General features: G+C 46.3%; 3 protein-coding genes across 5 annotated transcripts in view; all 3 read left to right on the top strand.

Annotated features, from left to right (window-relative positions):
• The window catches only part of LOC147029877 (uncharacterized), a 66,486-nt gene extending 60,318 nt beyond the window's left edge, over positions 1-6,168 (top strand). Inside the window, exons 10-14 of the mRNA XM_085873341.1 lie at positions 1-10; positions 1,457-1,591; positions 3,443-3,538; positions 4,507-4,677; positions 5,562-6,168. The exon at positions 1-10 is cut by the window's left edge and continues 176 nt beyond it. Of these exons, the coding sequence (XP_085729467.1) occupies positions 1-10; positions 1,457-1,591; positions 3,443-3,538; positions 4,507-4,677; positions 5,562-5,702 (553 nt within the window). The 3' untranslated portion in view covers positions 5,703-6,168. The remainder of the gene's footprint in view (positions 11-1,456; positions 1,592-3,442; positions 3,539-4,506; positions 4,678-5,561) is intronic.
• A 4,347-nt stretch (positions 6,169-10,515) lies between these two features.
• On the top strand, positions 10,516-41,522 carry LOC147029878 (uncharacterized). Its single transcript, XM_085873343.1, has 5 exons — positions 10,516-10,667; positions 19,581-20,246; positions 21,643-21,797; positions 21,914-21,976; positions 40,449-41,522. The coding sequence occupies exons 1-5, from the start codon at positions 10,628-10,630 to the stop codon at positions 40,452-40,454; spliced, it is 930 nt and encodes a 309-aa protein (XP_085729469.1). The 5' UTR covers positions 10,516-10,627; the 3' UTR covers positions 40,455-41,522.
• Positions 41,523-50,039: 8,517 nt separating this feature from the next.
• Positions 50,040-72,089, top strand: part of LOC147029879 (uncharacterized) — a 23,247-nt gene continuing 1,197 nt past the window's right edge. The window contains exons 1-6 of one of the 3 annotated variants that reach the window (XM_085873345.1): positions 50,040-50,256; positions 56,100-58,290; positions 58,324-58,697; positions 67,704-67,858; positions 67,975-68,037; positions 71,414-72,089. The exon at positions 71,414-72,089 is cut by the window's right edge and continues 1,197 nt beyond it. In XM_085873345.1, the coding sequence (XP_085729471.1) occupies positions 50,217-50,256; positions 56,100-58,290; positions 58,324-58,697; positions 67,704-67,858; positions 67,975-68,037; positions 71,414-71,419 (2,829 nt within the window). In that variant the 5' untranslated portion in view covers positions 50,040-50,216 and the 3' untranslated portion in view covers positions 71,420-72,089. Of the gene's footprint in view, positions 50,257-56,099; positions 58,698-67,703; positions 67,859-67,974; positions 68,038-71,413 lie in introns of all 3 variants that reach the window. The other 2 variants (XM_085873346.1, XM_085873344.1) reach the window with 2 other exon arrangements.

Below are 72,089 nucleotides of genomic sequence, written 5' to 3' on the forward strand. Positions count from 1 at the left end.
TCCGAGCAATGTACGGCAAAGCCCACAGCAGTAAAAGCAAACTACACTATTAATAATTATAATAATAATCTATATGTAATTGAGGGAAATTATGTTGTGTGCTGTACGTTTTATCGACTGCTGTGAGAAGATTTGACCTCAGAAGCTGAAACTTTCAGAGATTAATGAGGGCACTGAAGTTGAGCCTGTGCAAGTTTTGTTTGGTTCCATCAGATTTTGAAAAATATTTTTTCTTTTCTTTTCAAAAAGTCCGATAAGGAAGCCTAATTTGAGAAAATGTCATAAAATAATAGTTGCAGGAAATGGTGATTCAGTGGGGGTGGAGCTATTCAGGTCTTGATATTTTGGCTGGAATTCCTGAAAAAAAAAATAAAGAAAATTTATTTTGGGAAAATGTATTGTTTGCATCAAAATTGAATTGCAATTCAAACAACTGCATCACAATGCCAAGAAAAAAAAAGCCAAAAGCAGCACAACAAGAAAAAGATTGGATTTCATTCCTCAGAATACATGACAAAGGCACCAACAAGAATCAAAAATATTCCACCCGTGGAGCAGGTATTTGTGAGTCATCATAATAATAATAATAATAATAATAATAATAATATTAATAATAATAATAATAATAATAATAGAATTGAAGAACAAGAAAAGTAATGTAAATACTTGACATTACCTGGGAAATAGTGAAAAGCCCAAAAACAGTCAAACCGAGGGCAGGTTTGTTTTCCGAGTAGAGAGAGAGAGAGAGAAATAGAGAGAGAAAGAGATGTGTTTATATGGAGATTGAGATAGATATTCAACAATGAGCCTGCATATGCCAATTCACATAGACCTGAGATGTATGCTTTGACTTTTCCTCCAAGCCATTGGTCAGTTTTGTCCCTTTCTGTCACTCCTCCCCTTCCCTCCTACTCCTTTCTCCTGCTGCATTGGGGCACAACCTTTCCTCCTACTATCCCTATCCACTATTAGCCCATTGTCTCAGTTTCATAATGGCAGACATCAAGTGAGACTTTGCATAACAAGATTCCCTCATTGATTTGAGTGGAAAGGCAACCTCAGATGGGAATCGACAGTCCTTCATGGATGCAGATGAACACTCTCGGTCAAAAAAAATCGAATGAATAGGTGTGAAATGTATGTGTTATCAATGAAGGTGTCTGGCTTATACGAGGTGATTTTTGTCATGGGACTGATGTGAGTATTGGGTTGGAATGAAGGTTGAGGTTGGGTTAGTGAGCATTTCAGTGTCATTAATACTATGATCCATGACATATTTTCACGTTAATCAAGTATTATTCTCTTAATTACATGATAGTAAAATTTTGTGAACAAGTAAACTTGTTCAAAAGTTCCTGCCGTACCAGGAACACCAAACCTCCCATTAAGTTTACAATGCGATTGTTCATCACTGTCAATCTGATGTGAATGCTGCCCTCACTTTTTCTTTCAGCACGAGATAGAGATCGGTGATGTGTCCAGTCGCGTTGCCATGCGTGACCGCATGCAATGCCAGAACTTTGCATGGTTCGTCAAGAAAATTTTTCCCATGCTCAGTATGATCACCGACATCACATCTTATGGTGTGGTGAGTAAAAGGCATCAGATATCGTAACTTCGCTTATCATTTCCCTTTATAGCATATTACTACTTAAAATTGCACAATACCTCCAAGATTATTCCCTTTCAAATTACTGAGCCAAATATTTTTCAAGCATAAAGTTGATTATATGGTTGTGGAAAAGAGGAGGGAGTCCAAGTTGGCTGAGAGTGTCTCATACACAGAGTTAATTTGGTAAGGATTGCATACCATGCACATCAGCAACACAATTTGATACGGAGGAACATGGATACAGAGACATTCTATCGGAATTGTGGGAGTGGGAGTGGGAGTGGGGTGGGTGGGATTGCAGTGCAAGGCAGGGGCTGTGGCAAAGGGAGCTCCTGATGTAGACTTAACATCACCATCAGTATGAGCATTGAATCTATCATAGAAGTAAAAGAAATAACCAGGAAGGGAGATGAGTGATTTGGATATCCAATGAAAGAAAGGTATCTGTTAAGCAAATGAGATTTGCAAGGGTAACATGTTCAGAGAAATCCATGATATTCGAGCATAGTCCCCAGATGTTTATGGACCAGATGGAAAGGGTTGTTTGATGCATATAGCTGGGTGGTAGAGCAAGGGTGAGGGTTTAGATTGGGGTTACTGGCAGTGGGAAGGGTGGGGGGATATGGATGGGGTGCAAGCAGGGGTAAGGGCTGAAGATGCAGAAACAGGTGAGATGAGGTTGAGAATGAAGAATGTACCCATGTAGCGGTTAGTTGCCACTAATCTGACACCCCTCCAATGGTAGAACGGGAAAAGACTTCCCCACCCTGATGTAACTTTAAATGCAGATAATAAAAATAAAACTAACAAGATTCACAAGTATATTTAATGAATTGCTAAACAAGATACAAGGCACAACACCGATGGAATTCCATGCAAGATGACACAGAACACGCACTTATCGATCACTATTAAAAACATTTACACTATGGGCGTAGACCCAAATATACAAAGGAGTGGGTCCAGCAATTTGTGGAAACAAAGAACCAGAAAGTAACAGCAGGGGCAAAATAAATAATTGGGGAGGTAACAGAGAAGAGCTCGGCAAGCCTTGAACTTTTGGAGTGATGGCTCAGCGGGAGATGGGCTCATTCATGGGTGTCAACCTGATGCTCTGGAGGGCAGGCAAAGTGAGCTCACCCTGGACTGTTCATGCTCCCATCACTCCAAAAGGGTCCCAAGCAAAGCTGTGCCCAGACTGCTTCGGCAGCACCGACATTCTGTACAGAGTATGGTCCTGATGGATGGATGGATGGATGGCATACCAATTCAAGCTTTAGGGTTCAACTCAAGCTGGTTCCTGAGAGAGCATCTTTATTAAACGAGGTGTTGTTGGTGGATTGTGGGGAAAGATTTGGAAGAAACCTTAATTATCAAATATGGAGGGATGAATATGAGGGTAACTGAGCTCACAAGATGACATGGCCCCTCTCAATAGTTACATAAATAATATTCGATCTCCACCACATATTCACACACAGATGGTACACGAGATGTGACACTTGGTCTCCATCAACATTTATGCACAAAATTACAAACAAGAGGTTTCCACCCCTCTCATGCGCGTACCAATATCACATTCAAAAGAGAGAATTTTTTTTTTGACTCACAATTTTATAATTTTGTTTTTTAACGAGTCCTCGTCATTAAAATGGTTAAAGAGAAATTGTTACTTTCCTGTATACAAAAACAAATCTATCATGTAACAAACAGTACGGTATTTGATAATGCTGTCATTGCATTCGTTCAACAAGATGAAATGATTAAAGCCTGTATTCAATGAATTTATCAGTGAGACATTCTTCAACACTTTTTCATACCTTTCAGCTGAAAAATGGTGAGAAGGAAGATCTTTGCTTGGACCAAGAAGATGCTTCTACAAAGAAGCCCGTCATGAATATGTGCAACAACTTATCCACACAGGTAACTCATGGAGTCATATCCTCCTTCAAACTGCAGTATTCTTAGTCTGCACAGTGTAGAAATGTGTATATCTGAAAAGGCTGCCGATTGACACTTGCTTTCTCCTATAAAGCAGAACCGGGGTTCATATCTTTACAGGTTAAAATGTACAATCACAATTGTGATCTGGATTTCACTTTCCAGTGGACCAGTCTCTTTGCAGTAATACGTACTGGTGTCTCATCAGGGTTTGTTTGTTTTTCCCATTTATTTATTGGATCCATAGTCGAGGCTCACGGAAGAGCTAGAATTAGTACACTGAATGGATCAGGACACAACAGGACAAAAGGAATAGCAGAGAGAGGGAGGGGGGGGGACACCAACAACAGAGTTGAAGGCCAAAATAGAGGGAGACTTGGACAAACAATGGGGGGCAGGAGAGGATGCGTGAGGTGGATAAGATAGATACAGAAAGAAACTCTCAGGAGGGAAAACTGGAAATTTGGGAGGAGGGATTGGGGTGGGGTTAGGGGGATTAATGAGGGTAGAAAAGGTCATGGTTTTGGATTGGGTTCATCTCTCGTGTAAGTTTATCTCCGATTTGTAATGGAGCTTCCGGCAATAATAGATCCAATTTCTGGATGTTAAAGATCTCAGGGTGTCTTTCATGAAGAGGAGGCCAGTTATCGCCTGCACCTTGAACAAATTACAAAATTCCTGCTCTCACCTCTAAGGGGCATTTGCATTATCAGCACAGCCACGTTCTCAGAAATGATGCAAACAAGTCACAATGTGCTGCACACAAATGAAAGAATTCATATTGTTAAATACTGATGGCACTCTACATCTCATTCACCATGTGCTTTTGCACAATGTGAAAATGATGGGGCATTTTAAGATATTCATCCTCCTATGTTCATGGTAAGTGTTTCCTTTTCATTTTCACCATTGAACTAAATATTTGTGCATCTTCCTTCTTCTTGTACCAGAGGGTTTACCTGGTCATAACAGGCCAGATAATCGTGGGAGGACTCGATTTTGAAATGATGTCCCCAATGCGAACATGCCTTACGGAGAACCTGACCTTAAAACAAGTCGTTCTCATACCCTGCAGCAGTGAACAAACCAAAGACCTGAACAGTTTCTGGTCCTTCGAACAGGTCTGTGCCCATCCTTCGATTTTGCTTTGATATTTCTTTTTGTGAAGTTTCTTCGCATACATTATTTTGAACAAGCACTCAAGGATCGGGCTGGCAGGATGGCCTTGAGGTATGCACACTGGCTGTTTCACAGGCAGGCTGATTCATCAGTGTGCGCCGTCTCTCGGTTGAACGTTAAGCTGGCGTCCCATCTGTCGGTAATAGTTAGTGGACGTTAAAGATCCCACGGTGTCCTTCGTGAAGAGTTGGCGAGCTTTCGCCGGCACCCTGAACAAATTGAAAATTCCTTCCCTGGCTTCCTGTGTCGGAGTAGCGACCCAACCAGGTTTGTGATCCTCACCGTAGAAACTGATGGGCAGCACCGACGCTCTGTACAGAGCATGGTTCTTGATCTGATCTGACGAAAATGGTTCCTATGAAAAGGCAGTGCTGCTCAAAAATGGAAAATACAAATGCACCATCAACCAAACAGCCTGCCCGACAAAAGATTGGCAAAACGAGCAAGGCTAAAACCCAAGTGTTATTATCAACCAGGCCTCGTCGGTCATCCCTAACACATGCTCTAAGGGCCATAACGTGAAGAGCCAATATAATCGTTTGTCAATAATTCGTTGGCTCGGGTTTTATCCTGGACACAATATTATCGAGTTTACATTATGAAGTTTGACATGAATTCCTTTTTGTGAACATTGTTTTGATTCACACTTGATTTGATTTTCCTAACTTTTACTTTTCCTGCCCATTCCATCTTTTTGTTTTTTTCACTCCTTCAAAAGATTTTCCATCTGCTTTCAACTCCCCCCCACCCCCCACCATTCTGAAATGGTGCTCCCTAAAATGATGAAACTCCATTCTCTCAAGCTTCCAACTTTGTGCTTTTCCAGGGTGGAGAGATCAAGAGTCGAGCGACGGAGAATTGCTTGCAATTGACTCGAGACAATAATGCAATATTCAAGATGAGCCTCATCCTTGGCAGCTGTACAGGCCAGACTTGGGAAATCGTGCCAAACAAAGTGCATGAATGAACTCTGAAGCACTGCGCTCAGCTCAGGCTGAGACTATTTCTTTTTGACTCCATTGCTCATCGATGTGAGCTCAGACTGGGATTTGTGTGCATAGTTCAACTTTCTAAAGCCGGTTCTTTGTGAGTACAATAGGCGATGTAATTGAATAGCTACCTGGGATCATTTATTTATTTTTGTGAACTTTCTACCAAGAGGTAGATAATTCCTCAACATTTGTTTTCTTCTTTTGATAATCACTCTTGGGGTAGCCATTAGTGCCTTGTGAAAAGACAAAAGCAAAGGGAATGCAAAAGATCTGTTACCGTGCGCAATTCATGTATCTTGAATCCATTTTTCATTTTTCCAGTTTTTACAGAAATTTCAGCATTTTAATGTTTCAACTTACTCTGAAATTGAAGTATAAAACAAATAAACAATTGGAGATAAAAAAGGAAATCATGGAATCGTTTTGTTGAACAGAATTTAATCTAAATTTTTGACTCATCTAAGAAGCCAGCATTTGCAGATATAACAGCCGAACATACTCGTGGCATTGTTTCCACAATGGAAATCAAATATTATTTGGAAAGTTCATCCCAACACTGTTGCAGAAGTTCCCACAAATGTGCTGCACTTACAGGTTGTTTTGCTTTCACCCTTCTGTCCAGTTCATCCCAAACCAGCTCCATGGGGTTTACGTCTGGAGACTGTGCTGGCCATTCCATGATTTGAAGCCGACTGTCTTGTTCTTTTCTTCCAAGGTAGTTCTGACAAAGCCTGGAGGTATGTTTTGGGTCGTTATCTTGCTGTAGGATGAACCCCTGACAAACTAGTCATAGACCAGAGGGTATTACATGGCACTGCAAAATGCTGTGGTAGCCCTTTTGGTTCAGGGTGCCAGTCACTCTGTGGAAGTCGCCGACCCTGGATCCAGCAAAAGAGCCCCAGATCATCACGCTTCCTCCTCCATGTTTGACAGTTGGTGTCACACACTGAGGAACCATCCTTTCGCCTGCTCGACGGCGTACAAAAACCCTGCGTGATGAACCCAGATTTAAAATTTTGATTCATTGGTCCATAAGACCTTCTTCCAGTTTTCAGTAGTCCACTGGTGGTGATTCATGGCCCAGGCAAGCTCCTTTTTCTTATTTTGATATCTTAGCAATGGCTTTCTTACTGCCACTCGACCTGTCAAACCTGCAGCTCGAAGTCTTCTTTTCACAGTTGAAACTGAGACTTCTTTACTTCGACCAGTGTTAAGCTGTGCTTGAAGCTGCTGTCCTGTGAGCCACCTACCACGCAAGCTGTTGACTCGCAGAAACTTGTCTTCTGATTGTGTTGTGGCTTTGGATCTGCCAGACCTCTTCCTGTCATAGTTTCCTCCAGTTTCCAAGTGTCTTTTGATGATGCAGGAAACTGTACTCACTGCCACCTTGGCTTCCTTTGCAATTTCTCTAAAGGAAAGACCTCCACTTTTAAGGGTTATAATGGTCTGTCTGTCTTCCTTTGTTAATTGTCTTTTTCTCACCATTATGATAGCAAAATACTACTTCCCGCAGGGCAATGTTGTCCAAATAATGCTTCAGAGGGTGTAGCAACACAGTCTGTTCCAACACTGCTTTTATACAGACAGAGGGTTTGTCACTAATCAACAAACGTTGGGACACCTGTAGGAATCGTTTGCATCCACTTTCAAGGCTTAATTTACTTCCATTGCTGCAGAACAGCTGCAGTTGCTAACCCATTACTTGTTCCCTGAAAAGGGCCTTTTTAACAACTCTGAAATTTACATTATTTTTCAGTTTTTGGTAACCTAAACTTTTTTTTCACCTCTGGCAGTTTACCGCTTATATTTGTACCATTTCAGGTTATTCACTAGATTTGAACTGCTTAAATTTCAGTAAAAACTGAAAAATGGGGGTGTTCTAAAACTTTTGACCGGTAATGTATTCAGGTACATATTATCGTGTCCAGGTCGATTAAGTGTTCCGAATTATGGTGGACTACACGCTTGCGGTTGTGAGGAGAGACACAAGAACCTCAGCTCTTGCAAAACCAACGGGTTTATTCTCAAAACAAATAACCAGTGTGAGATTGACCCGACGGAAGAAATACGACGGCAGGTTTGGAGAGAAAGAAGGGAATGTCATAAATAAGGAATTAATGATACTGTATACAGTGAGGTAACAATGACGACAAAGAAACTAAGGCACCTCACACAAGATTTAATCGCAGATGGGGGAAAGGGAACAAAATCCGGGTTGCTTATCTCTGAGTAGTGGGGACGTTGAAGGAGCCACAGACAGGCAGGATGAGCAGGCGATGATGAGACGAGCAGATGATGGGGAGACAAACAGGCGATGAGGGCACACGGCAGGATCCAAGGACAATGAACAGAGAATCCAAGGACAATGCTGCAAGACAAAAACAGGCAGAGGCAAGCAGGGAGGTCAACCTCCTCCACAAGGCTCTCCTCCACCAAGCTGTCCTCAGTCACTCTCTTCAGAGACTTTCATGATCCTCTCTCACGCGTTTTCCACAGAACTCTCGATTCTCAGAGATGCACCGCATCCATGTGATCCAGGTCTCTCTCTCTCTCTCTCTCTCTCTCTCTCTCTCTCTCTCTCTCTCTCTCTCTCTCTCTCTCTGTCTCTGTCTCTGTCTCTGTCTCTGTCTCTGTCTCTGTCTCTGTCTCTGTCTCTGTCTCTGTCTCTGTCTCTGTCTCTGTCTCTGTCTCTGTCTCTGTCTCTGTCTCTGTCTCTCTCTCTGTCTCTGTCTCTGTCTCTGTCTCTGTCTCTGTCTCTGTCTCTCTCTCTGTCTCTCTCTGTCTCTCTCTCTCTCTGTCTCTCTCTCTGTCTCTCTCTCTGTCTCTCTCTCTGCCTCTCTCTCTGTCTCTCTCTCTGTCTCTCTCTCTGTCTCTCTCTCTGTCTCTCTCTCTCTCTCTCTCTCTGTCTCTCTCTCTCTCTCTCTCTCTCTCTCTCTCTCTCTCTCTCTCTCTCTCTGTCTCTCTCTCTCATTACTCCCCCTCCCTTAATCTTCCTATCAGCGAAGCGACCGATTATATTTGCTTGTATCTGCTATAAATGGATGAGGTGTGTGTGATGTTTTTTGTGGAGTTCTCCTGGAGCGCTCTGATGAGGAATGTGATTCACCAAAACCAATGTCGTGACCTTAGTTGATTCGGCTAATTCAATAAAATTCATCACAATTCCCATGTTTTAAACGCATGCCATGTTAAGTTATAAAAAGCAGCTTAATATGTCCTTCCACCACGGAATAGCATTCTAATTACAGAAAGAGCAATCAGAGATTGCAGTCCCTCGCCATGACTTCTTTGGAGGGGTATATTTTTATAAGTTTTAGGGTAAATCCAATATGGCTGCCAAATCATGTGATCTGTGATGATATATGTGTGAACCTTTTCTTCCTCGTGGACAGGCGGTCATTCATGTAAAGTTTCACCTCAATTTTTTTCAGCCACTTAAGAGAAGATTTTTGAAGTTATTATTTTTTTTAAAACAATATGGCTGCCAAATCACGTGACCCATGACATCATGAATTTCTTTTTCTGTGGACTATTTTATCCCGAGATGACCCTCAACAATTTGCCACATAATTAGAACTGCCACTTTATAACTGCTGGCAGTGATGACCGGGTACCAAGATGTCCGGTTTTGATGCAACCCTGCTTTGATCGGACACCTGACCCTGACCCATGATGTTTTTTTAATTATTATTCATGATTCATTATTCAATTGAACTTAGAATGGGATTGAAATAAATTCAATTCAAATCAAATGGAAGACAAAATAGGTACATACTCTGCATTGGAGTAATCAGAAGGAACCCAAACAAGGAAAAAGAAAAGATGAAGTCATCAGGAGGATGTCTGGCATTTCAGCTGCTACACCTCTACTCGAAAACCCATCCAGGCACCAAGTGGACCTTATTCAAAAAAAAAAAAATTCTGGCTGCCAGACCATGTGTCTGATCAAGTTGAAATTTAAAACAGATATCCTCCATCACGACTCGATCATAATTTTGAAGTTTCATGTCAATTGATTAAGCGGTTCCATGAAAACATTATTTAATATTTTTTATTGAATCCAATATACCTGCCGAACCCTGTGACCTATGATGTCATATTTGTGAATCTTTTGTTCCTCATGGATAGGTGGTAATACTTGTAAACTTTTGCCTTGATCTGTTCAGCCACTTCAGAGAAGATTTTTGAAGGTTTTTTTTTTTTTTAATATGGCTGCCGAATCACATGACCGATGACGTCATCAACATTTTTTTCTGTGGACCATTTTATCCCAAACAGTTTGCACAGGGAGAAATGGAGCAATTTGCACAAGAAGAGTGGACCAAACTGCCAGTAGGGAGGTGTAGGAAGCTCATTCATGGCTTTAGGAAGTGCTTGACAGCAGTTATTTTGTCCAAAGGCTGTGTGCTACCAAATATTAAGTCTCAGGTGTCAATAATTTTGTCAATGCCATTTATTTTTATTTTCTAATTTAAAAGGACATATTAAGTTCTGAATCAAAAACAACGGTTCTGTAATATTAACATTGAAATAAAGTATTGTGGAGACCAAATATTTTTGTCAATTTCAACTTTTTTTTGGAGGAAATTGTGAGTTATTTGAAAAATGTCCTACCCCTATGACCCCGGCATGAGATTTAAGTCATGTATTAACTTGTGTTAGCTTTTTCACTCAATCGCATGAACCAGAATCGGTTTCAAGGACTGCAGTTTCTTCCTGGCAGACAACATGACAGTTGCCCAAGGTGGAGATGTGAGGCGCCTGACATCACTCGGTCTTTCCAGGTTGGTGGGGCGTGGCTCACATCGAGCCTCCTGAGTCTGTAGGTGCATTCAATGGGAAAAGAAGACGTGTACTTGAAGACATTGAACAACTGGGTCACATTGAACCAAAGAATACCATGGCAGCCTTTACACTGCTTTTGTTCTCTCTTATTCCTGGTAAGTTTCATCTTCCAGTCTGTGATTATTCTGTGTTATTGGTCGTGCTGATCAGGAAACCGAAAATGTATTTTGTACTGTGTATACAAGGTTGTAATTATTGTGTGCTACATCAAGGCGTTATAATTGCACAGTCTTGAGGTATATACCCAATGAAAGGCCTGACCGTCTCTTTACGAGAAGGAAACAAAACACCAAATATAACCTGCACTACCTCGCTCACAATCTGCACCGATGGTACCCGGACTGACCAGTCATGCACTACCTCGCTCACAATCTGCACCGATGGTACCCGGACTCTGACTAGTCATGCACTACCTCGCAATCTGCGTCGATGGCACCCGGACTCTGACTAGTTATGCACTACCTCGCTCACAATCTGCACCAATGGTACCCGGACTCTAACCAGTCATGGGAAGACCCCAAAGGCCTCCTCTCATGGAAACCTGTGGGATATTTGAGATCCGCAAGAGTGCATGCAAAAAGATAGCCGGCTTACCCTCCCCCTCAAGGTTGTGCCTTCATGCACAGTCGAACTGAAACATGTACAACACAACATCCCTTGTGATATCAAGAAACTGTACAGATCTCAAGGGTTTTCTGATGGTGAGGGATCTCAATGTTGAGTTTTGTTTCTTATAAACAACAAAATATTCACCATTGTTGCTTCCCCACCCCACTTTCCCCCCACCCCTCCCCCCCCTCTTTTCCTCCAGATTGAGACACAAACGTGCTGACAATAGCTTCTGTGATATGTAAATTAATTGTCTATCCCAAGCTCTCTCTTTTATACGAGCTTCCATTTGGCCTTGCTCCCCATGCCCTCTTTACATTTACTCTCTCCAATGCACCCAGGTCACACACACACACACACACACACACACACACACACACACACACACACACACACACACACACACACACACACACACACACACACACACACACACACACACACACACACACACATAGCCACACACCGTTCCTTGTCTATATCCTCCAGGAGCCAAGATCCTTGTATAAATAAAACATCTCCAGGCTCTTTGCTAACTCTTTCAAACAATTTTTTGCAATGGCTGTACATTTTAATTAGATTCTACTCTGTCATCCCAGATTCAAGAAGGTAAGTAGGCAGACTCCATAAACCCATCCCATTGAGTTCTTCCACACCTGTTTCATTCTTGGCGTACAGAGGTGGTGACTGATTCTCAGCAACATTTTTATTTCCCTTGTCCAGTTTCCCAAAGGTATTTAAGAGTCAACCAATAAAGAGTTGACCGTCATATGTATTGGCCGGACGATTGGATAGGGAGGGGAGGAGGAGAAGGGTGGGTTCACCTCCTCTCCTCTCCTCTCTTTACCAACTTTGGTGACTCACGTTGTAGGTAAAAGTACAGTAGCTGAAATGCAAAAGGTCGCAAAACCAGGTTGTTTCAAAAAAGTGGACTTGTTGAACATTTTATTGCAGAAAAATTTCAAAAGGTCGTAAGTTCAGTGATACATTGATGGAAATCAGACGCCATGCCATTTTCAAATCACCCATACTGCTTGTAATTGATATTTTCGATGTGTGCTCCGCCTCTGTTCAAGCAGGCTTTGATCCTGACTCCGAAATTCTCCACAACTCGCCTGAAAGTGGTTCGAGTGGTGGCCTAATGGTAGTCATCCACCTCCTGCTTCAGGACAGCCAGGGTTCGAGGTTTGTTGGAGTAAACTTGACCTTTGGCAGCACCCCGAAACGAAACAATACCCCTGGGCGCTCACCTGGTCGTGGCTGAATGAGATAACCAGGGAACCACTGGGATGGCCCCGTCGTCCGTTCGTCATGAATGACCCACAAAATATGTAACGCAGAAGAAAGTAAATACCTTTGGATTAATTTATTTAATGCCGTGAACAAACTTTAGTACATCATGGGTGATAAAGGTTGTGGTCAAATTTCATTCGAATTGTGTGTGTAGTTTCTGCAAAGAAAGCAAATAGCTATTTTGGGGGGAAATATTCCCCCCCCCCGTAGACCCCCTTAGACCCTAATTTTTTTAATGTCATGAACAATCTTTGGTACATAATGGATGATGAGGATCGTGGTCAAATTTCATCGGAATTGTGTGTATAGTTTCTGAGAAGGAAGCAAATACCTCTTTTGGGGGGCAATCCCCCCTGAAGACCCCCTTAGACCCTGATTTTTTTTTCATGCCATGAATAATCCTTGGTACATCATGGGTGATGAAGGTTGTAGGCAAGTTTCATCGGAATTGTATGTGTCATTTCTGAGAAGAAAACAAATACCCAGTTTGGGGGGAAACACCCCGAGATCAGCGAGATCAGTGTGGAATCGGCAGAAGACCTCACAGTGCCGCTTGCCGTTGATGATCACCATCTTACCATTGGCGTCCTCTAACCAATACGGTCCCAGCATACCCCAATGAGCATTCATTGCACAGAAGTAAGTGGACTTTGGGGGCTTTGAGAGACATCTCAGACATCTCAAGAGGCTCAGCACTCGAGAAGATGTTGGTGTGATTGTTGATAACACCGTTCAAATGGAAGTGTGCTTCATCACTGAACCACAAGGAGTTGATCCAATTTGGGTACCTTTCCATTCTGTCACTGAACCAATCACACATTGTTACTCAGCTTGTCATGTCATATCGAAAGAAAAATGTTCTCCACAAATGAGTTCCTTAAGTTTGGGGAAGAGATGAAAATCTGATGAAGCCAAGTCAGGGCTGTCTGGAGGATGCTGTAACGCGGTGAAACCAATGTGACCAATTTCTTTATTTTTGTTCTTCTAATCTGAACCGATATTGTGCATGATATGCTGTGGGAGAACCATCTGCATATCAGGCCAAACGCTCCAAATCCATTCCTTCAGTTTCTTTAGAGTTTCAATGAAGTGCTTGGAGTTAATGGTGGTACCATCCATCCATCCATTGGGACCATACTCTGTGCAGAGCGTTGGTCGATGCCGAAGCAGTCTCCTTCGCTATTGGGTGCAATCCGGACGGGTCACCACTCCAACACAGGATACCAGCAAGCCGGCACTCATTTTGCCGACCTCGGAAGGATGACAGGCAGAGTCAACCTCTTCCGGTTCCGGTTTTGGAGCAGCGAGAGGTCTCCTTCGGGGCTCCCTGCTGACATTCTCAAAGCTAAGTTTCCGGTTGTTATTTGTCTCGTTTTAACTGTTTAATTTTCTCACCTACATGTTACTGTGTGTTGCTAGTTCGGTTTTGTTTCAAAAATCGTGCTATTTTGTCAGTATTTTTGTCGACGTTCTTACCTGGTGCTTGAGGCCTAGGCCGAGGCTTGAGGCCTACCGGTTCCACTCGGTGTTCGATCGTTTTTTTTTTTGTGTTTGTTTTTTCTCCCCATTACCTTCAATTTCTATCCTCCCCATTACCTTCAATTTTGATCCTCCCCACTTTCCAAACATCCCCCATTCTCCCAGCTAATCTCTCTCTTATCTCAAAAAAAAAAATACCCTACAACAACAACAACACGCTCACCTTCTCCCGATTCAGCTTCTTCTTCTTCCTCTTAACTTCCTCCTCGTCTTCTTCCTCGATTTTTTTTTTTTTTTACACTTCCATGACCTAATCTGTTGAACTCCCTCATACTATACATTATTTTTAACAACAAAAACGATCTTATAATGCTTCATCTTCCTCTCTCACACATGTGGTACTCTTTACTGTTTCACAATGCACTACTCTTCTGCTATTTTAACAGACTGCTCTCATTTCGACCTTTCCTTCATTCCTTGCCTAAAAAATCCAACTATTACAGCGCTTCTTCTCTCCATGCTCTGAATTCGCCTTCATTGCATCCATCAAGAATTGTGTTAAATTGCATCTCTGACCTAAAACTTTTAAAAACCACAGTTTGCCATGGATGTTCGCTTTCCATCAAACATTCTTTTTTTCCAACTTCAGTGCCAACTCACCCCCCTCACCCCTCACTCTCACTCTCAAAGCAACCATCCCACTCTTCTCCCTCCAAGCCTCCCTCTCACCTCTCTCAAAAATTCCCCCCTCACCTTTCTCCCACCTTTCATCCCCCTCACTCTTCCTTCTCAAAGTTGCCCCCCCCTCTCATCCACCAACCTGCCTCCCTCCACTGCCCTCTCACCTCCATCTCTTCACTCCACCTCCTCAAATCCTCAACTGCCTTCTTCCTTGTCTCTTGTCCCCCTCTCCTCCAGCACCACAGAGCCTTTTCTCCTCCTCATTCGGCCCCCTCCCCTCGCTATTCTGCAATACCCCACACTCCTTCAGCAACCCTCCTTACCTGCCCCCCTCGTCCCTTGTCCTACCCTCCCCCTCCCCCTCCACCTCCTGCACCCAAAGCCTCCTCCCCTTCCTCTTCATTAAAAGTGTGGACCTCAAATATCCGGGGCCTTCGCTCAAACCTTTCAGATCTTTCCATACAGGTTACCACTGACAAACCAGACATTATCTACCTAACAGAAACTTCCTCTCCCAAGACGTGTCTGACTCCCAAGTATCTCTCCCTGGTTACTCCCTCTTACGGTATGACAGACCTGAGCCTCGTCCTGGTGGAGGTGTTGCTCTCTTCATCAAAGACTCTATTCCTCACTCTCCATGCACTGCTCTCACTCCCCCACACCCCCAGGAATACCTCTGGCTTCGGCTTCCCCTCCACTCCCACCTCATGTTTATATGTGTACTGTACCGTCCACCGAACAGTGATGACTCCATCTACACCTCACTATCCGAAAACATGGACCATCTTCTATCTTCTCATCCAAACTCTCTCTTCCTCTTATGTGGTGACTTCAATTGTCATCACGCCAGTTGACTAGGTGTGGGTACCTCTCTCACCTGCCATGGCACCTCAGCAAAAGCTTTCTGCGACTCATTGGGACTGACTCAATCGGTCAACTTCCCGACCCGGATCTCAACCAATGGTACTCCATCTCTTCTGCATCTGATTTTGACAAATTTCCCTGACAATATCTGCTGCTCTTCCTTTGCTCCAATTGGTTCTTCTGACCACGTCCTTGTCAAAGTGGACATCTCTCTGGCTGTTATCAGAGAACCACCTCACCGCCGTCGAGTCTGGCATTTCACTCAAGCCGACTGGCAGGGTCTCCGAGCAGCCATCAAACTTACAGACTGGTCTCCTATCACTACTTTCTCAAACATCAACTCATCCTGGGAATTCTTTCAAAGAAACTTGCTCTCCCTCATGCACAGATTTATCCCCTCTCGTGTTCAGTTGTCCTACCCTTCCTCCCGCCCTTGGTTTACTGAAGCTTGTGGCGAGGCAGTTGTCCTGAAACAACTTGCCTTTGCCTCATGGAAAGCAAACCCAACTGAGGGCAATCTCAGTTCTTTCCACAAAGCTCGGAACAAGTGTGTATCTACCCTCAGGAGAGCCAGAAAACAACATCTTTCTCATCTCAAGTCTGAACTCTCAAACCTCTCTCCCTCCTCAAAATCCTGGTGGCGTTTAATCAAATTTGTTTCTGGTGTATGTTCCCCCTCCATCCCCTCCCTTACCTCAAATGGCCGCACTGCTGATTCCACACGTGATAAAGCTGAATGTTTAAACTCGGTGTTTGCAGCTAAATCTTGTGTCCTAAACCCATCACTATCTCTACCCACTTTACCCAGTCGCACCCAACTGTCCCTGGACTCTGTATCCTTTTCTCCTGACAAGGTGGAGAGCTTGCTTTCAAACCTCGAGTCAGATTCTGCAACCGGTCCAGACGGCATCAGCCCACGTGTCCTCAAAGCCTGCTCTTCTGCTCTTGCTCACCCTCTCTCTGTTCTATTCACCCTCTCATTTGCCCAAGGTCATCTGCCATCTGCTTGGAAATCTGCTAACATCACTGCCCTGCATAAAAAAGGTCCAAAGATAGATCCCTGTAACTACAGACCAATCAGCCTTCTCCCAATCATCAGCAAGGTTATGGAATCCATCATCGCTTCAGACATGAAATCCTTCCTCTTCTCCAATGGCTTGATTTCCAATCATCAATTTGGTTTCAGACCAGGTCACTCTACCCTGGATATGCTGCTTCTGCTCTCCCATCAATGGATGGAGGTCCTCAATGCCAGACAGGAAATCCGAGCCGTATCCCTGGACATATCACGTGCTTTTGACACAGTCTGGCACCCTGCACTACTCACCAAACTCTCTTCCCATGGTATTCAAGGCCATCTCCACTCATAGCTCGCAGACTTCCTCTCCTGTCGCAGTCACCGTGTGGCCCTAAATGGAGTTCTTTCATCCCCTCTTCCTGTGCAGGCTGGAGTTCCTCAAGGTAGCGTTCTGGGCCCTGTTCTTTTTCTGGTTTTCATCAATGATCTCTCGGACTCTCTGGAAAATCCTCTATTTCTCTTTGCCGACGACTCCACCCTCTGCCGTACCATCTGTCATCCCTCAGACCGGCAAGCAGCAGCTTCTTCGCTCACTGCAGATCTGGATAAAATCACAAACTGGTCCAACACGTGGAACATGTCTTTCAATCCAGACAAATCTCACACTCTCACTATGTCTCTTCGAAAGGACCATTTACAAAACCCCCCCATCCACTTTCTCAACAATCCTCTGGAAGAAGTCTTTTCTTTCAAGCTTCTGGGTCTCACTATCTGCCATGACCTTTCCTGGGAAAGTCACATTTCCAACCTCGCCTCAAAAGCCAGTCGCCGACTGGGAATCCTCCATCGTGCTAAGTCCTTCCTCGACCCTCTTGAGCTCCTGACCACTTACAAAGCTTTTGTCCGTAGCCTGATGGAGTACTGCTCTCCCCTCTGGGCTGGTGCTCCTGCCTCCCACCTTTCTCGGCTTCACGCTGTCGAAACCAGGGCATTTAAGATCATCGGCATCTCCCGCAATGAAGCTGAGTCTTTGGGCCTCTCACTCAATCACCGCAGGTTGGTCGGTGGTCTTTCTGTCTTCTACCGACTCCTCTCCAGCCTCGTCCCCCTGCTCTCTCTGCGATTTGTCCCCACCACATTTCCGCAGGGCGCTAAAGGTCCGCCAACAACCCCCTTCTGGTAAAACTACCAAAATCACGAATCACTGCTCATCTTCACTCTTTCATTCCTCTTTTTTCCCGCCTTTGGAATAAACTTCCTCACTCTATTCTTTCCCATTCTTCCCTCCAGGCTTTCAAAACAGCTGTTCACCACCACCTCTTATCTTCCCCCATCCAAATCCTCGATCTTTTCTACCCCCGATAATCCACCCAAGCCCACTTCCTTCAATTCTCCTGCTTTCCTTCCTGAAAGTCCCTGTAATGTCCATCTTCTCTTCGCCATGTTCCCCATCCCATCTCCATCCCTCTCCCTTCCACAGTTCACCTAATGTGTCTGTTCCCCATTTTTTTGTCCCTTCCACTCCCACCCCTCTTGTCTCATGCCTCCTTGCTGTGAGTTGTGTGTTCGCTCTCATACGAGCCTCGACCAAGGTATACAAAAAAAAAAAAAAACCTCATCTGGTATTAATTCAACAGCTGAGAGGGATTTGAACTCAGGATCCTCGGATCCCAAGTTCACCATCCTAAGCATTAAGCCAACACCCAGGCATATGGCGGTACCCTTTGGCATGATTTCCAAATGGACTATTTCCTTTACATCCCAAGAAGCCGTTGGCATGACTTTCCCGGCAGATGCTTGAATCTTGAATCTCTCTGGTGCTGGTGGTGGAACGCCATTGACAATCTTTTACTCTCAGGATTGCAATGATGCACTCAACTTTTATCTCCAGGTGCAATATTGAGCAGGAAATGGTCGTCTTCACGTTCATAGTGAAACAACAGCTCAGATTTTTTTTTTTTATCACAGTGTTTGTTCCCTCCCTTGGGCTGCTGTGTGTGTTACAAGTACAGTAGCTGGCATTTGTATTTTTTGAAAAGCTTCCTGGAGACAGTCAAGTCCTTTATCAGACGCATCTGGAACATCAGTTGGGATTAGGTTTTGGGCTTTACCCAACCAACCAATTCCCTCAATCCTCATCTGTACGCATCACTACCTCTCGTCTCCCAGATGTAATCAATCGGTAGGTCTATTTGCTTTCCAATTCGCTCTTCGACTTCTTACTGTGATATTTGTCAGTACTTGTTTTCATTTGTGTACAGGGTGTCCACAAATTAGCGTTCCAAATTCAAACCGTAATAATAACATGAATGAAATGGGATACGATGATGCGGTTTGATGTTTGTGAATGAACGAACATTTCTGAAAGTTTTATTATCAAGATTTGTCAAGATCATCATATAGTGTTCATCACCATTTGGTCTTTAGACTGCGTAAACCAGGCAACACTGCTCTTTATTGTGAGGACGCTATTGTCAGGAAATGTGTCGTCACGCGTCACAGGCGACAACTGAAAAACTTTATAAAAAAAGTCAATAATACTTTGAGAAATGTTCTTTTTTTGAGAAATGATATGTTGTGTATGTTTGTATGTTGTCTTACTTGGAACCTCCTTATCATTACTGATTAGTGAACATATCGAAATGCGTTTTACCACGTTTGGTTATTAACCCTTTGCGTGCTGCGTTGTTTTTGGCCGCAATGGTTCGCTGTTGCTTAATTATTTTATTTTTCACGGGGCTGTGAATTTCAAGTGGTATTTGCAAAAAAAAAAAAACACAACTTTGGTGTCAAGTTAGATGGATAACCACAATTAAAACAAAAAATTTGTTTCAATTTTTCTTATCCCATCGCAAATCTGCGACCGCAGCATGCAAGGGGTGAAAAAACAACAACCTCCCAGCCCGTTTTTTTTGTCTCCTTCAACTTGCCAAGTATACAAATACAATCAAAATATTTAACCATGTATGGTGAAAAACTATCATTGGGATTTCAGGATATAAATTGTGCTACTGTGACTGGAAAACTTGAAGGATGATGTTTTAATGACTTGTGTTTTTTGCAGGACTGTTGGGAGATGAATTTGTGGAGAGACCCGTGATGCAGATGCAGCTGACGGCAGGTGACGTTGGGCAGCCAGATGCTGAGGAGTTGGGAGAATCTCAGAGTGGGGACGCTGATCAGCAGTGGGATGTGCATAATTTGGAGCAACTGGATCCGGAGGCCAGGAACTCGTGGCAGTCAGAGCAGGAGATCAGGAATTCGAGGCAACTGGAGTCGAAGACAGGGAACTTGTCGCAGCCAGAGCCGGAGGCTGGGAACCTGTTGCAGCCGGAGCTGCAGGCCAGGAACCTGTCACAGCCGGATCCAGAGACCGGGAACTTGTTGCAGCCAGATCCGGAGGACTGGAACTTGTTGCAGCCAGAGCCTGAGGCTGGGAACCTAGTGCAGCCGGAGCTGCAGGCCGGGAACCTGTCACAGCCAGATCCAGAGGCCGGGAACTCAGGGCAGGTGGAGTCAGGGGCTGGAAACTCAGGACAGCCCGATGCTGTGTTCCTGGATCAGGTCAAGGCCAATGACACAAGTCATACCATTGGTGAAGGCATTGGTGTAAATAAAATGAATAATCACGATCAGGATGAACCTGAAGAGGACGAATATATGGCATCTATGACACTCCCTAGTCACCATGAAGAAATAGAGGAGAGAGGAGATATAGTCTTTGATGCAGGTATGGGAGATATTTGATGTATCTTTTGTTGCTAAAATTATGATCATCCCTGCCCCCCCCCCTTTGTTTTCTTGTGGTCTAACTCGAGCTACATGACAGGATATTCAAAAGGTTCTTCAAATGAGATATTTGCATATGTTCAAGACACATCGATATTCAGAAGAAGCAGAGGTAGAGCAAAGATTAGATGGAGAGGTGAAAATGAAAAATGGACGAGTGCAATGGCCTCAAATTGCGGGGTTGAGTGTGTGGGTCACTGGGTCAGAGGCATGGGTTGCTGGATCTTGGGTGCATGGATGGAAGGTTCAGGGGTGTGGATTGTGGGGTCGGGGCATGGGTTACGGGGTCGTGGGCATGAATCACGGGGTTGTGGTTGGGGGTGTGATTGTGTGAATTGCTGTGCTGGGGGCATGGGTTGCTGGATCAGATTTGGGGCGTAGGTCACTGGGCTGGCGTCATAGGTCACTGGGTCAGAGGCATGGGTTGCTGGATCATGGGTGCATGGATGGAAGGTTCAGGGGTGTGGATTGTGGGGTCGGGGCATGGGTTACGGGGTCATGGGAATGAATCACGGGGTTGTGGTTGGGGGTGTCATTGTGTAAATTGCTGTGCTGGGAGCATGGGTTGCTGGATCAGATTTGGGGCGTAGGTCACTGTGCTGGCGTCATGGTGTGGGCCTGGATTAGGGGCTTGAGTCACTGGGTAGTGGAGTTGGGGCGTGGTTCACTAGGGTAGGGGTTGTGCGTCATGGGGGAGTGGGAGGGGGGTGAGGGCATTGGTGTTGGAGGAACAGATATTGGCAGTTGCTTAGCAAAAGAGATATGAGGAGGTGGGTGGGTGTTGAAAGGGAAGGATGGATTTATGCATCTGTATTTATGGTTTCTATTCCAGGTTACCGAAACCAGCAATTGCAGCCACACATACCATTGTTGAAATAAATATTGTGGATTATCGAAAAGGGAGAATTTATCTTCGGTTTAGTGGTAACAAGGATTTCTATGCTTCGCTGATAGCGCATGAAGTGTAGCGAATCAGGTTCCCACATTTTGTTTTGCCCCATCTCAACCTACATTGTTCCCATATACCATCATGATATGTCTATTGTCTATTAATTAATGTAACAGTGCACTGGTTTCTCCAATCTATTTGTTCTGCGAGTAACTTACGTTCAAGCTCCTCCATGAGCCTTATGTCAATGTAAAATAAAAAAAATTTAAAAGAGTTATCTCATGCCCTTATTATCTATTTCACAATCTAGTTACTGTATCTACTCCACAAAGAGTGGAGGTGTTGACCATCTTCCTACCCTTCCCACACACCCCTATTATCTACTCCACACTCTTCCCTTTTTCACCCAATTGCCATGTCATGTACATTTCCTCACCATCATGTTCAGGAGGAACCTTTGATGGAGAGACTGACAGAAGGTTTGGAGGGCAACAGGGATATACAGAAATTGGATATGATGGAGGAGGACATTTCTTCAATGCTGTCTTGTTGCTTGGTGCTGTGGTTGTGGTTCTCTTCGGCATGTGGTCTATTCGACGCAAGGTATGTGCTTGATGGAAATGTTTGTGTAGGTGTTCATATAGGAGGTGATCTTTCTTTATTGAAGGCATTTAGGAGTTCAAGTGGATGCATGAATGACCTCCAGTCTCTCTCAACAGATTGTTCCATTGGTGTTCAAAGGCAGGCGTGGGAAGAAGCCAGAATATCAGCGCCTCAGTATGGTAATAAATCTTGCACTTTTTACTGTTAATGTTTATCTCTCTTATTTGCCTTTTGTGTTCAGCTTGCATCTGTAAATACATCTGATGCATCTGTAAGTACATTGACGAACGCATCTGGAAATACAAAATTTGTGTTTTCTTGTTGTCTTCATTTATTTTTCTCCAGTGATCTTTGGCTCATCATGGAGCTTCTATCATGGAGACCTGTGTACTTTTGCATGGATTATAAGGACATTGTCAACAAATGTCAAATAAATATTGTATACTTAGTGTGTAGCTCGGTAGGAGTATGGCACAGACACTCCATTGGTTTAAATACACCACATATCCTCAAAATAATCGAGCGAGATACAAACTTAGAAACCGATCAACTATCTACCGAACAGTCATTTGTGGAGGATTTCACATCCAACAACATTCATGAAACTCTTGGACAGCATCGCTGGCGTGCGATCGACCACATAACTCGAATCGCGGCACGTCGCTCACCGGACGGACAATTCAGTCGTGACCCTCTCGGAACAACGCTGGGAGCTTGTCACGGGTGGGTCTTTCGACCTCACCACAATCATGCCAATCGGCCACCCGCGTAGGATAGGGTTGTTCGCCAAACTCGACCTACCTAAGTACCTGCGCGGGTAGTTAACCGGGTGATCGTACCTCGCCGCAGGTCGACTTCGGACACGAACCGCTTAAGCGGTTCGTTCCGTACTGCAGAGAAAACCGAGCTGTGTTATCGTCGACCTCGACGGTTCAGGTTAGTTTCCAGGAACTTACACCCACTACCAATCTCTTACGCGATGCAGGATGGAGAGTCAATAAAAAGAAAGGAGACGAAGCAGAGCGGGAACAGTTCAACAAGCAAGCATTTTATTGTGCGACACACGGACACAAAGCAAGCACGTATATTCAGTCACAGTAATAATAATAAAAGGCACGTATTCAAACACAGAAAGAAACAGTAAAAGAGAGATACCACCGACTAAGACCGACACACGGCAACACTTACACAGTTCACGTAACAGACGGCGCCACCACAAACAATTACACCAAAAGCAAAGGAACAAGAAAGCCACCCTCATTGGCGAGGAGGCAGACAGGTCCGTAGACCAAATGTACGTGGATCCTGGAGGATCACCCAGGTCCACGAGACCGGGGAGGTCTTACCCGCGTCCTCGTGACGCAATGGCGGGCAAGCCGCAATGTTCGCGCAGCTGCGCCCCGACTCCGTGCCCTGGTGTGGTCGGCGAGTCCTCTCTGGCGTGCTCCGTGCGAGCGGTCCCGTTGGCACCACGTTTAGGGTGGGGGAGGAACGCTCCCCCCCTCCTCGGCACTATCTCAGCGCGAATGGGGGGGGGGAATCGTTGATGCTCAGGGAGAGGGGTATGGCTGGCTGGCCTGGATCTCGCGATGAGTCAAGCGACCCCCACACCGCAACCTCGTCGCCTCCGCCGTCTTCCCTGTAACTCCTCAACTTCTCTCCAAGCTCAACTTCACCCTCTTTTAGTTCCACACTCAGCTCCACCAGTTCCACTCTGCTCTGCTCTGCCCCGCTCGGCTCTGCTCTTCTCCGTGCGAGTCTCCTCGCGCTCGTATCTTTATAGGTCTCAGGAGGAGCCGATATGCAAATATGCGGATCAAAACGCCATTGGAGGCAGGGCCACGCCACCCTCTGTTCAGCCATTGGTCGGGCAAAAAGGGGCGTGAACCTCCCTTGATTCGCATATTTGCAGAAACGGACTTCACATACATGCGCTTGGAGGCGGGGCCAAGCCGCCTCGCGTTCGCCCATTGGACGGAGGGGAAGTGGGCGTGAAGCATTTTGGATCCGAATTTTCCCCTGGAAAGGCCGCCATTCGCGCTCGCGGCTCGGTGCGTTTGGCACCAATCGCTGAACGGGCCCCAGACAGCCCGACGTTCAGTGTTCACAGGTGGTGCGGTTGTTGGTTGTGAAGGAGAAAGGCGAAGGTGGTGGAGGGTTTTTTGTGGTGAGTTGATGGTTATGGTGTCGTTTGGGAATGGCGGTGAAGCGATGTTTGCGGGATGGAGTTGTGAAGGTAAAGATAGTGGCTGTTTGCGTTGTTGGCGGCTTAATGATCGAAAATAACAATAGAGAAAGAAAAAATGGCTAACTGAAGGATCGCAGCCCGAATGGATCACATAAATTCCCTCTATACAACGGGTTTGGGCTAACGACACATGGACTTATCAAGATATCTCACCTGAGGACTCTTTATGGTGTAATGCGAATTTCCACAACCGTAACAACATCAACTTCAAGAACTAACTGCTCACTTGCTGCCTAATATATCCCACCCTTCGACAGGTGCCATTGTAACAAGATAATCAATGTTATTCACTTCACCTGTCAGTGGTCATAATGTTTTGGTTCATCAGTGTGTGTGTGTGTGTGTGTGTGTGTGTGTGTGTGTGTGTGTGTGTGTGTGTGTGTGTGTATAGATATACAGGGGGCTGCAAAAGTGGGTATACAGTAAGGATTATACCAGTATTACCAGTATTATATTAGTGGTACAAGGATTCATTTAATACGAGAATTCATTAAAATCATCATTGGTATGTTATTATTGGTATGTTATTATTGGTATGTTGTTATTATTAATATGTTTATGGATATGTTTATTGATATGTGCATTGGGAACGTGAGTGAGACTAAGTTTATGTTTTTTCATTCTTTACCTTTCTCATGTCGGACTATTTCCGAGATCTATCACATCATCACATCACGACATCTCCACATCCTTCCTTTAGCAGATAAAGTGCGGAGAACTTTGTGCAAGCTCAGTGGAGGCTTCAGATGGAAACCATCCATAAAGTCTGACAGGTGGGCACTAATCTCCAAGCCCCCTCTCATTTCCCAGAAAGTAATCCCTGCAAGGGCCCATTCCACCAATCAGGCACGATTGGTTGAATCACCACCAAGAGGGGCCCTGACCACTCGCACAAGTCCTGCGCCAATGAGGGGTCGTGAAGCCGAGCGGTGAGGAAGGGGTGAGGAAATAAAGGAGGGAACATATCGAGCTTGCCGTGAAACTTGGGGGATTTCATGGCCAGAATACAGCTTTACAGAACACAGAGAACTTGGGGTTCTCACAGTACATTTCCTCGCACTGCACACCTTTTCCACACGTTCATTAATCTTTCTCCAATGTTTCTTTTTCATTTTTCCGACTTTCTTTTGTTTCTTGACGTTGTCCTATCTTTCTACCACGGAGCCACCGCCTCCCTTCGCAACATGGCACGAGATACCCACAGCCACGCAGTCCGTCGCATTCGGCCAGAGACCATCCAGTGACCCTCCTTCCCCTACATGACCGAAGCACTGATAAAGCAGAGGAAGGAGTCCACGAGGGAGTGCACGGAAGGCGAACCTGAAACGCTGAGCGTTGGGTGATCGCAGCTTTAAACGGGGTTGTGAAAGGTGCGTCGAGGCGTGGAAAAGACCCCACACAACTTTTCTCACCACCATTGCTCAACCTGCTCCCCACATTCTCTTTTCTTTCCTCGGGTGTCTGGATCCATTTTATGTTCAAGGTGCTCAGTCATTGTTGTAAGACAACCGAGGACGGGTATGTCACATGGGGGATAAGAGGGAATGTCTATGTACTTGTACATTTATGAACATCACTTGCCTTGCCTTTACTGAAATCTTCTGCCATTTCTCTGTTTGAATTCACCAACCACCATTTATCCACCAATTTCTTGCTCAATTGCTTTGAAATCGATTAAAGAGTTGATATCATGTCTTGATATATCCTGCTCGGGATAATTTATCATAATTGAAATGATAGACAATAGAATGTGATGTGTAATGCTGGTTTGCTCTGCCAATTAGTATCCGTTACACAGTCACAGGAGTAGCGTCAGAAGGGAGGGTTTGCCGCAGTCATGTCTACCTTTTCGCAAAGTCGCAATATTCGCTCGCTTACGCTTACTCATATTTCTCCTTTTCAAACTGGAAGACATTACTTCGTCTTAACGCTCCCCTTTGACGCTACTCCCCCTGCCGGGGGTTGGGCTTCGCCCCCCCCCCCCTTCATATGATCATTTCTTCAATCAAATCGAGTTGCCATAATAAGAGTATGTTTTATTTTCAGGAATAACTTAATTTATTCATCAATTAAAAATAATGCAGCAGCAGCTCATTAAACCCCACCCCTCTGTATATAACATCCATCCATCGATTGGGACCATACTCTGTGCAGAGCATTGGTGCTGCCTAAGCAGCCTGCCTTGGCTACTAGGCACAATCCTGGATGGGTCACCACTCCAACACAGAATACCAGCAAGTTGGTACTCATTTTGTCAACCTCAGAAGGATGACAGGCAGAGCTATCCCCAACTGGTATTAATTCAACAGTCAAGTGGGATTTGAACTCAGAATTGTAGGATCCCAAGCCCACCACCTTTACCATTAAGCCAACACCAGGCATATATAATATCCTTGGTTTATTAATTAATTTGGATGCTTGTTTCCAAGATGTAGCAAGTATTATGTTTTGTTTACGCCTAACATTTTTTCATCGTCTTTCATGTGATGATTTCTTTAATTCAGGCAGGGTCCAGCGTATCGCTCTGCTTTACCTTTCCAGCGAATTAAACCCCCAGATGGAGTACCATGCTCTCAAAGTTTCACTGGGATTAATCAAACGGCCATGTGATACCGTAAGAGGAACTTTGGCTAATGGATGTCCATATCGAAATGGCGGGGTTGAACCCTCCATTTATATTTGCACACAATGGTCTAAGCAATGGAAACTGATAATTGGACAGTTTGAGAAATTGTTTGATATGTTAACAACAAGTACGTATTTACAAGCAGCGTCAGTCAGAAAGAAAGCTCTTACCCCAAGTACAGAAGTCCAGTCTTATTCAATCACTTGGTCATAGTTTATACAACACAGGCGCCTCAGTCATTCTGGGGAAACGAGGTAAGAAAGAGGAACAGAGGGAAGAGAGAAGTATGAGGCATGTTTGCAGCCTCTCACTCGCTGGATGCAAGCTGGCAGGCCTATGTTGATCCCAACAAAAGAGAGGGTAGGGGAAGAAAGAAGAGGAGGGCAGAAAGTGTTATGCGACATGTAGGGGAGAGGTGAATGTGTGTGGCTTAGAGGAAGCATCATGAAATGCGAGTCAGTAAATCAGTGCTGAAATGGACAAGGGGTACTCGTTGATTCTCCATGCATCCAAAGGGAGTGAAATGGAAGTAGTGAAAGTAAGGGAAAGGAAGAGTAAATCATTGTGTCGTGGCCAACACGTCCAGAAAATCTCCGCTGCTCGGTCCATTCTCCAACCCTCTGCTGTGCTGTGGTGTGGTGTGGTCACCAGCTCATTCATCCTCACAAGGTTCATTCCGTATTTGTCGATCTCCCAGTTGTGCCCCACACGCTCGGCGCTTCAGTCCGGGTTTTGATAAGCACTTTTCAGCTCAGGCGGAAACCCCATGATCCAGTCACTTCCCCATTGGTTCGCTCCATGATCCGCCTTATGTCATTTGATGCTTGGGCCTTGACCGGTGGGGAGGCGTGGCATTTGGCCTTGCGACGCACCTCCCCCCTTCCACTTTTTCCTCCGTGGACCCACTGTGGCTGGTGTGAACAGTAATTAAAGCATGAGTCACATTTGCTCTACGGCTAGGATACGGCGGCTGTACCCCCCCTGAATTGACAGAAATGTGCGGCGGCCGCAGAGTTTCTGAGGTGCCCTCAGGGTGGCCCTACGCCGTATGGCTATCTTTTACAGGGCGTAGGGGTCTCCGTGGAATTAAAGCACGGAGTTATCACTTTTTTAATTTCTAGGTTGGCCGTAGCAATTCGACAAGCCGTAGCCATGACGTAGATGTGTTCCACGTCGACCGTACGTAGGGCGTACGGTGGGCTTGCGTTATTCGTGCGTTTTCCGTAGGCTCTTATCAATGAAAAATGAATTTTGCCAACCCCCAAAAAATTACGGCGGCCGCACTATTTCAATGTTCGCCTTGCGGGCACCTTGCGTCTGCCTTGAAAATTCTATGGCCATCGCAGGGACGCCCTAAGGTCACCGTGCGACATCAAATCAAAGACCGTACGGCACCCTCACGTTTTTGGTCTCCACGATTTATAAATACGCCGTGTGGCTACCTGAAAAATAAAAACATATGTGACTGCTACATTGTGTGACCGTGGAAATACTGCGGCCGCCCTATAATTGCTAGTGGCCGTATATTTTTTTAGACCCTACGGCCGCCGAGCCAAATGTGACTGAAGCATTAGCGGCATGATGGGGTTGGTTTCCCGCTCGGCATAACACTATCTCAAAGATACGTTTTCCAGTTGTTTTTGTTGTGTTTTTACGGTCATTTTGTTATCTCTGTGTTTACCGTGTGCTTCTCGGTTGGTCTTGTGTTCAAACTTGGTCTAATTATTGAGTTTTCATCGTCTTTTCATATCGGGTTTCCTTGAGGCCTACCCTTCTTCCCGTTCAAGTGTGCAATCGTGTTTATTGTATTTTCTCCTTATTATCATAAGTTTTCATTTTCTCCACTTAACCCTCCACCCTCCTTGAATCCCTCTCACCTATACCCTCTGTTTCATGTCTTAAAATACCTTTTACCTCACATCATCACCCCCCCACGTAACCACGTGACTTCCTGTACCGACTCCTCGCCCTTCTTCTGCTGATCTACCTCGACTACTTTTGCCAACCCACATTCACCACAGACCTTCACAATTTTTTTCTTCAACCTTTCTTGTACTGAATCTTACGTAATCTTTAATAACAATAATAAATTTATTCTGTTCACCTCTCATGTTACACCTCCTGTAACTACGTTTCTCTAACCCTTCTTCTTCCTGTAACTTCAGTCGAACTTGCTGCTTCCTTCTGCGTTTGCCAATCCAAATTCACCAATGCCTACACGATTTTTCTTCAACCTTTCCTTTTCCTAATCTGATGTAATCTTTATCAAAAAAAATAAAATAATTTATAAAATGATCCCTTTAAAATGTTTCAACTTCCCCTTTCACACGTGCGGTTCTCGGTGTTGTATCATCATTCAGGACTCTTTGTCTTCTTCAAAACACTGTTTACAATTCGACCTTTCCTTCATCCTGTGTCTAAAACGTCCAACCGTTACGTTTCTTTTGTCCATTCTCTGAATTCTCCTTCATTGTGTCCCTCATGAAATGTTTTTAATTGCAACTCTGACATAAAAAAATCAAAAATCCCAGTTTGCAATGTATGTTCGTGTTCCATCAATCGTCCTTTTTTTTTTTTTTCCAACTTCAGTGCCAATTCAATCCACCTCCTTAAATCTACCTCCTCCTAACACCTCACCCGTTTTCTCCTCTCCTTACCCCTCCCATCTTGCCCCTCATCCTACCTCCACTCTTGGCACTCCTTCACTGTCTTCTGTTTCAGTTTTAGCTCCTCCTCCTCTGTTGTCCCAAAGTGTGTGGTGTTCTAACATCCGTGGGCTCCATTCTAACCGAACAGATATCTCGCTCTCTCAATCAGAACAGTCATCTCCACAAACATGCTCCTTCCTTCCTCAAATCTTGTACCTCCCTCTACTCGCTCCCTTCTTCACCATACCTCCACCAAGTCTCATTCTTCCCCATCTCCCCACCTCTCCCATCGCCCTCCTGCACCTTGGCCGTGCCTGCTCTCATCGACTCCCCTCCCTCTCAAAACAACCTTCACATTCTTCCCCCTCCAAGCTTCCCCCCTCACTCACCCTTCCCAATGTTGTGTTGTGGAATTAATAAGCAGACTCAGTGTAAAATACTATTACTCAATTTTGTTATCCACAAATGATCCACTGTCCACAAGGAAAGCACATTCGATCAAAGAATATTTATTCGCGATATCTCGGAGTCCAAAACATCGAAATGTGGAAACATTAATAATGATTTACAAAGCTTACATTCTTGCTTCATATATATCTTCTTCTTCTTCTATCGGCTGTCCCATTAGGGTCACCACAGCGGATCATCCGTATGATCCGCATAGTGATTTGGCACATGTTTTACGCCGGATGCCCTTCCTGACGCAACCCTGGTCGCCTCTTACGACACAGGGATATGGTACACCTATTTTAACCGGGGTATACACCGGCCCAGTATACTGGTACTCATTTCGCCGACCTCGGAAGGATGACAGGCTGAGTCAACCCCCTGGTGTATTAATTCAGTGGCCCAACGGGGCTTGAACCTAGGACCTTTTGGATCCCAAGCCGCTGCCCAAACCACTGCGCCAACACCAGGCTTCTTGCTTCATATATATATATATATATATATATATATATAGTTACGGTTGTGGAAATTCACAGATCACCATTCAGGTTCCCCGAAGATCAGTTATGTCGATAAGTGTGTGTCCAGGTTAGATTTCCCCACCGATATATAACAGGATTTATTCGTGTGCCAGGCTGTGAATCTTAAGGTAGTATTTTTCTTTTCTATCTTTATTTTAAACAATCATCTCCTCACCACCTTCTCCACAACCGCCAACATCTCACCAGCATCTCCACGGCGCCGCCATCTTTTCACCAACAACAACATCCTCAACAAACACGATGGCATCCTCGACAGCGGCAAAGTGATTTCAAACACAGCCGCGTTGGGAGAGTGATTTCAAACACGGCCGCGTTGGGAGAGTGATTTCAAACACGGCCGCGTTTGACGGCAAGATTGGATCAGAACGACGAAAGGGGCGGAGCGAGCCGGGGGTGAAAGTTCAAGGGTGAAAGGGGCAAGCGCCGCCTTCAGGTGGTGAAGCCTACAGCGGCTTCACCCCTCCGGGCTATAAAAAGGCGCGTTTCGACGCCGAGAGCGTTGTTGTTGGTCGGAGGAGTGGAGTTCGTTCATCGTTGGAGCCAGCCAAGTCACCAAGTTGTAGGTCGTTGTTGGTCGGTGGAGGCAGTCGAGTTGGAGCCAGAGAGAAGTCGCCAGCCGGCGAGAAGTCGCCAGCAAACTACGTAACGGTCCGAGCGATCGAGCCCCGAGTCGGTCGAGCGACGCTGAGGAGTGAGCGGGCTCTTAAAGAGCATCAACTCTAAAAGAGCAAGGCCCATTCGCTCCTCTGAAGCGTCGTCGGCCAGGCCCGATCGACCAGGCCGCGCTGCTAGGCCCTGGACCAACCAAGCCGCCGTTACAACAGCTGCCGCATTGACGACGAGACATATGGAGGGTCGCCGACCAAAAGACCCATCGAGTCGCCTCAAGGGCGACAAAGGTAACCTGCCCGGCCTTGCGGAGCTCCTTCGGTTATCCCAGCTCTGAGGAACATTAAAGGCTTACGAGCCCAGTTCTATCTTTCTTTTCTGGGATTTTTGCATGGAAGTCTGTGGCACCTTGTCCGTAAGTAGAATTGTTGTAAGTGCATGTACATAATAAATAGATATCGGCTGTAGGTTTTTGCTCGTGTCATGTCCCATCCCCCCATTCATTGCATACGTGTGAAAATAAATGCCCCCATTGTTGGAATGTCACCTGCTCGTTGCGTCCTTTCCTGCCATTGACTGCCATAATTACGTTAGGAATAAGGCCAAAAAAAAAAAATGTTGCATTGGCGTAACCTGCCCGACCCTAAAAATTCCGCCGACCCTACGTTTTTTTGCTATCAATTTCAAGTATCTTGTTGATTGCGATCGCGATCGCAAAAACCCGGAAGTGTTTCGGACAGAACCCGCCGACAAAAAGGGTGGTACTCGAGCCGGGGGAGATTTTGGGAGGGATTTATTAGGATTTATTAAATTTTTGGATTTATTATCCAAAAATTTTGGGATTTATTAGGAAAAAAAAAAAAAAAAAAGATCCCGACCGACCTACCCTATTTTTCAGTGACCCGTTACGCCAATGCAACATTTTTTTTTTGGCCTAATTAGCTGGCTGATTAATAGCCGATAAAACGTACATCTCGTCCGACGGGGCTTGGCGATATAAAACCGCTTGGCAATCGCAAATGGAACGAGCTGCTTAAAGCGGCTCGTTTTTGTGCAGGCTGCGTTGAGGTGTAAATCCCCGGCATTTCTGTCTGCGCGAATAATTAGGTACATCGACAATTTGGCGATCGACCCTGTAGCGCATGGACAGAAGAGTTGGCTGGTTTATGGTGTGGTTAACAACACCCGTAGCTGGGTTTCAGCGTTGATCCAAAAAGCTGCGACTCGATTGCTCGTTCGGTGGGCGCACGCGGCCGCAATTGAGCTGAAGGTGGTCGAAAATCCACAACAATATATGTATATATATATATATATATATATATATATATGTATATATATATATATATATATGCCTTGGGAGGAGTAGGGGGGTGGGGGGTGAGAGAACAAAGGGAAAAGAGGGGAGTTTTGGTCATGATGACCTACAGCTGGCCTTGGTGAGGCTGGTTTCACATGGGAAAGGCATCTTCGACGTGTTATCGTACTGGTCCAAAGGTTGTTATGTAAATCATTGAGGAGGTCTGACACAAGATACTTCAAGCAGACTTGGAGGGAAGATTGGAGGTAAACACAAACAGAGAGAGAGAGAGTGGGAGATAGAGGGTGGTAAAAGCATAAGGTTACAGGTCCCGGTAAATACACTTGGTTGAAGATGTTTGATTATATACGTTTCAATTCAAAGAAATGAATAGTAATTGAACATAAACAATTGATTATAATTCAGATACATTGAGTAAGCAGTGCATACGTTAAAAATTTAAGAAAACTTGTTTAAAAATGAATTTCCCCATTATTCCCCCCTTTGTTGCCCTTAGGGCAACACAACACAAGGTTAACGGTTTAAACAATTGAAAATACATTTCCGCACACGAGTGTGCCCATTTTTTCCGGGCAGCCACCTTCCCAGCACACGTCGTAGAGCTCAGTCCCTTTCTGCCTTTCCTGTCCATCGGCGCAGGTGGCTTCAGGTGGTTGTACAGCTTTGGACCTGCTTGAGGCTCCAGTAGAAGTAGACCCTTGGGCCAATACAGTAGAGGGCTTCCACTTTGGGCTGCACGGCTGATTCAACACAACTATGCAGGGTTCGGGAACAAAGCAGATGAGTACAGCAGAAAGGACATTTCCCATAAACATCGAACACACTCATAGCGTTGACTCATGGATTTCCAACTTTAAGTTCTATCTCATCAGAGTCGTAGGACTCGGCTTCAGAATCGAAATAGGAAGGTGATTGATGGACCACCATTACTTTTGTCGCAGCTTTCCTTTTTAAACAAGAGACATCAATGTGGGCAATGTGGTTGTGGCACATTTAACAAGCACGATAAGAATGACAATCCATAATAATCCCACAAAAATCCAATGCAACAGAGTAGTTCCCCATTCTCCGAAAATCCATTCAAACCAAGAATAAAGTCCATCCTTCGTAAAATAATCATGACGCTTAGCTCCTTCTTGCTTAATTTTGTCGGCTATGCTTGCAATATGCTCTGAGTTATCAGGAATATATTGTTACGAATTTACCGCCTGCCCAGCGTGCGAACAGCCGCTTTAGCCAATGGCGGCCGTCTCGCCCACCGGACGGACAATTCAGTCGCGACTTTCCGGAACAACGCCGAAAACCAGTCACGGGTGTGCTCCAACGTGCACACCACGGCCTGTCAATGTGCTACCCGCGCACGACAGGGTCAATCGCCGAATTAATCGATATACCTAAGTATTCGCGCGGGCAGCCTACCGAGAGACTGTACCTCAGCAAGGCCTGCTCGGACACAAACCGCTTAAGCGGTTTGTTCCGTTCTGGGATAACCGAGCGGTTTATTATCGCGAGATCTCGCTGGACCCAATTCTTTTATCGGCTATTAAAAAGCCCGCTATTATTCCGAGAGCAATACGGCGGTTCGATGGGGAAAGAGGACACAACGAACGGGTTAACATTCATACGAAGACATTTATTGATAATAGCACATATGCAGGCATGCACGTATACATTTATGCAAGGCAAAGAAAAGCAATGCAAGAAGAACTACAACCATCTATTATTATTATTATTATTATTATTATTATTTACAAGCACTTACACAGTTCTACTTGCGGGACATGGCGCCACAACATTCACACAAATAGAAGCTAAGAAAGACCCCCTCAAAGGCAAGGGAGTCAGACTGGACCCGTAGGCCTTTATGTCCAAGGAGCCTGGTTGACCGAAGGGACTCCCAGAGGCCGCCGCAGGTTACCTTCATGGTGACTTGGTTGGGTGACCCTTGGTGGACCCTCTCAAGCTCCTCACCGACTGCGGGGACTCCAGGCTCGAACGCGGCTGCCCACAACTCCACACTTCCGAGACCTCCATCGACTCGCTGCTCCACCCAGACCGAGACCTCCACCGACCCGACCAACAACCAACCCATCCGCGGACGCTCCGTGCGCCCTTTTTATTCCCCCTGCCTTCTCGCCCCGCCCTTCTTCCAGCTCCCGCAGGAAGCCTCCAGAAGGGGGGCGTTTTCCTCATGGGTCGAGGTTTTTCGTAGCAGTCATTTCTGGTCACTCTTCTTTACTCTCCCTCCACTTGCCCCTCCCCCGTCCCAAAGCGCGGGAAAGTAAGAGGAAAAATCCGTGCGTTATCGGAACACCTTCTTCTTTCTCCATGGCAGAGACGGTTTGTGATGCGGAGAGGGTTGTAGCGTGGTTGTGGAGATGGTGATTGGTGTGGTTGGTGGTTGAGGTGATCGTGGTTGTTGTAATGGTGGCGTGGTCGGGCGCTTGTGGAAAAGGTGGTTGGTGGTTGAGGTGATCGTGGTTGTTGTAATGGTGGCATGGTTGGCGTTGTGTAGTGGTCGTGAGGGTGGTGTGGTTGGGTGCTTGTGGAAAAGGTGGTTGGTGGTGTGGTTGGTCCAAAATAACGGCTAACTCAAAGATCACAGTCCTGGTAACACGAATAATCCCCATTAAACAACGGTGGGGAAATCTATCTGAACACACACTTAGCGATATAACTGATCTTGGGGGATATCCTTTATGGTGTTCTGCGAATTTCCACAGCTGTAACAATATGTACAACATTCATATCCAATCACCTGACAGGTTCCACCCCGTGCTGCGAGCACCAAATCCAGTGCGACTCGGTTCTGCAATGTGACAGCGCGCAAGGCGACTACCTCGGAATTAATACCGACCATGCCCAAAGCAGTCTTATTTGCAAGCGACTCATGCAAGGCGGCGAGTTCTGCCAGTCCAATGGAGGTCTGTCTTACCCCGTAGTGAGGAACGAGAATCATGAAGAACAATTCATTTGACGTAAAACTCCGTTTACCCCGTTTCAAATGCTCAAAAGGTGACATATTGAGCAGGTGCATGAGCGGTACAATGAATGACAAGTAACATGATCCGGTCCAGTTAACTGGAAGCCATGGATAGGCTCGATTTCCGCAAACAAAATAGTTGTTATTTCAAGCTACTTGTGTGATTTTCACAGACATAGTTACTGCATTCAGATTTTCCCAACAATCTTTCTTCCCATGCTTCTTGCACCAGGCATAGATTTGGTTTTTCCTTCGTTTGCTCCACTACAAAATATGGAGGTATCTTACTCAAGTTAAAACTTGGCCAAAACCAGTCACTGAAATTCCGTTGCTGTTGGCAATTCCCGTCCCTACCAGTAACTATGTGGTCTAGCCAGCCCGTTTCCAAATCCTTATTGTGGTTGTTAGTGTTATTATCCGATTCGCTACATTTCTTCCATTTAACCCAGTATCCGCAACACTCACTCAGATCAAATGGTATTGCTAACAAAGGTATCCCACTAACCGCTGAATGAGGTATTTTACTGCAGACCCAACAACTATTTTGATGAAAAGCCTTTGCGTGGTTTAGAGAAAGAGCCAGATAAGTATTTATTCCATGTTGTCCCTTTGGGTGCAAGTGTGCTCCGATACTCCTCTGCTGATACTCGTTCTGTTTGAACCCTTATCTGCTCCCTTTTACCCTCTAAGCTTCTCCGGTCTTTGTGTGCTATGTGGTTAGCTCGGCGGGCTGTGTGACAGGCGCTTGGCTGAGGAACATACAAGTGACTTTGATCATGAGTAGTACTTATCGGCCTTATCGACCATGTCTACAACGTACAAGTTGCAGCAAGTAGCACAAATAACCCTGCAATAAAGAGAATGATCAAAGCGATCAGGAAGCAACGTTCTCCTCGGGATCCTTCTGGCCGCGTGCCAGCTTGCAATGTGCGGCGTGAATCCATGTTGCTCTCCCTTTACACTTCTCAGCTGTGTGGAGTGTTAGTGGTATCAGGAATGGCCCGCACCATCGTGCTTGAAGAGAGTTCTTTCTTTTGTAAATCCTCACATAAACCAGGTCCCCCGGCTTAAAGTTGTGGCGAGCAGACGTGTCAGGCTCAGGCAAAGCTTGCTTCACCTGCGCATAGAAGGTCCTCACAGCACGATTCAAGGAGACACAGAAAGCGAGCAATGTTTCATCCATTTGTTACACGTTCATTTCTTTTATTGATAATGGAGGTGAGTGCGGTAGTCTCATGGGTCTTCTCATGAGAATCTCATGTGGAGATGAGCCAGTTTTTCGATTCGCGGTAGATCTCATAGTCATGAGGGCAATGGGCAGTGCATCCTGCCATTTTAATCCAGTCTGTTCACAAATCTTGGCCACTTTATTCTTTAGAAATCCATTCTGCCTCTCCACTGCCCCCACAGACTGTGGATGGTAAGGTCAATTCAGATGCTGTTTGATTTGCAAAACCCGACACATCTCCTTCACCACTTCGGCTGTAAAATGAGTTCCCTGATCGCTAGAGATCTTACAGGGTATCCCAAATCTACGGAGGAAATCCTTCATCAACAGTTTAACCACAGTAATGGCATCTGCTCTTCTTCAGGGGTAAGCTTCGACCCATTTTGTGAATGTCTACGATGACCAAAATGAACTCGAATCCACAGCACTTTGGTAGTTGGATGAAATCGATCTGCATATGAACAAATGGCCCAAAAGGTGCTGGGGGGCCGCCTGGGGCCATTTTTACACCCTTTGCCAGATTGTTCTCTTGGCAAACGTGGCAGGTCCTACAATATTGTTCTGCAACTGGACTAAAGCCCGGGGCAAACCATTGTTTCCTCATAGAGGTACACATCCCCCTTTGCTGGTATTCCTGGCCCCATGTGCTAAGCGAGCAAGCCAGGGTAGCAGAGCCTTTGGTGCCACCACTCGACCACCGGGTGATCTCCATAGTTTGGACCCATTATCGAATTCACATCCAGACATTATCCACAAATCCCTCTCCGCTGTACTTACAGCAGCTTGTAAAGTGTTCACGTCGTCAAGAGTTGGCGTTGCCGCTGGTGTTAATACACATTGTGATACCAGCATGGCATCAGTAGTGGTGGCAGCGACCTTGGCAGCTATATCTGCCCTTGCATTACCCCGTGAGACATCATCAGATTCGCCCGTGTGGGCATCACATTTAACCACTGCAATTTGGTGGGGCAGGAGTATTGCCTGCAGCAGGTTCGCAATCCATGTACCATTCTTCACCCATGCACCAGAGGATGTTATAAACCCCCTATCACGCAAGAGGTCTCCGAATTAGTTTACCGCGCCAAATGTATAGCTGGAATCGGTGTAAATTGTCACTATTTGGCCTAAGGCTAGGCAGCGTACACGAGTGAGGGCGAACAGCTCTGCTAGCTGCGCGGAGTAATTAGCAGCCAATCTTCCCTTTTCGATTACTTTGTGATCGGAGCAAACCACATAATCCGTGAATAGAAATCCATCTGGTGCCCGCGATGACGAACCATCGACATATAGAATCGACTCAGAATTTTGGATTGGTGTGTCTCTCAAATCAGGATGCGGTACGATCGCCTCCTCACAATCATGAGGATCTCCATCCAGTTCTACCGGAGGCAAACTAGCAGGATTCAATGGCGGCCACCTCTTGATCGTAATGTTCAGTGGAGCTGTGAGTGAGAGTTAGTATGTCATTGCCCGTGAGGCCGGCAGGTGTTGTGTTTTTGTTTTTAACAGCACGGCAGTGACCACGTGCGGCACCATGAGAATCAAAGTGTGTCCCATGACGAGTAGTTCTGTCACCTGCACTGCGAGCGAAGCGGCTGCCACTGCTCTTAAACAGGATGGGAATCCTTGCACCACCGGATCCAATTTATTACTGTAATAGGCGATGGGCTGTAACTTATTTCCGTGCTTCTGAGCCAGCACCGATTGCACGAAGCCTCGATTCTCATTTGCGTACAAATGGAAAGGTTTTTCATAGTTCGGTGTACCCAAAGCGGGAGCATGGTAGAACCGGGCGTAGTGGCGTGCGCCTGTAATCCGGCTACTCGGAGGCTTGGGTTGGAGGATCGCTTGAGGACGGGAGCCCTGCACTGGGCCGCGCGATGAGAAGGTGTAGGGCAGCCCAGAATCATGGTGAAACCCAATCCTTATCCCTGTGTCGTAAGAGGTGACCAGGGTTGCGTCAGGAAGGGCATCCGGCGTAAAACCTGTGCCAAGTCAGTATGCGGATCATAACGGATGATCCGCTGTGGCGACCCCTTACGTGAGCAGCCGAAAGACGAACAACAACAAAGCGGGAGCATGGTAGCGGCAGCATCATGTTATGGGGCTGCTTTTCATCAGCAGGGACTGACAGGCTTGTCAGGATGGAAAGGACAATGGACGGTGCAATATACAGGAGAATCCTTGATGAAAACTTGCTTGAGTCAGTCATGATTCTGAAACTGGGAAAGGGATTCACATTTCAGCAAAACAATGATCCGAAGCACAAAGCTAAAGCCACACTGGAGTGGCTGAATAAGGAGAAAATAAATGTTCTTGAGTGGCCCAGTTGAAGTCCTGATATTTATGGTGAGACTTGAATATTGCAGTCCATCGACACCCCATCAAGCTATAACGGTGTTTTGTTTGATCTCTTCAGTTATGAATAAAAAAGTTTATTTGGAAATATTGCTGATACATCATTCATCAAAATGTGGCATCAATGGTCAGGGGTAAATACTTTTGCAGGCCACTGTTTTGACCTGTAAGATTGACTTCATTTGTGGTGAAGATTTTGGAGATGTTAGTTTCAGATCAGATGGGGAACCATTTAAATAAAATAAAATTAAAGGCAGTCAGCACCTATTTACTAAAGGGAGGTCACATTTATCAAATATGTTGGAGTTCTATGAAGGTCTGCTCACCTTCACTCCTTTCATTCCTCTTTTTTCTGCCTCTGCAACAAACTCCCACACTCTCTTCAATCGCACTCTTCCCTCCATGTCTTCAAAACAGCTGTTCACCACCATCTCATACGTTCCCTCATCCAAAACCATGATCTTTTCTAACCCCATTAAACCACACCAAACCCTCCTCCTTCAAATTCCCTGCTTTCCTTCCTGAAAGTCCCTGTCGTGCCCATCTTGTTTACCCTCTGTACCCCACCCCATCCCTGTCCCTTCCACAGATATAATGTCTCTGTTCTCTCCTATTTTGTGCTTCCCTCTCCTTCCCCTCTTGTCTCCTGCTCCCTTTGTAATATGTTCTGTGTGTTCGATCTTATATGAGCCTTGACAATGTACACAGAAAAAGAAAAAAATACTTTCTGACTTGGCTGATAGGAAGTGCAGTAAATGGATGTAGTATGTCGAGATTTTCAGAAGGCATTTGATAAGTTTCCACGTATAAGGCTGTTGACTCAGATGAGGGCTTGTGAAGTGGCTGGTAGACTAGCTAATTGAATTTAAAACTGGCTCAGTGATAGGAAGCGAAGAGTGGCTGTGGTTGGGAGGAGCCAATGGTCTGATCATATGCACTGCAAGGACAACGCACTCAACTAACACGTCCATTGACCGAAGACACAGTTATGTCGAAGTTGTCTAACTTAACCGCAAGTTGTAGCCTGGTGTTGGCTTAGTGGTTAGGGTGGTGGCTTTGCATCCTCGGGTCCTGAGTTCAAGCCCCGTTGGCCGCTGAATTAATACACCAGGGGGTTGACTCAGCCGGTCGTCCTTCCGAGGTCGGCGAAATGAGTACCAGTGTGTACTGGTAGAGGGGCACTGCATCAGTGACACAGTCACGCTTCCAAGAAATGATAGCCTCCCCAGCAGCTAAGCTGCCATACGCAAGAAGAATAAGAATTTAACTACAAGTTGGTTTTATACTTTGAATATGGATGATGTTCGAGTTATCCATGCCCGTTCCTCAGGGTGTGTTTGTGCCCATCTTTTACAACACACAAACCGCTCCGATCACGTTTTTCTTGGGTAAATTATTCACCTCGCCCATTTCCGAAGGATATGTTATTTGTAAAACCTCTGTCTGTCATTCAGTAGAAGTGAGTCCACAATGGCTCTCTCCCTCTCTCTCTCCCCTGCATACCACGGTGAGTCTGCATTGTTTAGTGCTCTATCTCGTTCTCCCTGTTTCTTTAACCTGTTATGATTTTCTCATCAGTTTTCTCCTTTAATTAATTTTAACCTGTTTTTTTTTTTCATCCCATTTCCTCTTGTCCTCCATTAGGCATAAAACTTAGCTGGAAATTTGACTTCAAGCTTCAACAAAACGTCCTTCTTTGAAGAACCTGAAGTTTTGAACAGTTGCCAACAGCATCATCATCATCACACGCATCCTCTGTAATATTGCTCCGGATGGGCTCATGTTTTGAATTTTATTAAATGATCAATCCATGTGTCATGAAAGTTCAAGTTATGGCTTTCCATTTGAGATTACAATGAAAGTTTCTTCTTTAAAAATTGTTTTGAGCCTTGCATCCTTTGTCAACTTTGCAATTGCATTTGACTGCACTTAAATCAACATGGTGGGGGGAGGGGGGTATGGCAGTGGAGTAACTATGCTCCACAGCAAGTACGTCCAAAAGCTCCACAGTACAGACAGAGCAAGCACAGAAGACAAGAGACAGCACAGAGATAAAGAGCTTAATTCCACCTTTAATTCGCTTGTCCCCCCCCCCCCCACCCAGTGCCGGATTAAGCCTCGGCTGGCCCGAAGGCACATTTTGAAATTTTAGAAATTGGCCTGAAAATTTTAAATTAGATCTCGGGCTCATGGAAATGGACCCCAGACAAAAGATGAACTGATTCAAGAACAAAATATTTAATACAAAAAAAAGACAAATATTTAATGTGAAAATAATTTTTGGCTGGCCCTAAGGCACATGCATGCCTTGTCTGCCTAATGGTTAATCCAACACTGCCCACACCCCATTCTAACCCCCACAAGGCGGAGACATTTGGTTACGCAGGATGCCAGGTAATGATGCGTCACACCTGCGCATAGCAACACAATCAGACAATGGACGGTGACAGGGAATATGATCTAAACATATGACTTATGTTAACAAATTATTACTTGATGTTTGAACGCAGGTTTGAAAATAGAAGGTGATGGTGAAAATCTGTGAGATGAAAGTTTAAAAAAAAAACATTTCTGTTCTAAACGGATGAGTCCGAAACCAATGAGTGCTGTACCTGCTCAGCAGCACGGACCAGTGGAGCACTGCTTCGGTTAAGGCCCGGTCACACCTTGACGTTTTAGCCAGCGATGGCAACGTATTAAAATGTATCTAAAACGCTGGCTTACGTTGAACTTTTGATGTTTTTTTTTAAAGATTCGGACGTATTCATAGTGACTTGGTCTTATGTATAACGCATTGGTAACTACACAGAACGTTTCGTTGTGTTATAGATAACTTATACCAACGAATGCTGAACCTGTTGTCGGCCTACACAACCGATGCCCAACAATAGTCTAACTTAGGCATAGCGTGTTGCACGCATCGCCGACGATGTCGTGACGTAGCCTATTAAAAGGCTGACGCACAACGATTCAAATCATAACTGCCGTAGAAATGGAAGTGTCAACATCGCGGTCCCACCTTGGCGATCTTGCCAGCGTATGCCGACATAACAAAAAGTGTGTCTAAAACGTTGGGGCACGTCAAATACGGTATGAGTAAGTTTGGTATACATGAGTACAACGCTAAATACGCTATCATAAGTCGTAGTAAGTAGAGTACGTCAAGAAATTTTGAACATGTTCAAAATTTTACGACGTACTCGGCGTATGACACACGTTCCGCATGCGATGGGGATAAGTTTTACACACGATATGTGGACGCTTACACACGTCCACAAAGGCTACTTATAAGCTACTCATAAGTCGAAACACGTCGCGGTAATGTCTTTTTTACGCGAAACTTATTTCTAACTTATGTTTGACGTGCTTTGAACCAATTCTTTACGTAGTCCCAACACACATCGACGTATGTAGACGTATTCCAATGACGTCTTCCGGTCGACAAAAAAAAAAAAATGAATGTGTTTCTAGGTAACAACTGTCATATAAAGACGTGTTCCCAGCGGTTTTGGGAATTGGTATATAAAAATGCTGTTCATAAAAGGGGAACCCAACAGTGTTTTCGAGTCCTTTTTGAGTCGATGTCTATGTCAGCAGTAACAGTATCAGTATCAGTATTACTATTAGTATTAGTATTAGTAGTAGTTTGTTCATGTTGGAAGTAGTAGGTGAGTGTGAGGGGGAGGGTGTGGGTTATGATGGATCCTCCTTGCGTCCGCGTGTCCACGGGTAGGTTCATAGGCTGCCACTCAACGATTTAAATGGCTGCATCTCCACTATTGAAAGTAGACGCTTGCGCTCAACAATTGGATTTTTTTTACACTCAACGACTTTTAAACGGAACCACTCTGCTATTTTCATTGTTTACAATGAACGATTTAAATTGCTGTCACTCGCCTTTGTTTTTTGACGCTGGGTTTTGAAATTTGAAGCGTTTCTTCTGAACGTGTTAAAACGCTCAAACTCGACTATTTTAAATAGACGCTGCCGATGGACAATTGGAATCATAGCCAAGCTAGACATCGAAGTGTGAACATCCTCGTCATGCCGAAGAAAAGTTTGAAGAATGCTGCAAATAAGTGTCCTGGCCGTGGCCGTGGACGCTGACGCAAGGACGATCCATTATACCGACGTCTTTCAGCCTATGAGTAACTTAAAAGTAACGTCTGTCGACGTGTGGCAACGATCCCGTAACGTGCCGACAACACGTTAATCATAGGTAGGAAATAAGTTTCGGGTACTCTAAACATTACCTCGGCGTGTCTCAACTTATGATTAACTTACAAGTAGCATGTGTTGACGTCTGTCAACGATCGCAGACCGTGCCTACAACTTGTGGCCAGCGTAGCGGAACGTGTGAGTCATAACGCCGGCATACGTCGTGAAATTTCAAGCATGAAAAAATTTGAGGACAACCGAAAAGTACAACGTTTAAAGCCAACGTACAACGACGTATGGCAACGTGCTCTCAATGTTATCAAAACTTACCCATAACGTATTCAACGTGTGCCAGCGTTTTAGAAAAAAAATTCAAAAATCGGCATACGTTGGCTAAAACGTCAAGGTGTGACCGGGCCTTTACAAGGAAATCTAACACAGGTGGAGGCCATTCAGCCCATCATGCGTGAACACCACACCAACCCATCCACACAAGATCCAAGCAGAAAAATATTTTTAATTAATGAAATAAAAAATGTTGTTTGTTTGTTTGATTTATTTATTTATTGTAGTTTTTGTATTATTTTCTTCCCCTCAAGGGAGAGGGCATGGGCTTGGTTAAAAACACACATCAACTACACAACCCCCCCCCTTGACAAGACCCCCACCAACAGCACTCCGTACACATGCATACAATCACCCATCAATGCTCAAACGACCCAAAAATCTGATCAACATCCCCATACCCCTCGATCTCCATAACTTCCAGGTACCTATCTAATTCTAATTTAAACTTATGTCCTCTTTCTGCTGCAACGACCTTTCCAGAGAGGCCATTCCATGCATTAACTGCTCTCTGAGTGAAAGACCCCTGCCTCACTACCATCTTAACTCTCCTCTTCTTTACTCTCAGGCTATGGCCCTGGTCCTATCACTGTCTACTCTGTTGAATAATTCATATTCACTTATTTTATCGACACCTTTCATTAACTTAAACATCTCTATCATATCTCCTCGTAACCGCCTCCTTTCTAGTGAACAAAGTCGTGTCTCCTTCAGCCGCTCCTCCGAGCTGAGTCGAGCTTGGCCCGGAATCAATCTCGTAGCTCTGCGCTGAACCCTCTCTATGGGATCTATGTGTTTTCTAAGTTGTGGTGACCAAAACTGTACACAATATTCGAGATGTGCCCTCACTAAATTCCTGTACAATGTTAACAATAGCAGGATTAAAAACAAAACCTGTCAAAGGGCGGAGGAGCTCCTTGTGAGCCAACGGCCATCCATATCTAGTGCCCAACTGTGTCTGCGGACGTCCTCCTGCAGTTGGGTTACTTTTCTATTAGGAGGTTGGTGGCAGGATTTGCACTCTGGCCACCGTAAAACCCTTCATTCTGCGAAACACAAAAACGCAAAAAAATCTGAAAACCCACTCCGTGGGAGTACCTCCTGTGCAGCTTCCCTTCGCAGGGCAGCTCACCGGATGACGGGATTGGGGCAAAGCCTTCGGGACTCCCAATCTTTGATGATAGGAGGGAAACCACGGGGTAACATCCCTGGGTCAGATTGCGGGAGAGTGTGTCGGAGTGGTGGTGAGGTATCATCCACCAGACGGCGGTCTCCTTGGGTTAACCTGAGGCGGTCCCTTCGGGTGGGTGCCTGGAATGTCCTATCCCAAAGAGAGGATGATCACCTGTCTCTGTTATCATCTGAGCTCAAGCGTTTGGACATCGGGATTGCAGCTCTCTCTGAGGTTCGGAGACCGGATTGCGGCGAGATAATGGTGGGTGGTTACACCTACTATTGGTCTGGTCGCTCTGATGGTTACCATACCCAAGGAGTTGCTGTAGCTGTGTCCAATAAGCTGACCCCAATGATAATTGAGGTAACACCGGTCAACGAGCGTATTATGAGATGAAGGATTCGTCACTCCTTAGGTGTCATTTCCGTGGTCTCTGTTTATGCTCCGACTGAGGCGAGTGATCTCACCGTGAAGGACACATTCTACGCCACGCTCGAGTCTGTGGTTGATCAGTGCCCCAGACGAGATACACTTCTAGTCTTGGGGGATTTCAATGCATCGACTGGAACTGATAGGGATGGTTATGAGGTGTGTGTTGGTCCCCATGGGTCAGGAACTATGAACCAGAATAGCACTAAGTTCCTTGACTTTGCAAGAAGTCATGGACTTAGGGTGTCTGGTTCATGGTTTCAGCGCCCACAAGCTCATCGCTGGACTTGGTATTCCAACGCTGGCAGTGTGGCAAAGGAGATTGACCATGTCCTCATTGACGGTCGTTGGAGGATGATCCAGAACTGCAGGGTCTACCGGAGTGCTCAGTTCCTCAATACTGACCACAGGCTTGTTGTAGCAACTCTAAAGCTGCACCTTAAATCCTGGAGAATGGTACCATCCCAGCCTAGGCTAGGATGAGAGAGTAGCTGAGGAGTTTGCGACCAGGCTGAGTGGACATTTGGGGGGTCTGGGTGCTTTGGGAGGTCCTGAAGAGTTGTGGAGCGCCTTCAAGACCACTGTCCTTGGTGTTGCCGGTGGATGTCTTGGAACTCACCGCAGGGCAAAGAAGAATTTTGTCTCTCAAGGGACACTGGATACCATTGACTAGAGTCGCAGGGCCAGGCTGAATGGCAGAGCTGAGCTGTTCAGGGAGCTGAGGCGTAAAACTGTACGTGCACTGAGGGTGGACAAGGAGGCCTATGTGCGAGGAATCTGTGAGGGGGAAGAGCATCACCTGTGGTGAAGTGATTCTTGTCCCGCTTACAGGGGAATTCACGCATTGCGTTCATCCAAGCCCATCCCTCGGAGCACTGCAGTTAGAGCAGAGAGTGGTAGGCTCTTGACAGAGGAGTCTGAAGTGAAGGCCCGCTGGGCCGGTTACTTTGAGCGGTTGTACCAGGCTGATCCCCCAGCTGTCGAGTTGGACGTCAAGGGTGTTACAATCCCTGTTGCTGACCCTCCAATCAACTGTGGTCCACCTTTGCTTGTGGAAACACGGGCTGCGGTGAATTAGTTGAAACGGGGCAAAGCTCCAGGGATCTGTGGCATCCATGCTGAACTTCTCAAGGCTGGTGGAAATGCTGCACTCGTGTCGTTGCATGCAGTTTTGTGCTCTGCCTGGAACACAGGCATCATCCCAACTGATTGGAAGAGGGGCCTTGTTGTCCCTCTCTGGAAAGGGAAGGGTGATCGCCAAGACTGCAAGACTTTTCAGCACTTGTATGGACTGGATTTTAGGGAGGATTTCGGAGAGATCAAGCTGCGGTGCATCGTTTGGGAATGTCAAGATCTTGGACCTTGATTTTGCAGATGATGCAGTCATCTTTGCGGAGACTTTAGATATCCTTTTGGGGACCCTCGAGGTGCTGAATGAGGAGTCGGAGCCGTTGGGATTACGGGTTTCTTGGGTCAAAACTAAGATCCAGGCTTTCGGTGACATCTTGGATGCTGCTGTCCTGTCTGTGTCTATTTGTCGTGAGGATATTGAGGTCGTGGAGAGATTCACTTTGGCAGTGATATTCATGTCTCTGCTGGCTGTAAGTCAGAGGTCAATAGACATCTGGGTCAGGCCTGGGGAGTCATGGATTCACTGGATCATGGGGTGTGGCGCTGCCAGTACCTGGGCGGGAGGACGAAAGTCCAAGTATTCAGGTCCTTGGTACTTCCAGTCTTGCTCTATGGATGCGAGACTTGGACTCTGACCAAGGATCTGAGATGGAGACTTAATTCCTTTGTTATCAGGTCTCTTCGGAGAATCCTTGGCTATCGCTGGTTGGATTTTTGTGTCCAACGAGCGGTTGCTGAGAGAGACTCGGATGAGATTTGTTACCTGCATATTCCGTGAGCGTCAGTTGCGGCTGTATGGACATGTGGCTCTTTTTCTTGACACTGATCCTGCTCACCAGATTCTCTCAGCGAGGGAGTCTCATGAGTGGAGGAGGCCAGTGGGCCTACCACGTGCCTCGTGGTCGCAATGGGTTGACCATCATCTCAAGGAGATGGGGATGGGCCTGGCATCTGCCTGGGGGATGGCCAGACGGAGGCCCCTGGAGTACCGGCTGAAAGTGGACGCAGCGACGCGCTGTTCTGGCACATGCTCCCATACTTGACCTGTTTCCACCACCTCTTTTGATTTATAATTGATCTCTCTATGAGTACAACCTAAAACCTGATTTGCTCTCCGTATAGCTGCCTGCTAACCTCCCATATCTATTACCACCCCCAGATCCTTGTCCTGTGTGACACGCTACAAAATTACCCCTTGCATCCTGTAATCTCCATTTACATTGCTCTTTCCCATCCCCACCACCTTTCACACTTGCTCAGGTTAAATTTCATCTGCCAGTCTTTTGCCTAATCTATACAAGTATCAATACTGTCCTGAATCTTATCACCACCCCCTCCACTATCCACCTCACCTCCAAGCTTTGTGTCATCTGCAAATTTGGAAAGTTTACTCTTTACCTCATTATCCAAATCATTGATGTAAATAATGAATAGTAATGGTCCGAGTACTGATCCCTGAGGTACCCCACAACTTACATCCTCCCACTCACAGACACTCTTCACAGCCACTCTTCACATCCTCCCACTCACAGACACTCTTCACATTCTCCCACTCACAGACACTCTTCACATCCTCCCACTCACAGACACTCTTCACATCCTCCCACTCATACACACTCTTCACATCCTCCCACTCACAGACACTCTTCACATCCTCCCACTCACACACACTCTTCACATCCACTCTTCACATCCTCCCACTCACAGACACTCTTCACATCCACTCTTCACATCCTCCCACTCACAGCCACTCTTCACAGCCACTCTTCACATCCTCCCACTCACAGACACTCTTCACATCCTCCCACACACAGACACTCTTTACATCCTCCCACTCACAGACACTCTTCACATCCTCCCACTCATACACACTCTTCACATCCTCCCACTCACAGACACTCTTCACATCCTCCCACTCACAGACACTCTTCACATCCTCCCACTCACACACACTCTTCACATCCTCCCACTCATAGACACTCTTCACATCCTCCCACTCACAGACACTCTTCACATCCTCCCACTCACAGACACTATTCACATCCTCCCACTCATAGACACTCTTCACATCCTCCCACTCACAGACACTCTTCACATCCTCCCACTCACAGACACTCTTCACATCCTCCCACTCACAGACACTCTTCACATCCTCCCACTCACAGACACTCTTCACATCCTCCCACTCACAGCCACTCTTCACATCCTCCCACTCACAGACACTCTTCACATCCTCCCACACACAGACACTCTTTACATCCTCCCACTCACAGACACTCTTCACATCCTCCCACTCACAGACACTCTTCACATCCTCCCACTCACAGACACTCTTCACATCCTCCCACTCACAGACACTCTTCACATCCTCCCACTCACAGACACTCTTTACATCCTCCCACTCACAGACACTCTTCACATCCTCCCACTCACAGACACTATTCACATCCTCCCACTCACAGACACTCTTCACATCCTCCCACACACAGACACTCTTCACATCCTCCCACTCACACACACTCTTCACATCCTCCCACTCACAGACACTCTTCACATCCTCCCACTCATAGACACTCTTCACATCCTCCCACTCACAGACACTCTTCACATCCTCCCACTCACAGACACTCTTCACATCCTCCCACTCACAGACACTCTTCACATCCTCCCACACACAGACACACTTTACATCCTCCCACTCAGAGACACTCTTCACATCCTCCCGCTCACAGGCACGCTTCACATCCTCCCACTCACACACACACTCTTCACATCCTCCCACTCACAGACACTCTTCACATCCTCCCACACACAGACACTCTTTACATCCTCCCACTCACACACACTCTTTACATCCTCCCACTCACACACACTCTTCACATCCTCCCACTCACACACACTCTTCACATCCTCCCACTCACAGCCACTCTTCACATCCTCCCACTCACAGCCACTCTTCACATCCTCCCACTCACACACACTCTTCACATCCTCCCACTCACAGACACTCTTCACATCCTCCCACTCACAGCCACTCTTCACATCCTCCCACTCACACACACTTCACATCCTCCCACTCACACACACTTCACATCCTCCCACTCACAGCCACGCCGCCATGTCTGCCCAGACCTGAGGACCGGTACCTCTTCCTCTCCCCCCATGTCGATCGTTTTTTGGCCTCATGTCTCAATGGTGGAGAATTAATTAATAAAAATTAAAAAGATCTCGTATTCCGATCTTAATTCGGATCTTCACCAAAATCGAATCAGCTCTTCCTTGTCACGTAGCCAACCTTTCCACCAAGTTTCGTCCGAATCCATCCTCAGTGTTTTCAGATATCCTGTTCACAGACAGACAGACAGACAGAGGGATAACGGAAGCCAGCTCCACCCACCGATTGATGGATTTTGAACAACGATAACCCAAACAAGCTGATCCCATGTGGGTGGGGTAACTTCAACGGGGAAAATAATATTGTTCCTTCGACCCGGGACTGCGGAGAGGGACAGAAAATGACCACAACTTTACCGAGCGGTGCAGATTAATTATTATAGATGAACCTGTCTGTTGAGAGGGACAGGGGTGTGTTCACTGACCAAGTTTCATGTTGAACGCTCGCCAAGCTGCTTAAGCACTCAAGCAAGCACTCCATTCGAAACTGTTGCTAGGGAACGGCTGGTTTGGCAAGCGCTCGCGAGATGCTTGATGAACAACCCCCCCCTCCCTCCCCTCAGGAACTCTGCCTTCAGTATTCGGGTTGTTTGTTGTGGAGTTCCAAATTGTTACGAACCTTTGAATTGCTGTGCAATGCAATTTGGATGTTTATAGTCATATTTAAATGGTTCGTATGATTAATTTAGCTCGTTTATAACAGTCTCCTCGTGTTTTCATCCACAATGTGCAACTCAACGTCGTCAACGACGTCACGGTCCCTCATACAACAACAACAGCAACAACAACAACAACAACAACAACAACAACCACAACACGAACACGAACACGAACACGGAAGTGAATGACGTCATTGTGCAAGCCGGAAGGTTCGGTTGATCGGGTGGTCACTTGGTTCACTCCAGATTACTGATCGCGACCCACAAATTGACTGTTCACGAAAATGCACCCGAGTTGAAAACCTTCAACAACAACAGGGTCACGTTAAACGAAACAATACCATGGCTGCCTTTACACTGCTGTTGTTCTCCCTTATTCCTGGTAAGTCTCGTCTTGTGTTGTTCGTGTGATTCTGTGATTGTTTGTGTGTTGTTGGTGCCGATGATCAGGAAACGTAGACCAGATGAAGGGCCTGATCGTCTCTTTACTCGAAGGAAACAAAACACCAAATATAACCTGCACCACCTCACAATCTGCACCGATGGTACCCGGACTCTCACCAGTCATTAACTACCTCACAATCTGCACCGATGGTACCCGGACTGTGACCAGTCATTAACTACCTCACAATCTGCACCGATGGTACCCGGACTCTCACCAGTCATTAACTACCTCACAATCTGCACCGATGGTACCCGGACTCTCACCAGTCATTAACTACCTCACAATCTGCACCGATGGTACCCGGACTGTGACTAGTCATTAACTACCTCACAATCTGCACCGATGGTACCCGGACTCTCACCAGTCATTAACTACCTCACAATCTGCACCGATGGTACCCGGACTGTGACTAGTCATTAACTACCTCACAATCTGCACCGATGGTACCCGGACTCTCACCAGTCATTAACTACCTCACAATCTGCACCGATGGTACCCGGACTCTCACCAGTCATTAACTACCTCACAATCTGCACCGATGGTACCCGGACTGTGACTAGTCATTAACTACCTCACAATCTGCACCGATGGTACCCGGACTGTGACTAGTCATTAACTACCTCACAATCTGCACCGATGGTACCCGGACTGTGACTAGTCATTAACTACCTCACAATCTGCACCGATGGTACCCGGACTGTGACTAGTCATTAACTACCTCACAATCTGCACCGATGGTACCCGGACTGTGACCAGTCATTAACTACCTCACAATCTGCACCGATGGTACCCGGACTCTCACCAGTCATTAACTACCTCACAATCTGCACCGATGGTACCCGGACTCTCACCAGTCATTAACTACCTCACAATCTGCACCGATGGTACCCGGACTCTCACCAGTCATTAACTACCTCACAATCTGCACCGATGGTACCCGGACTGTGACTAGTCATTAACTACCTCACAATCTGCACCGATGGTACCCGGACTGTGACTAGTCATTAACTACCTCACAATCTGCACCGATGGTACCCGGACTGTGACTAGTCATTAACTACCTCACAATCTGCACCGATGGTACCCGGACTCTCACCAGTCATTAACTACCTCACAATCTGCACCGATGGTACCCGGACTCTCACCAGTCATTAACTACCTCACAATCTGCACCGATGGTACCCGGACTGTGACTAGTCATTAACTACCTCACAATCTGCACCGATGGTACCCGGACTGTGACTAGTCATTAACTACCTCACAATCTGCACCGATGGTACCCGGACTCTGACCAGTCATTAACTACCTCACAATCTGCACCGATGGTACCCTGACTGTGACAAGTCATTAACTACCTCACAATCTGCACCGATGGTACCCAGACTCTCACCAGTCATTAACTACCTCACAATCTGCACCAATGGTACCCGGACTGTGACAAGTCATTAACTACCTCACAATCTGCACCGATGGTACCCAGACTCTCACCAGTCATTAACTACCTCACAATCTGCACCGATGGTACCCAGACTCTCACCAGTCATTAACTACCTCACAATCTGCACCAATGGTACCCGGACTGTGACAAGTCATTAACTACCTCACAATCTGCACCGATGGTACCCAGACTCTCACCAGTCATTAACTACCTCACAATCTGCACCAATGGTACCCGGACTGTGACTAGTCATTAACTACCTCACAATCTGCACTGATGGTACCCAGACTGTGACTCGTCATTAACTACCTCACAATCTGCGTCGATGGTATCCAGACTCTGACCAGTCATTAACTACCTCACAATCTGCACCGATGGTACCCAAACTGTGACTCGTCATTAACTACCTCACAATCTGTGCCTCTGGTACCCAGACTCTGAGCACTCATGCACTACCTCACAATCTGCGCCTCTGGTACCCAGAATCTGAGCACTCATGCACTACCTCGCAATCTGCGTCGATGGTATCCAGACTCTGACCAGTCATTGGAAGAACCCAAAGGCCTCCTCTCGTGGAAACCTGTGGGATGCTTTATTTGAGATTTGCAAGAGTGCAAGCAAAGAAGACAGCCGGCTTTCCCTCCCCCCTCAAGGTTGTGCTTTAATACACAGTATAACCGAAACATGTACAACACGACATCTGTGGTGACATCAAGTAAGTGGCACACCGAAAAGGTCTTCTGATGGTGAGGGATTTCAATGTTGAGTTTTGTTTCAGACAAACAACAAACGATTCACCATTAAATGGCTCCATCCACCTCCCAGTCCCATGACCCTGTTCCTTGACCAGACTTGGTGGTGTTTCACATTGTTGGTAAAAGTACTTTGAATGGAAAAGCCCAAAGTCCCAAATACTATTTTGATCTCCATTTCACAGACGCAGGACCAACTACCCTCCCTCTCCTTCCTTGAATTATCTCTTCAATCAGGTATTGATTTTCCACAATGCTGAACATATTGATCTCCATCAGATAAGGTCCAGATTTTTTGAAAAGCTTCCTGGATGGAGACAGTGAAGTCTCCTGCATCAGGAGCATCCATCGCTTGTGATTAAATATTTAGGGTTTTGCCATCCCCATCTTTCATCATGCCGTTTGTGTATATTTTGCCTGTCTCTTTTATCATTTACGGTCACTTTGTGTCCATGAAATATAATATTATATATATATATATATATATATATATATATATATATATATATATATATATATATATATATATATATATATATATATATATGTTTGAACTGCAGTACTGGAAACACCTGCTCCATATGGGAGTGGCCAGGGTTTGGGTGGGACATATGTACAGTTTGTGCATAGTTGGGTTACATTTGTATTCAAAGTATTTTTGACATTAATTATACATTTTCACACTCGCTTAACCTACTGTGCTTTACACCCAACCATGTTGTCCTTTATTAGCCCACGCTCACCAAGTGATCAGTGGGGTTAAGCCATCAGCCCCATGCGTGCGTACGTGCGTGTCTGCATTTTGTTATTCCCTTTTCGCTGGAACCACTTGTTGGAATGACACAAAATTTTCACCATCGATGCAACTATTCTTGTGGAATGCTTTAATGATAATTATGATGTCATAGGTCTTGTGATGTTGCAGTATGTTGGAAAAAAGTAGAAACGTTGGACCTCGTATCTCCGAAACTGCTCCATGGAAAAAAATTGAAACTTGGCACCTGACAAGTACTCCCCATGGGGAATAAGTGATTTTTTTTTTTAATGATACCATGGGTACCATTTTGTTATGATACGATGGTTGCAAACATAGAACGCTGCATCCAATCATTTGGATTTACCGTCAAACCTGTAAGGAAGCCTCTTCTCCAGAACAGCTGGACAGATCGAGAGGAAACTTCACGCACATGTTCCCCAAGCCTTGGGGATACCACGGTGTTCATGAATAATTGGTTACATGGTTTGGCAGCCATATTGGATTGAAGGAAAATATTTTTTTTAATTCTCTCCTTTTAACCACTGCATCAATCAATGCGAAGCTTCAAAATGATGACACAGTAGTGGTGGGGAATATATGTATTAAATTTCAACCTGATCGGATGCATGGTCTGGCAGCCAGAGTTATTGAAGTTTTTTGAATGCGTTCTTTTTCATTTATATATTTTCTTGAATGAGGCTGACTTGGCTGTGCCTCGATTGGTTTGAGGGTAGAGTAGCAGCAGTTGAAACCAGTCCTATCCAGGTTCCTCCTGATGACTTCATATTTGCATTTTTGCTTGTTCGGGTTTCCTTCTGATGACTCCAATACAGTACCTATTTTATTTGGTCTTCCATTTGATTTTGATTGAATTTTTTGAATTACAAATTTGCCGCCAGAAGAGTTTGATTCACATGAAGTTCTTCTCAAGATTGCGCAGAGTAAGTATTCTATGAATGCCGTCCAGTTATTATTATTATTTGGAGACCAAGCTTTCCAGGTTGTGCATCTGTGTGCAAATTAATGACTGGTCAGAGTCTGGGTACCAATGGTGCAGAGGTTGTGCAAATCCAAAATGTGCATCTTCCAATACTGCATCCAACCATATGTCTCATTGGGATATTGGGATCCGGATATTGAGCCAAAATGTGCATCTTCCAATTCTGCATCCAACCATATGTCTCATTGGGGTATCACACCAACACCCTTCTTAGCGGTCGGGGTCGAATGTCAGGGGAGTCGGGTCAAAACTTTCAAATTGCGATAAAAACGCCATTTCAAGTCCGATTGGCTTCCAAGTTATAATCATGACCAAACTAAGTGCTATACTGTAACTCATTAAACAGTAGCACTATCGACTTATAAGAACCAAATTGATTTCCAGGTTTTTGTTTTTTCAGAGATCATAGAGATATGACAAAGTTATTCTGGCAATTCCTTGCTCAACGAGCAATTTCATTTGTTTGTTTGTCTGTGAGCAGGATATCTCAAAAATATATGGATGGATTCAGACAAAGCTTGGTGGACAGGTTGGGTGCGTGACAAGTACGAATTGATTCCATTTTGGTGAGGAGCCTGATCCGGATACTATAATTTGTGAAGTGATTCTTCACCATTGAGACCTCGGGCCAAAAAGGATATCCCATACTGTACTGTACAGCATATCTCCAAAAAGTAATGGACATATTATGACAAAACTTGGTGGATGAGTTGAGTCGGTGATAAGAACAAGCCAATTTGATTTTGGTGAAGGCCAGATCAGGATAAGGCCTATCAGTGGGATACAAAACGTAAACTGTTCAGCCTGGCGGAGGTATGCGCTCCACCAAGGGCTGTTCTCGCTTTACTGTTATTATTGTTCATACCACTACTAGTAAAATTATTTTGTAATAATGTCAATGTTATTGTTATGCCATTATGTTTTATTACGATGCCATTATCATTGGATGGAATTGATGAATTGGTGGTTATAATAAATTTTACTTCCGTTTGCGATGCGGACCATTGACTCTCAGCCTATATACTGCCCATATGTAAATATACATGTATTTGTCCAATTTTTTTTCCAAATTTCCCTCAGGCGAGTATTAAACAATGCGAGCGACCTTTATAAATTGGGTTCAAGATGCGTCAAATAAAGGTCACAATTTGGCTGAAAGTGTGTCGTGGGCCCAAGATCATTGTGGCCTTAGAGGCCTAGCGAGTTGAGAAGGCTCAGGTCAGACGCGATAAGCATTGAATGCCTCAAGGACGTCGGGTTTCCTCCCAAAGTGTTAAACAACAGTAGCGACTGTTTTAAAGGTAATCAAACGTAGGACAGAACTGATTGAATAATTTGTGGTGACAATAAGCGATTTATACACCTCAACATGGAGTTCTTCCAAGGCGGAAAATCTCTTTGAGGAGGGGGGGAGGGGCAAATGAAGTCGCTCAAACCTCTACCGTGTGACCCCCAGTCGCCATAGCACGTTTGGTTGAGATTGGATTAGTAACGACCGAATGATTGGATAAGTAACGTCAGACAGAGAGACCCCAAATTAAATATTTTAGTATGTGATGATAAATCCAAATACTGTGCTTTTGAACATTACGTGGTTCAAAAAAATATGAGCAATGCTTTAAAAAATGCCCTTCAAATTCGACCTATTTTGTGAGATGGTTGCTTTTTCGATTTTTTTTTCCACCACAAACCAATGAATCAACACTTCAACCATGCAATGTTGCAATCGGGGGTGAAAAATAATAATTAAGCCATGAGGATATAAATTGCATTTCTGTGTTTGGAAAGCTTTCAAAATGTTGTTTTACTGTTTTTATTTTTTTTATTTTGCAGGAATAATGCTTGGAGAACAACCTATGCATCAACCCAATGATGCGCTGGGCTCCTTGCAGAAGGAACCAGGCCTCGGAGATCCAAAGCCAGGGCCAGAGCCCGGCGTCGGGCATCCCGGGCCGGAGCCGGAGGCTGGCGTCGGGCGTCCCTGGCCGGAGCCAGAGGCTGGCGTCGGGCGTCCCTGGCCGGAGCCAGAGGCCGGTGTCGGGCGTCCCTGGCCGGAGCCAGAGGCTGGCGTCGGGCGTCCCTGGCCAGAGCCAGAGGCCGGCGTCGGGCGTCCATTGCCGGAGCCAGAGGCCGGCGTCGGGCGTTCAGAACTGGAGGTCAGCGTCGGGCGTCCCGTGCCGGAGCTAGAGCCAGAGGCCGGCGTCGGGCCGGAGCCAAAGCCAGAGCCAGAGGCTGGTGCCGGGCGTTCAGGGCCGGAGCTAGAGCCGGAGGTCGGCGTCGGGCGTCCCGGGCCAGAGCTAGAGCCGGAGCCGGAGCCGGAGGCTGGTGTCGGGCTTCCCGGGCCGGAGCTAGAGCCAGAGGTTGGCGTCGGGCTGGAGCCAGAGCCAGAGCCGGAGGCTGGTGTCGGACATCCCGGGCTGGAGCCGGAGTCTGACGTCAGGCATCCCAGACCAGAGCCGGAGTCCGGCGTCGGGCATCCCGGACCAGAGCCAGAGTCTGGCGTTGGGCGTCCCAGGCCAGAGCTAGAGCCGGAGGCAGGCGTTGGGCCAGAGCCAGAGCCAGAGCCGGAGCCAGAGGCCGGCGTCGGGCGTTCAGAACTGGAGGTCAGCGTCGGGCGTCCCGTGCCGGAGCTAGAGCCAGAGGCCGGCGTCGGGCCGGAGCCAAAGCCAGAGCCAGAGGCTGGTGTCGGGCGTTCAGGGCCAGAGCTAGAACCGGAGCCAGAGCCGGAGGCTGGTGTCGGGCGTCCCGGGCCGGAGCTAGAGCCAGAGGCTGGCGTCGGGCTGGAGCCAGAGCCAGAGCCGGAGGCTGGTGTCGGGCGTTCAGGGCCGGAGCTAGAGCCGGAGGTCGGCGTCGGGCGTCCCGGGCCAGAGCTAGAGCCGGAGCCAGAGCCGGAGGCTGGTGTCGGGCGTCCCGGGCCGGAGCTAGAGCCAGAGGCTGGCGTCGGGCTGGAGCCAGAGCCAGAGCCGGAGGCTGGTGTCGGGCGTTCAGGGCCGGAGCTAGAGCCGGAGGTCGGCGTCGGGCGTCCCGGGCCAGAGCTAGAGCCGGAGCCAGAGCCGGAGGCTGGTGTCGGGCGTCCTGGGCCGGAGCTAGAGCCAGAGGCTGGCGTCGGGCTGGAGCCAGAGCCAGAGCCGGAGGCTGGTGTCGGGCGTTCAGGGCCGGAGCTAGAGCCGGAGGTCGGCGTCGGGCGTCCCGGGCCAGAGCTAGAGCCGGAGCCAGAGCTGGAGGCTGGTGTCGGGCGTCCCGGGCCGGAGCTAGAGCCAGATGCTGGCGTCGGGCTGGAGCCAGAGCCAGAGCCGGAGGCTGGTGTCAGACATCCCGGGCTGGAGCCGGAGTCTGACGTCAGGCATCACGGACCAGAGCCGGAGTCCGGCGTCGGGCATCCCGGACCAGAGCTAGAGCCGGAGGCAGGCGTTGGGCCAGAGCCAGAGCCAGAGCCAGAGCCGGAGGCTGGTGTCGGGCATCCCGGGCTGGAGCCGGAGTCCAGCGTCAGGCGTCCCGGTCTAGATCCAGAGCCGGAGTCCGGCGTTGGGCATCCCAGACCAGAGCCGGAGTCCGGTGTCGGGCGTCCCGGTCCGAATCCAGAGCCGGAGGCCGGTGTCGGGCATCCCGGGCCGGCGCCAGAGCCGGAGGCCGGCATTGGGCGTCCCGGTCTCGATCCAGAGCCGGAGTCCGGCGTCAGGCATCCCAGGCCGGATCCAGAGCCGGAGGCCGGCGTTGGGCCAGAGCCAGAGCCGGAGGCTGGTGTCGGACATCCCGGGCTGGAGTCGGAGTCCAGCGTCAGGCGTCCCAGTCCAGATCCAGAGCCGGAGTCTGGCATCGGGCATCCTGGACCAGAGCCGGAGTCCCATGTCGGGCGTCCCGGTCCAAATCCAGAGCCGGAGTCCGGTGTCGGGCGTCCGGGTCCGGATCCAGAGCCGGAGGCTGGCGTCGGGCATCCGGGGCCGATGCCAGAGCCGGAGGCCGGCGTCGGGCGTCCACAGCCGGAGTCCGCCGTCGGGCGTCCCTGGCCGGAGCCGGAGGTCGGGCGTCCCTGGCCGGAGCCGGAGGCTGGCGTCAGGCGTCCCTGGCCGGAGCCGGAGGCTGGCGTCAGGCGTCCCTGGCCGGAGCCGGAGGTCGGGCGTCCCTGGCCGGAGCCGGAGGCTGGCGTCAGGCGTCCCTGGCCGGAGCCAGAGCCGGACGCCGGCGTTGCGCGTCCCGGGCAGGAGCCGGAGGCCGGTGTCGGGCATCCCAGGCCACAGCTGGAGCCCGGCCTCAGACGTCCTGAGTGGGAGCTGGAGCCAGTGGGTGACAACATGATTCAGCGATTTGATGAGGAAATGGATGTCGATGAAAACTATCAGGAAGAATTTGAGGATGAGCGTCTGGGCGAAATACAAACTCTTCCTGTTAACCATGAGGAAATAGACACACAACATCTGGTGTTTAATTCAGGTAAGGAGATCGTTTTTGGAATTCTTTGCTGACATTGTGATTCCCCTCTCCTTCCTCCCTCACCCCTCGCCCCCCCCCCCATCCACTACATGCAGTTTAACAATCAGAATCTGTGTGCTAATATGTTACCACTCAAATAGTTTTGCAACGATTTGATCACACACGGACTTATCATCATTTTGTGTGCAGCCTGTGGCTGCCAGTTTGTATCATTGTTGGGAGCACAGCTGCACCATTGATGCAATTCCCCCTGCTGGTGAGGGCAGGAATTTGGCCATGGTGTTGGTGAATACTTGCCTTCTCTTCATGAAAGACAAAGTGGGATCTTTAACATCCATCGACTCATGCCGGCAGACAGGACCTTCCGTTTAACGTTTATCCGAAGGATGGTACACTAAGTGATGAATCACCCTGCCTGTGAAATGCCAGAATGACAGTTTATAGCTGGGTCAGGAATCAAATCCAGGCAAGACAGCTTAGAGGTGAGTGTGCACACCTCTGGGCCATCCTGTCAGCCCAATCCTTGAATGATTTTTCAAAATAATGTGAAGAAACTTCACAAAAGGAAATATCAAAGCAAAATTGACTGCTTTTGCACATTTGTGTCATGTGGTGATCATAACTTCCAAGTTTGGTGAATTTCTGCTCAACCTTTTAAGAGAAGATAGAGTGACGAACAGACAGATGGATGGATGGATGGATGGATGGATGGGTGGATGGACGGACAGACAGACGGAGCCGATTACAATTTCCCCCGTTTCTTTCAAAAAGGGTGAGGATAAGGAAAGAAAGAGGAAAAGTAGAAGAAAACGTCCAAGACAGCCATAGAACTACCAAAATACATTCACATAAGAGGTGGTCGCATTACCAAATCTCACCAAGGTGAGCAACCACCTCGAAATACAACACAAGACAAAAAGACTGTTAAACTACAAAAGTCTGGCAAAGTCAGATGAAACTTCAAAGATGTAGGAAGTCGGAATTGACAATCCTCAGCTGCATAGATAATGGGAAGCATGATACAGGTAGTGAATTCCAATGTGAGACAACACAAGGGAAAAACTATTTGCACAGCATTTCGTTCTTCATTTTGGATCAGCTATCGTGTATGGATGTGTAGAGATGGCAAGCCAAGTCTTGTGTTCAAACACTCTTGCAGGAGGAACCAAGTTAGAAAGGCCAGCAGAACATTTGCCCATTTAAATATCTGCAGAACAAACTAAGAGTGGCAACTGACCTACGGCAAGAGACTGGTTGAAGAGTTGAACCCTTTTTGAAGCTCGCATACTCGTCACGAAGAACACTGTGGGAACTTTAACATCGACCAATTAAGGCCGGCAGATGGGATGCCAGTTTAACATACATCATGATAATGACTGTCTGTCCAGGCCATAACGTTTTGCCATTTGAGCTATTGTCATCCAAGTTTTCAACAAACCGTTATTACGAGAATATGGAGAACACAAATGAATAAAATGTACAAATATATTTTTAGCAGTTTTTTTTTGTGAAGTTTAGTTTGAGTACAAAGCGGCCACAAACGGACTTTGCGTTTTGGGATGCTTTCTAGTTTTATTTGCATTGCACGTTACCAGCCAATCATGCCCCTACTTCAATACTTTCTCCAAATAATTGTCCAGTGAAACACGAACCTCATTACAAGTAGTGTTGAATGAATCAGCAGATGTACAGTAAAGAATTTTTTTTCTGGTTTTCATCAATGATCTCTCCAACTCTCTGGAAAATCCTTTTTATATGGAAATATGGAATATTTATATAAATATGGAAAATCCTATATCTTTGCTGATGACTCCACCCTCTGCCGTACCATCTGTCATCCCTCAGACCGGCAAGTAGCAGCTTCTTCGCTCTCTGCAGATCTGGGTAAAATCACAAACTGGTCCAACATGTGGAACATGTCTTTCAATCATGACAAATCTCACACTCTCACTTTTTCTCTCTGAAAGGACTGTTTGGAACTCCCCCTCCCCCATCCACTTTCTCAACAATCGTCTTCAAGAAGTCCTTTCTTTGCAGCTTCTGGGTCTCACTATCTGCCATGATCTTTCCTGGGAAAGCCACATTTCCAACCTGGCCTCCAAAGCTAGTCGCCGACTGGGAATCCTCCGTCATGCAAAGTCCTTCCTCGGCCCAGCTGAGCTCTTGACCGCATACAAAGCTTTCGTCCACAGCCTGATGGAGGACTGCTCTCCCCTCTGGGCTGGTGCTCCTGCCTTTCACCTTTCTCGGCTTCACGCTGTGGAAACCAAGGCATTTCGGATCATTGGCATCTCCCGCGATGAGGCTGAGTCTTTGGGCCTCTCACTCTCTTGCTGCAGGCAGGTCGGTGGTCTTTCTGTCTTCTACCGTCTTCTCTCCGATGTCGCCCCCCCCTCCCGTCCCCACCATATTTCTGCGATTTGCGATTTGTCTGCGATTTGTCCCCACCATATTTCCGCAGGGTGCTCAAGATCCGCCAACAACCCACTTCTGATAAAACTACCAAAATCACAAATCACTGCTCACCTTCACTCTTTTATTCCTCTTTTTCCCCGCCTTTGGAATAAACTCCCTCACGCTGTTCAATCCCATTCTTCTCTCCAGGCCTTTGAAACAGCTGTTCACCACCACCTTATCGTCCCCCAACCAAATCCTCGATCTTTTCTACCCCTGTTAATCCATCCCAAACCCACCTCCTTCAAATTCCCTGCTTTCCTTCCTGAAAGTCCCTGTAATGTCCATCTTGTATACCCCATGTTCCCTGCCCCCATCCCCCTCCCTTCCATAGATCTTCTAATGTCGCTGTTCCCCACTGTTTTGTCATTCCCACTCCCACTCCTCTTGTCTCATGCCCCCCTTAATGTGCGTTGTGTGTTCGCTCTCATACGAGCCTCGACAAAGTACACAAAAAAACAATAATGTGAGGTGTCGTCAGCATAAATGGCTTGCTGAGACAGAAGAGTATCAGGGAGATCATTGATATAAACAAAGAACAAAGTGGGATCAAGGACGGAGCCCTAGAGAACACCAGAGTTGATGGAGTGAGTAGGAGAAGATTGACGCTCAAGTACCACCTTCATCTTGCGATTTGTAAGGAAAGCTGATATAATTGAATGCATTACTTCAGATACACCAAATGACTGAAGCTTGTGCAGCAGACCCTTGTGTCACACCTTGTCAAATGCCATTGAGATATTCAAAGTAAGATATTGAAAGAGCTTCACCTTTGAGGTCCAATGAAATGATCAGCAATAAAAAAACAAACCAATGTCACCCGCAGGGTGACCCGTATCTTGCCAAAAGGTGACCACATGTGACTTCTTTAAGGTCACACTGAGGTGAACAGAGCTGCTATCCACCAGGAGCGACTCCTTGAGGAATATCTGCCCACGAGAGATTCCGATGAGAATCGTTCTACAGAGTAACCATGAAAAATATGCTTTTGCCTCATAATGTCACCAAATGACGTCATAATGTCTCAAGCTTGACATATCTAGAAAGCACTCATCGAGGTGTTCAATTTGAGGTACTACACGATATGGTTCCTAAAACTTGAAAATTTGACCTTGGGGTCAAATATGTTTGACCTGAGGCGCTAACCATGAAGGTCAAGGCTAATCGCCACTAAAAATTAATCAGCTGAGCGTCAGACCATGAACTATATTCCCATGAAGTTTGAAGACGATCCGATCAAAATTACTCAAAAAATAAGGGTTTCGTCGACTCCCCTGATTTGCGACAAAGTGACCTTGACCTTTGACCTTGACCTTCAAAATTTTATGCGCTGAAAGGGACCTCTATAGGCCTCTGATATGCGAAGTTACAGAAATTTTCAATGATAACTGTGCTCTGCAGAGTGATTTATACGTGATTACAGACCAAAAAAAAAAAAAAAAACATATGAAGGTCAAGGCCAATCGCCACCAAAAATTAATCAGCTGAGCGCCAGACCATGAACTATATTCCCATGAAGTTTGAAGACGATCCGATCAAAATTACTCAAAAAATAAGGGTTTCGTCGACTCCCCTGATTTGCGCCAAAGTGACCTTGACCTTTGACCTTGACCTTCAAAATTTTGTGCACTGAAAGGGACCTCTATAGGCCTCTGAGATGCGAAGTTACAAAAATTTACGATGATAACTGTGCTCTGCAGAATTTTTTATATGTCATTACAGACAAACAAACAAACAAAAAAACAACATACAAGCTGACTAACATATCTTGCAAAAACTTCGTTTTGGCAAGATAATGATCAGCAATTAAGGATAGCAAATTGCCAGTGCAGCGAGAATGGTGAAAGCCATACTGCCAGTCAATGAGAAATTCATTGTTTTCCAGGTGGCTGAGAAATTATTGATTGATGAGCCATTCAAATACTTTACTTACTACAAGAAGCAGGCTGATGGGTCAATAGTTACTGGGCTCAGAATGCTCACCAGCAACCTTGAAAACAGGAACAGAAGCCACTTTCCAGGATAAAGGAAACACTGAATCAGACAAGCACACCTTTTTACCTGGCACTCCCTCCTTTTCTATTAGGCCATACGGCATGCAAACCGGCACCGTTTTATGGGTCGGTAATTACTTGGCTCAGAATGATGGGTAGATAGTTAATTTTAGCACTCTGGGCTTTCAACAAAACCTGAAGGGAGCATGGCGATCCATTCCTAACTATTCCCTGGGGGCCCTCACGCATGCATGCTCCATCATGTGGATCCCGCTGCCCCTTGCTGGCAACTTAACTGGCACCAAGGTGCATGTCTCAATGGCTGGCAGTTCAGTCTCTGCCACACAAATCTGTGTCCCAGCTTCAGGAGTGAGTATGGGCAGCTCCTCGCTCTCACCCCTTTCCATACTGGCATGTGCAGGCTGCATGGCTTCCATCTTGCGACACAGTAGCTCAGCACGTACCGAAATGCACGCTTCGCATACCGGCCATTTGAATTTTAACCACGCAAACGCATGCTGTGGCAAAGGATTCAACCAGCTCGCATGCGGACTCCATCCTGCACTGATTCATTCAGGCACGCTTACAGGTACACACACAGGCACGCACACTGACAAGTACACAACCCTGGGGTTATCCCTGTCCAGGCCTATGTTATCTGGACTTGCTGATTCCCATTAAAACCATTGCTTTGTGTGTCCACGTATCTGTTATCGGCAATCATTGGCTCCACCCTGCAATTTTGCTTCTCATCCGGCTCTCCAAGCAAGAATCTCTGTACCTGTGGGGATGCACGCACCTTGCACCTCTCTGCCTCAATACGTCCTCCTGCCTCTTCAACCAGGGCCTGCTATAACTCTTCCCTTAATCTCCTGGCCCTGGCCACCAAATCCATCACTGTTATGCTCCCATTCCTCATTTTATTTCCCCTGTCACCTGTTGGGCGCTATTTCTGTTAACCCTTTACTCTTAGTGTCTTCTCCTTTGTTACTCCCGGGCAACCCTTTGTGTCCCTTCCTGTGGCACTAATCCCCTCTGCTACCTTGGCCGGGCAGGCCACTATTTCCCGCTGTGTGTTCCGCACCTCTGCCATGGACGTCGCCAAGCTGTCATGGCCTGCTTCCATTTTTTTTCTGCCAGCTCAGCCTGGCTAGCCTCAAATGTTCCTGCCATGTTGTCCTGCCTGTGATGACCCGCTCTCATTTCTGCCTTCAACTCGCCTGGCTAGCCTTCATATCATCCCACTTGTCCGACATGTTCTGCATTATGGCCATCAACTGTTTTGCTTAGTCTTGTCAACTCATTTCTGCTGCTTGGGGCTGAACTGCTGAGGGGTGCGGGGTTGGGGCAGAGGGTGGGGGGAGGTGGCTCCACTGCGCCTTCTCAATCCCTCTCCTGGTTTGAGTTGCCCTGATCACTCTCCATTATCCTTAATTTAAATTTGGCACCCAATTGTACGCTCAATATAAATTTTGCTTTTCGACGACAGTTTCCCGTGCCTCAGGTCCGAATACACTCAACTGACATCAATGTTTTCGTCGTCGGACTCGTCCCAGTTACCCGGTCTGAATTCCAACAAACCACGTCAATTCAGTCGCGCGTCGGCCAACTCATTTTGCTCTCTGAACAGGGTTTTGGGCCTGTTTGCCACGTTACCCTATTCAGGTGGAATGCCTGAGCAAGTGAGGCAATGTGCCAATGGGTCCTGTCTGCCCGGTTACCCTAATTAGCGATCCAAGCAGAGATCGCCGGATGCAGTTACGGTGTCATACTGAGGGCTATTTGCCACAACCCAATCTGTCCTTTAACAGACGTACTAACCAATATACTCATGATCAGGACCATCAAGTCACTGAGACCAAATTAATTTGTAATGGTGCATTTGACAGCAAAAAGGACGGGTAGACAAAGAGAAGCACTACAAGTACAGTCAGTCCTTGCATCCCGGTTGACGTTGTTTTGTTATTACGTCACTGATCTATTGGAGAACATACTCTATTTCACACTATGAACTCGCAAGCCATATTTTTGAGCAGATTCAGGGTGATGAAAGGTGTTCAAATACTTTAATAACTTCTCAGAATATGTGCTCGTGGGCCAAATAAGGGAGTATATATTGTTGCGGCCGGGGGTCAGGGTGAGAAGACCACTAGGGAAGGAAGCCATCTCGGGTTCTCACCAGACTCCCCGGAATCGCATGTCGTTGCACACGGATAACTCCATGACACGGCGGGTTGCTGACCGACCGCGAACGCCAATAACTCAACCACGTGACTTAGGGTCCTCCGTCTACAGTTTATCCGGTTATCTAAAAATAATCACGTGACCTAATTACCGGGGGACACGCTCCGGTACGCCTTGTCCGAACCTAGTCACCTTACCGGGTCAGATGCAGCCGAGTGACACTGCCAAGGACTTACCTGCTGAAAGAACGGATCATTGGGAATAAAGTCCCGGCTCGGCTAGGATACGGACCATGCTGGATCAATGAAAGAAAAGACAAAAACGAGCTGGAAACATTCCTGCACAATCATTTCTTACCGGCAGGTGAGGGAAAATATGTAGCACAATTAATAGAGTTTATTGTTGTATGTAAAGCAGGGATAGCAAGAAATGTGAGGTGCGACAATAAAATAAGCAACTTACAAAAGCAGACAGAGCAGACTTATCCTGATATAATTCTTCTGCAATCTTAACTTATGCGAGGACAGGCACCATAACACACACACACACACACACACACACACACACACACACACACACACACACACACACACACACACACACACACACACACACACACACACACTCCGATGAAGAAGAGATAATGAGCAAAAAGGAAAGGAGATGAGGCCAACGGTCTCGTAATACCTTGCACAATTGAATGATCGCGCCACTCAGTACGTTTTGGGGGGATGCTCTGCTGAATGATCCCTTCTTGATAGTTGGCACGTCATCTCCTGCTTGGCTACGGTGCAGCAAAGCGTCTGCGCCGATCCAGAGAATGGGCACGATCGTCAGGCATGAGGGAGGGACTGGGTGGAGTCAGCGGCGAGTGCGTGGATGGAGGCGGAGTCAGGTGGGTGGGTGGAGCCAGCGATGAGGGCAGGCGGAGGTGGAGTCAGGTGGGTGGATGGAGCCAACGACGTGGGGCAGGCGGGTGGGAGGAGCCAGCAACGAGTGTGTGAAGGAGAAGACGGCGTGCAGCAGGCGCATGCAGAGACCTATCCAATCCCAGCAAGGAAGCTGAGGATGACCACCACGACGACGACTCTGGACGGCTTCGCGATCTATCCTTTATAGGCCCTGCAGTGCAGGGCGGGGTGCCGCCCCGAAGCAGTGCGTCGTCATCCGAATCGGGCTCTCCCATTGGGCCCTGGCCACCACACGACCCGGCCGTCATGGCCGGAAGCGGTTTCACTGGTGCATCCGGCGATACCTCGCTGAGCTGTGGAATCGTCTCGCTCCGAACCCCACGATATGAATCGTCCCGCATCGAACTCCCGGGCCATGCTCCAGCAACTGGCCGAGGGCCGCGCCGGTCCCACATGCCCTCTCCTGCATCCCCGGCGCGCTGCGGTTGGCACCGATCAATGTGCTTGCTTCGTCGGTACACTATGCGGCCCGGGCAATCCGGGCCATACAGCATGCCTTGACGTTGTGGCAGGTGAGTCCATGCGGAGGTGCGAGAAGATGTCTACCGTCCACGGGAGATATTGTTGGCTGTGGTGGTGAGTGAAGAATCGACGGTGAGACGCCGTCGTTAACCAGCACGTAGACCTGAACAAAGATGTGCGCCATGCGCATCCCATACAATGTGATGATAAGATGTTATTGTAATAAGCACGCAGACACGAATGAATAGGTGTGCTATTCGTGCCCCGTTCTGTACGATGATAAATTATCACGGGGCTGCGCGCGAGTCCGCCATTGACAATGCGGTGATCTTTCACAGGCAGTGGTGTGTGTGGTGCAGGCCCTGATCTGTGTCATGGATTGAAGGAAAGGATTGATTAGAATTATTAGATGCAGAAATGGGTTGAAAAGAATGTTCCGCATACGTCCTGTATGGCGGTGGAGGTTGTTTATTGTTTGCTTCTACTTTTTTTCAACGCCAGTTTCTACAGGCGGCCGTCTGAGTGCAGTGCCTGCTTTGATTTATTTCAGGAATAAGAGGAAAAGAGTAGGAATGAAGATTGAGATATAATCAGACCTAACTATGAGATCCACACAACGCACTTCATCCCGTTTGACCCATTAGACATGAGGGAAAGGTCTAACTGTATATATATTAATGAAATAACTGTCTGGGGACCACTGTATGATGGATGCCATTGCCTTGGAGGCATGCGGTTTCCAGAATCGCAACGATATTATGGCGAGTTAGATCCACAGAAAAATTGGAATGATGCATGAAAGGATCAAGCATTAATTTTTTCTCCCCAGATGTTCTTCCCTTCCCTTTTCTTCCTTCTATTAATGCACCATTCTCTTCGCTTGTTTTTTTCTTTTTCACCCAATTGCCATGTCATGTACATTTCCTCACCATCATGTTCAGGAGGAATCTTTGATGTAGAGACCTACAGAAGGTTTGGTGGGCAACAGGGATATACAGAAATTGGATATGATGGAGGAGGACATTTCTTCAATGCTGTCTTGTTGCTTGGTGCTGTGGTTGTGGTTCTCTTCGGCATGTGGTCTATTCGACGCAAGGTATGTGCTTGATGGAAATGTTTGTGTAGGTGTTCATATAGGAGGTGATCTTTCTTTATGGAAGGCATTTAGGAGTTCAAGTGGATGCATGAATGACCTCCAGTCTCTCTCAACAGATTGTTCCATTGGTGTTCAAAGGCAGGCGTGGGAAGAAGCCAGAATATCAGCGCCTCAGTATGGTAATAAATCTTGCACTTTTTACTGTTAACGTTTATCAATCTTATTTGCCTTTTCATGAAGAAAAAAAATGCTTTTTGTGTTTAATTTGGTGGAAAATGCATCTTTAAATCCCAAATTTGGTGTTTTCTTTTATTTTTCATTTTATAATCTTTTTTTCAATATTTGGCATACATGTATAGGATTGACTACACAAGTAAGTAAGTCACATGCAGGACAAAGATTGATTTGACATCATTCTACTTTTGCATGAATTTCAAGAACACAAGTAGACAAAGTACAAAACGAGTCTGTCTGTTCTCATCCTTGCTTCTCGCAAATACGCTCTAAATGTTGTTACTGAATGAAACCAATTGTTAATATCTTCAATCCTCTCCAGTCATCCTTTGTTCCACTCCTGTCTTTACTGTTTATCTTCTTTTTCTCCCATAATTTCCTATCTGGATATTCACTTTCTCAAACTAAAAATTCCCATTTTAATGCAAAATGCCTAGTTCCCCACCCTCCCCTTGGTCTCTTCTACACTTATGGGAGGATCACAATGGTGTATTATCTATCATGTGTGCTGTCTTTATGCCCTGCCTTCTGGCCACAACCTAATTGACCAAGAGGATGAGGCTAGTCTCACTGCCCAGGGGGTTGTTTCTGTGATGTATTACTACGTTTTATTACTTTCTGCGCTTTATTACCCAATTATTACGTTTTTTCTGCGTCTTTTCACTCAATTTTGGCTCCTGATGTTCCTGATCATCCCAATGGTGGGGAAAGAAAATCTCTTTACTTACTAATTTTTTGGTGGTACATCCGATGAAGGTGACTCAGTCATGCTACTTACCACTCATTACAGTCTCACTGGACCGTGTTAAGCGGGGAAAAGAAACACCGGAATAATAAAAAAACGCCAATGTAAAGCTTAATAAAATGGGTAAATGAAACCAGGCCAAGAAGCATGTAAAACAACAAGAACAACGAGATATATGTCATCACCAAGGGTAAGCCTCCCCTGGCTTACACTTGGCCCATGATCCAATGATGGCTATATATTTTTTGGACTGCTATATAACCATCACCTTCAACATTTAGCGATAGAGTATAAGTTAACAGAATGTGTCTCCATCTACAATCTATCCATAAAAGTCAACATCATGAAAATCGGAATGTTATTAAAATTATGATCAAAAAGGTGTTTTTGTGAATTAGGTGGCAATCCAAAAAAAGTAGGTCAATGACAATAATCAACTATTAGGTGCATACCTTCAATGCAGGTGCACTAATATGATGCAGGATGGAAGGCCAACTGCTTCTTGAGATTCTGCATTGGCAAATTAACCATTGACCAACAAAAAGATTGCATTTGTTTTTTTTTCAGAGCGCCATTTGACCTTGACATTCAACTCAAAGAGTATGATGTAAATTAAGCATAAATGCGCCTTGTTCAAGGCTATCTAGATAGGGCAATTCTGCTCAAATTGGACAAACATTCGTCGAGTTATGGTGAAAAATGTGGAAATGTCGAATTTGGTCATTACCTTAAAACTTAGGTCAAGCTCAAAGAAATTGTGTCAACCCCTGCCGATGTTTTATTCCCATTATTGATGTAAAATTTCATTCCGAAAGTCCCAGCCAGCTCCGAGATACACCTCGGAAATTTCAATGAAGGAAGAAAAAAAAAACCTAAATGGTGGTTTTGTACTCCGAGGGGTCTAAGAAATTGAGCTACCATTAAATATTGATGGCACTAATTGTAGAAACAAACCTGACAACAGCTATATGCCTCCCGCAATCCTTCAACTACAAAGGCATTAAAAAACAGAAAAAATCCAACTATCTTTTTTTTAATTTTTCAATTTTTTTTTTTGGCCGAAAACACTGATGAGCTCACTGATGAACCTCTGAAAGTTTGACCAAGATCCATTCGGCTATCTCTGAGAAAAATGGCGACGCACACAGGCAGATAGACAGATAAACATCTTTTATAATAATCCAGGGCCATTATATATTAGTGTTGTCACCGCTGTTCCTAAAGTGAAGTCGTCATGCGTGGCCGCTATGCGCATCCGAGGTTCCACCTCGGAAGGATGACAGGCAGAGTCAACCCCACCTGGTATTAATTCAACAGCCGAGTGGGATTTGAACTCAGGATCCTTGGATCCCAAGCCCACCACCGTAACCATTAAGCCAGCATCAGGCATGTTTGTATTATATCCTGTCACTAGATGCCAATTTTGCCCCTTTTCTTGTTGATGGTACTCAATTGTGTAAAAAGAAACTGAGCCAGCCTGGTGGAGCACGCATCTGCAAATAACATGTATTAAAATGTGAAGGTTGTTGCTGTCAAACTATGCACCATCGTCATGGGGATTAAGCATCGTTTCATAGTTTTCTCCGTTTCTGTAGATTTTCTATCTGCGTGGCACATAGAAGCTACACGTATGTTACTAATAGCCCTGCTTATGACTGCTTACGTCTGTAAGTATGTACTGTATGTCTGATACTGCTGTACCTGTTGTATGTTTGAAACAGCTATACCTGTACGTATGTCTGATATGTAATGTAGAAAGTTACTGATTCATTACTAAAGTGATAGCGATCATGGCTGATGCTAAATAAAAATTCGAAAAAAAAATAACACGACTTACCCTCGGTTTCTTGCGCTTTTCCGCAGCTGTCCTGTCCATTTTCTTATTCTTCATGAGATTACGATGATCTCTAATCTTCGTCGTGATCATGTCGGCTTTAAATCGCTTCGATTTGCTCATCCCAGACTGGGAATGCAGGCCGGTGTCGTATGAATTATCTTCAAAATTGGCGCTGCAAATAATGCTTGAAGCAGTTGAGCCATGCCACTTTCCTCTGATTAGTTTTACCTTGGCTATCCATATTTTCCTTCCAGCGGGATCTTTTGGGAAAACATGCACACTCCCACCATCTTTGTTGTATTGCTACAACCAGCAACAAGGCATTTAGATGACATTCTCAGAACTTTTTCAGAGTTCAAATCCTATGGAGGCCACATGTAAACACAATTCCCAAAGCAAAAGTATCCTCGACATGACATGGCGGGTCACGTGATATGTTATGTAATCACATGGCCATTTTGGGGGGGGGGGCATGGCCAGTCAAGCATACAAGGACACACTTCCCTCATACCCCATACTTACACTATCCTCGCACCTCTTGCCCACGCTATCCTCATACCCTTTAACCCACACCATCATTATACCCCTAACAACACACAATCCTCAAACATGAAATTTCCCTCTTTTCGCCCACTTGTCTCAATTTTGTTTTCTCTGTTTCTGCAATGTTGACCATGTTTTTCTCATTTGTTTCCACATTTACCTTTCCTCCTGCCCATTCCTTCTTGTCCTCCATTAGGCATAAAACTTGGCTGGAAATCTCACTTCAAGCTTCGACAGAACACGACCTTCTTTTAATAAGCTGAGGTTTTAAACAAGTGCTTATGTTTTCATCACAAGATTCTTTTGCATTTTTGCTCCTGAGGTGTTGGTGTTGTATATTTTATTAAATTAGCAAGGAACCCATCCTTGTACTCGTGGGTTAATTCCCCCACTTTTTATGATGGCTTTGGTATACTGTATTTTATTATGACTTGTCATACTGGCTTCCACCAGGTGGCACTATACAACGCGCATTTATATCGAGAGAATTGGGGTGCTCCCTCTCCACCCACCCTGAACCCCTCGGGACTATGATTTTTTTTTTTATCCCCTGAAACATTCCCGTGCATCCTCCGAGTACAGCCACCAGTTAATTTTCAACTCATTCCGTTCAGCCGTTTAAGAATGCAGCATGGAAGTTAAATACATTTATGCATCCTTAATATTAAAGTCATGACTTTTAGTTTGACGTGAGAATGAAAGCATTGCATCCCATTTAAGCTTTGCAGTTGCATTCAACGGCACTCATAAATGTGGGGGAATGGGAGGGGTGGGGGTTTGTAAATATCAGGAATTATCTATTTGATGTAAGCAAAAATGGTGGAATATTTGATCCTCCCCCCCCCAACCCTCACCTCCTCATCCCTTCCCTC

The sequence above is a fragment of the Eptatretus burgeri genome, chromosome 3 (assembly GCF_056783735.1).
Source record: "Eptatretus burgeri isolate ZD-2024b chromosome 3, Ebu_testis_v1, whole genome shotgun sequence".
Classification (NCBI taxonomy): Eukaryota; Metazoa; Chordata; class Myxini; order Myxiniformes; family Myxinidae; genus Eptatretus; species Eptatretus burgeri.

Bases quoted from the DNA above. Each gene is read 5' to 3' on its own strand.
- LOC147029878 (XM_085873343.1), top strand. From the start codon at position 10,628: ATGGCAGCCTTTACACTGCTTTTGTTCTCTCTTATTCCTG. The intron at 20,247-21,642 runs GTATGGGAGATA...CATCATGTTCAG, and splicing joins AGATATAGTCTTTGATGCAG to GAGGAACCTTTGATGGAGAG. The intron at 21,798-21,913 runs GTATGTGCTTGA...CTCTCTCAACAG, and splicing joins TGTGGTCTATTCGACGCAAG to ATTGTTCCATTGGTGTTCAA.